Source organism: Amblyomma maculatum, unplaced genomic scaffold (genome assembly GCF_055883805.1).
Source record: "Amblyomma maculatum isolate TAMU_Amacu unplaced genomic scaffold, ASM5588380v1 scaffold_60, whole genome shotgun sequence".
Classification (NCBI taxonomy): domain Eukaryota; kingdom Metazoa; phylum Arthropoda; class Arachnida; order Ixodida; family Ixodidae; genus Amblyomma; species Amblyomma maculatum.
In genome coordinates this window covers 100,964-173,052 of record NW_028146785.1, presented here as the reverse complement: position 1 = coordinate 173,052, position 72,089 = coordinate 100,964, and the positions used below count along the sequence as shown (strand labels likewise).

Sequence of the window (72,089 nt, the reverse complement as noted above, 5' to 3'; positions counted from 1 at the left end):
CATTTTTAAAATTTATTATTTTCAGACCAAAATAGTCTATGCCGAGCCCCTTCAGCAACAAGCAGCCAAATAGAGCCCGTTATATGTGTGCATGTTACATACATACATACATACATACATACATACATACATACATACATACATACATACATACATACATACATACATACATACATACATACATACATACATACATACATACATACATACATACATACATACATACATACATACATACATACATACATACATACATACATACATACATACATACATACATACATACATACATACATACATACATACATACATACACGCGAGTGTTATTTCACCAGTTGCAGAAGCAAATTGGAAGATTTAATGAATGAAAATCATGGCGCAATGAAGTTTCTGCCGCACTGATGCAAAGTCGACAAGTTTGTAAGTAGCAGGACGTGTTCACAAATGGTGAAAACGCCAGTAAGACATGATCTGCACAGCATTGCCGAAAGCGACCAGCAGCTTTGGTTCGAGACTCTTGCAGAACACATTTTTAAGCTGTTTTAATTACTGCAAAAGCTAGCCAAACAAAATGCTGGAAAAGAAAATTTATTATCAAGCACTGGTCACATTCATCAAAGAATATGCAATCAGCTTTAAGCTTCAGTCACATGCGGCATCAGTGTGCTTCCCAGAGTCAAGCTTGAATTCATTCGCACTGCTAACGTACTTATCGTGCTGCGAAAAACAAGTGAAGTTACTATCATAGGAGCCGATGAAGGATATGTAATGTTAAGGAAGCTCAGCTTGCATTTTACACCATCAAAACCGTGATATCAATTTGTAAACAGCCATACCACCGAGATGCAATCGTCACCGTCGGCGCATAAATGGGAAAAGAACGCCTGCACTTGCAAAGTGCAGAATGATGTATTGTTCACCACTCATTTTGTGAATTCATAAAATATTTTCAAAACAAGTGGCAGAACAAAGCTTCAAGCACAGAATAAAATCATAGTGGGTGGTACAGTGCAAAGACACGAAGCACACAAGAAGAGAAGTCCAACAGACGCCACGCTGACTCGCAACTAACTTTTTATTAAAATATGTCGCATGATGTTACAAAGAATGGAACCCTTGACCAGGCAAATTCAAGAGATATCTTTTTCCTTCACCAGCAACGTGGAAAACCCTATCATGAAAAACCAAACATACAAGCCTCCCTTCCCCCCCTTATCCACACACACACACACACTCCCAATGGCCCGTCTCGCCAAGGATAAATTATCATCAAACATTATACAGAAAAGAAACCTCTTTATCGATAAGCACTAAGGAAGGCTGGCTGACACATTGCGACTGCTTCCTTTTTTTTGTTTTGAAGTAATGTTGCTTTTTCGGCGCCGCATAGGTTGGGCGGGCTCTGCTGCGCGATTAGGAACCGCCAGGAAAAGCTAAAGAACAGTAGCCTGTTTATATGCCAGGTTTCGCACAGGTCGAGATTGGTAGATTGTGCCTGCGCTGTTGTGTACGAAATTCCGCTGTCGTGCGGTAAGGTATACATAGGTCAGACGAGTCGGTGCATAAACATTCGTCTGCGTGAACACCTCAATTCGCTCTCGGACACACAATATGCTCACCTGAATGATCATTGAGTGCTTGTGGGAAAGAGGGAAAAAATAAAAACAAAAGTTCTGCCCCTTGGTTTCAAAAACAAAGATTTTGTTTCGCCTGAGGGACAAAACACTAGTGAAATAACTGAGGCCTATTACATCAGCGAGAAGCAGTCGCAGTGTATCAGCCAGCCTTCCTTAGTGCTTATCGATAAAGAGGTTTCTTTCCTGGATAATGTTTGGTGATAATTTATCCTTGGTGAAACGGGCCGTTGGGGGGGGGGCTTGTATGTTTCATCATCATCATCATCATCATCAGCCTGATTATACCCACTGCAGGGCGAAGGCCTCTCCCATATCTCTCCACTTAACCCGGTTCTGTGCTAGCTGCATCCACTTGACCCCTGCGAACTTCTTAATCTCATCCGCCCACCTAACTTTCTGCCGCCCCCTGCTACGCTTTCCTTCCCTTGGAATCCAGTTTGTTACCCTCAGCGACCATCGGTTATCCTCTCTTCGCACTACATGTCCTGCCCATGTCCATTTCTTCTTCTTAATTTCCACTAGAATGTCGTTAACTTGAGTTATTTCTCTGACCCAGTCTGCACGCTTTCTATCTCTTAATGTTACCCCTACCATTTTTCGTTCCATAGCCCTCTGGGTTGTCCTCAACTTAAGTAGAACTCTCTTGGTTAGCCTCCACGTTTCAGCCCCATAGGTGAGTACAGGCAAGATGCAACTGGTGTATACTTTCCTCTTGAGCGATACCGGTAAGCTGCTAGTCATAATCTGCGAGTGCTTGCCAAATGCGCTCCATCCCAATCTTATTCTTCTTGTTATTTCCTTTTCATGGTCCGGATCTGCGGTTACTACCTGTCCTAATAGATATATTCGCCTACTACTTCGAGTATTTCGCTACCTAATGTAAACTCCTGTTCCTTCCCGAGGCTGTTGAACATTACCTTAGTCTTCTGCATATTGATTTTCAAGCCTACCTTTCTACTTTTCCTGTCTAGGTCATCAATCATTATTTGCAGTTCATCTCCCGAGTTGCTTAGCAAGGCAATGTCATCAGCAAATCGCAGATTACTGAGGTATTCTCCATCTAGCCTTATCCCTAACTGCTCCCATTCCAAGTCTCTGAATACTTCCTATAAACAAGCTGTGAATAGTACTGGGGAGATTGTGTCTCCTTGCCTAACACCTTTCTTTATGGGAATTTTGTTACTTTCTTTATGCAGAACTATGGTTGCTGTGCAGCCACTATATATATCTTCCAGCACTTTCACGTACGGCTCGTCTAACCCCTGATTTCGCAATGCCTGCATCACCGCCGAGGTTTCAACTGAGTCAAATGCTTTTTCGTAATCAATGAATGCTATGTATAAGGGCTGGTTATATTCCGCTTGTATGTTTGGTTTTGCTTAATAGGGTTTTCCACGTGCCTGATGAAGGAAAAAGATCTCTTGAATTTGCCCGGTCAAAGGTTCCATTCTTTGTATCATGTAACATATTTTAATAAAAAGTTAGTCGCGAGCCAGCGCTCGTCTGTTGTGCTTCTCTTTTTGTGTGCTTGATGCCTTCATGCTGTACCATCCACTATGGAAATGTACTAGCTAGCCCAACTGTCCATCCTAGATCAAAATCAACATTGCTGGAGCAGTAGCAACTGCATGCTGCGACTGTCATAAGATCATCCTTGTACAATAAAAAATTGAACTTGCTTTCAACTGAGCATTTTATTCAGTTGATATTCACAGTATGATAAAGGTCTAACAAAAACGTTATCAAGCATTACAATTATTATAATTGATTTTAGAATCCCGATGACATTACGTACCTTCTTCAGCTGAATTGCTTTCACTTTGCAGTCGAGCTGAGCATTGCTGTTCACTGTCGATTGCTGGTACAAGGCAGATGGGCAGTGGAGGCTGCTCAATGACAGGCGTAGTTGGCCTTTGTGGTCTCTGCTGACCAGCATTCTCAATCACTGCCATATCACTGGCTTCTGTGGCTGTTGACAAAGTTTGCATTTTAAAATACTGTCGGCCAAATTCAATGCTTTTTCCTCTTTCATTGCATGTTCTAATCTCATCCTTTTACTTTCGGCCATTTAGACTAAGCAGCATTGTAAACGTGAGAAACATGAAGCCGAAATTTGAGTTTTGACTGCAATGTAGGCATTATGAGACAAAGTATAAAAGCTACAATCCTGGCCCATGAGCAGTGCAATGAATGTGAATTTTTTAACGCTTGTTTTCTCAAAAACGCATGTGCTTTTAATGTGCAATGACATTCTTTCACACACGGCAACTAACAAGCATAAAGCGGGGTAGTCCGTGGTACACTTGGACTGTCATTGCAGGATTGCATACTCAAAGCCATGTTTCTTAGGTCTTAGCAACACACCTTGTAGGCAAAATATTCAGAGGAGGGTACAATTGTCTGCCCATTGTGACCCTGACATAAATTGGGGCACTTGCGGTCAGCAAAAAAGTAGTGTAGGCAATAAGCATGTTTGAAAAGGGCATATCACAAGTGTGCAACCTGCTGAGCCGGTGCAGATCACACTCCAAGAAAGTGGCACATAATGTGCACAAGAGAAGAGTGCTGGCCGTGGAAGAGTGCCCTGAAGCAAGCGATGAACGGCAGTGAAAGATAAGAGAAAATTAACATTGGCACGTGCATACAAACGTTTAGCACTGCATGTAACCCTAGGAAGAACTGCCCCACAAGAAGGAAAAAAGGCTACAAACAAAGACAATGAGCTCAGATCTAACTTAGTAACTGCACCTTATGTGTCTCAGAATAAAATTACATTGCGAATAAACAACCAATTAGCCGGCAGCCTTATTTGAGCTACTGCTACAGTACCCCACATTACCAATGTGCACACTTATTGGCCCCAATGCGGCAGGCATGCACCCAGCTCACCCCCGCATGGTGCAATGAGGCGTGCTCATGGCACGTTCATTATATGGCGCTGCCGCCTATTGTTGCCTTCAGTGATGCCACACATAGCTGCCTTTGCAACACCATTCTTGTAGGTATAATTTAAAAACAAACGAAGCTAGCCAGCTGAAATTAACTGTATTACACACTAACATTTACAAGCAGGCAATAAAAATCTTTGAACCTCGTTGAGGAATGCCATGCACTTGTATCCAAGTCCTAGAAGATCAGCATGGAACCAACAAAATTCGGAGTGAAAATACAGTGATTAAATGCATATCACTGAAGGGTAGTGGCATGCAAAAAAAAATAAAAATATGCATGCTGTATTGCAAGGCTCAACCATACCTGAAAGATTTTTGAGTAGCTGCTCCTGCAGCTTCATGTTCAATTTCCGAAGCTTGGAATTTTCCTTGTTTAATTCTTCTATTTCCTCCTTCAGCTGCTGAATTTCCCCAGTTCTTCTAATATCCTCATTGGCAGTTTCCCTTGCTGCCATCCGTAGTTGCTTAGTGCTTGTTTTTGACTAAAAGGGAAGCACAGGTGTAACCAGTAAAAATCTAATAAATACACATCATGCACAATAACATCATTACACTTCGCTCCTGAAAAACGTGACTGCATTTGTTTGACCACTACCTGCCCAATTAGTGACTTTCTGCAAGTATTTTACATGTTTTTCATTCATAACTGCGTTGTCATGTCACGGGTTATGAATAGCAATTCCATGATGACTGCATGGGAGCTACTGCTCACTTATGTTTCGACAGAGTACCAGCAGCTGGCAGCAAACCCTTTAGAAGTCGCCTCGAAAAATTCCAGCAGTGCGTTTGTAACTATGAACGACAAGTTTTTCATGACTAAGCAAAAGTTTCTCACTAGGTGGCTTTTTACTGCATTGAACTTAACTGATCTGTCACCATAAACAGCTATATCACACAATACACTGCCACACATATTTGAAGCTAGGTTTAGGCCTCAGAGCCAAACAAATGGAAGCAAAATGGATCACTCATAAGCTTTTCAAGCAATCACAACATGGTCTATTTATTTTCCTTGCACTTACACATCCACATACATCATTTATATTAACAAAGCCTAAGTAGTGGCATTACAGAAAATTGCATATACATGGGTTGCCCTAATGCAGCGACTCTCAAGTTTGAAATCACACACAAGGCATGCCATGTCTCTGAAAAATGGCCAGGGTGCTGCAGCACTATGAGCATTTTTCTAAAGCTCTTTTTTTTATTACCAGCTTTGATGCACTGTGGAAGCTATGAATTGGGTTGCATTATGAAGACCATGACATCACTTGAAACTCGTGTATACATACTGCCAACACAATTCTTGAAAGGAACATGCAGCTCGGCTTCTAGCCAGGTTTTAAAATACACACATTTTCTGATTTTCCCTTGCGCTTAAGCTTCGATCTGTTTGCCTTGTCTTCCAAGAAGCGGTCGATTTCTTCTTTGGACTCTGAAATCAAATTGAAGGAACATTGTTGGTTCTGTGCTGGTGTACACTAGCACATTTTTCAGCTTTAGAGGCATCAAAGGAATGGCCAGCTCACATTTGAGGGACGGGAGAAAGAAATTGAAAGAAGAGAGGAAGAGGTGCCCAACTGAAGAGCTACAGAATAATTTTGACCACCTGGGAATCTTAAACATGCAGCAACATTGCAAAGCCCACAGTGCTTCTGTGTTTCACCTCCATCCAAACAGCTGCCGCTGCCGGAAAGAAAATCCACCCGGCAGAAGTAACATAAAATGGGTAGCCCACATGTAACTTTTCATCAACAAATCTGGACTACAGCTTGAGTTGCAGGAAACTACAAACTAAGACATACAGAGGCGAGCGTGCTTGTCTTAAGTGCTTGTTTGGCCCTCTGTGAAGCTGTGTTGTATTGCATTAGGTTTAATGGCGCACAAGCAACTGAGGCTATCATGCACCAACACAAGGTCAAGAGTGTTGCATTCATGGAATGTATTTTTCAAAACCTATATTTTGTTTAGAATATTTTCGTCTCTTAAGTACCTAAAAATAATGAACAAATCAATAACAGCATTTCACTTAAAATCAATGCTGGGTGGAAAGGAAAGTGTTCTTTGTAAAACAGTGCAAAATATTTTCTTCTTAGTGTTTCAAGTTTTCTGCATGACAGTAAAATGTGGATGACTTAGCTTGTGCACATGAATCCCACAAGGGCTTATCCTGCTTTGTTAAAATGAAGTGTGTTAAATGTATGTGTCCTATGGGAAGACAGCATAGAGCCACTCCAATTCATTGGAATGTTCGTGGTTGCTTTATGTGGTGTAGTTTGCTATTTTTTTAGTGTTCCAAGTGGACTGCCATTTTTTAATCAATTTACTATGTACCAATTTTATTCCATTTTTTCAGCAGAAAATGCTCTCCTATTAAAAAGATAACAATTTGGCCGTCTGCCCCCTATTACAACCTCACTTAGCCAGCAATGGATTTCAGCACGGGGAGCATCATGCATCATCAGAGGGAAAATGAAAAAAAAAATGTGAAAATGTTCCTATGTATAATGCACACAATGTATGGCTAGACTAGACTCTCTCTTGAAAGATGTGTCCCTCTTTCTCTGGGAAGGCAGCTGCGACCTGGCTGCATCAGGATTATGCCCACAATAGATAACTGCATTCCCACGCCCCTCTCTCCACACCTGCTATAATGCAGGGGGTTATATGAGGCCCACAAAATTCGATTGGGTTCCCTTTTAAAGGGAAAGGGCGAAAGCCCAGAGTATGTGTTTCTTCTCGCTTTCTCTGGAAGTTAACTCAGCTCTGTAGCCCTTCCCCAAAGAGGGGAGGGGGGATATAATAGATTATTGTGCCCGATTCTAGGAGGGAGCCGGCGTTTGGGTAAGCGAGTGGGGGGGGGGGGCGCGGGAATATTATATAATAGGTGATTGTGCTCCTATACTGCATGTGTTGTGGGATTCAGGGAGGAAGCGGGCGCACTACACTAGGTAATTGCGCTGCTATTGCCCCCCCCTCCCCTCCTATTCTGGGAGCAGGGGACTGGCGCACTGCAATAGGTAATTGCGCTGCTATTGCACCCCCCCCCTTTTTCGGTAGCAGGGTAGTGCGAGCCACGTAGGGGCACAATTATCTATTATATATAACTATAAATAGATAATTGTGGGCATACGTAGCACAATGGCACAAATCCAAGTCACCCATCCTTACAGTGCTACAAACTGTTACAGTGATGGGGTACAGTGGTATGGTCTCTGCTACATAAAGAAACAAATATAGTGCCCTAACGAGGGACGCTAGGGGTATTCTTTGTGTTGGTTATGTCCCGAGTGAACGCTAGTGGTATGGTGGGCAGGACAATGCTTTGCGGTTCAAGTTCATGTCAGAAAGGACAATTCTACTCACCTGCCATGTGGAACAGTTGAGCATCGTAATACCCTCCGCTTGTGTTTTGGTCACCCTCCCAAAAAACGCTGTACACTTCCGAGTGGTCACAGTCAAATACGTCGCTCGGGCGGAAGTTCTTTACATTCCGCGACGTTGTCACTTTCTTGATGTTGTCATCCAAGAACTTCACGTAAATGTCGTACATTTTGTTTTTTGTTTTTTTAGCGTGACACAACACAGGAGAAAAGAACTGCGGTGAGGCCAGATGCAAGCGAAGAAGCAATCTACAAAAGCTAAAGTCCTAGCTAGGGAAAAAGTATCCTATCGCAGTCCACGCCTGCTTCAATAGCTCGTACTTCAGCTTCCAGGAGTGGCGCTGCATGCTATTTATATATAACAACTAACTGCAACGCTAAGCTACCGTTAAGTTTTCGTTCAGCCGCAACAACAGCAACCGCTTGCTTATTACAGTGCCACATTTTTTTCCTCCATGCAGTGCCATCTGTTTGAAGTTCGGGTGGTGCAGTCTTTTTTTCGAAAAGTTTGCCACAAGGGATAAGTTGAGATAGGGGGAATGGGATGCAGGAGATAGAAAGTTAAAAGAAGGAGTGAAGTCCAGTTGCGCTTATGTATTCGCAGAGGTTGGCAGTGTAGCGATGGTCCATTGTCCACTTCTCATAATCACAATCGCGATTCCACCGCAGGCCCACCGGGTGGTGCAGTTGGGGGGTCATGTACTTGCTTTATTGGATCAGAATCAATTCCATATCTGCGTAGTCTGCAGCCCCGCGGCCACCCAAAAGAAACCGATGTAACAGCTATAGACTACGCGGATTTGGAATTATTTCTGACCGAATCGGGAAGTACATCACACAAACAAATATTTAACGCGATAAATTGTTGTTTGTGTGTTGCACGTGCGTGCGCCATATTTCAGCGCGAATAAGCGAGCAGCTCATTTGATGGCGCGCGCGTTTATAGTTGCAGCAGTTGTTGAAGTGCACTCCAGTCAAAATATTTTTAAACTGCTAATCGCGTCCAACTGTCGCCCACGAAACGGCAATTTATTCGGTCTCATTCTGCATGACAAGTTAAATATGTTAGCTAACGTGACGAAGGTGCATAAGACATATATATGCTGCAATATTAACATTTATCAGTTGATTGCTTGCATAATTCAGGCAAATAATAATGCTATAGATGGCACCACCTATATGAAAAATCTGTGCAGTGGACAAATCTACGTTAATTTGCAAGATAATTAAATTTAAAAATGATAAGGTTTTAACGTGGTTAAGCGACCGCGCGTGTATACTTGCTTCCCACCAGGAATTCCTGGGTTTGAATTCCCTTGCGCATCTGACGGTAACTTTTATGCTTTTATGCGAGTTCAGCATGCATATATATCGTTCAGACAACAAGGCATCGCCAAAAGGAGTATGTATACGCGTGATTCGTATAAACATTTCCGCGCACCTAGCTGTGCACAACTAGTGCTGAGGGCGTCATAGTTTGCAAGTCCCGGCACTCTGCTATATTCAAGCACGTTAGAGGATATATATGCGTTATCTAGTTCACTATAATTTGCGTACACCACACCCGAAACGACGATCGACATACTTGCCTCTAGCTATGTGGTAATAATGTTACTATAGGTTTGGCTTGGTTTATGGAGTTTATTGTGCGTCCCAAAGCGGTCGACTCAGGCTATGATCGAGAGACACGCCGTATGGAGGGCTCCAGAAATTTCGACCACATGGGGTTTTTTAACGTGCTCTGGCATCGCACAGCACACGTGGCGGGTTATGTGCAGGTGTTAAGCGAGAAGTGCGACATACGATGTTGCAACGTCAATGGGCTCTCCTATCAAGAGCTCGAAGTTCTGCTCAGGCCGAAGAGGTCACCAGGTCGCCTCGGACCTGAATTCTAGAGTAACCGTTACAGACTTATGACGACCCAGGTGTGAGCATTATTTGGCCGGCAATCTCACCGTTAGGCTACCACCTTATAAACTGCAGGCTCGGGAATCGGATACCCGTCTCCAACACGCATCGTTTGTACTCCAACCTACCACTGCAGGATCTGATGACGCATCTGTAGACAACCGAGCCTATAGGCAACCACCCGTACGGTTTCACGAAATTCTTACAGATTATTGCGAGCGTCAGCTTACTCAGCAAAGGGACTAGCTAGTAGGGCGGGCGACGAACTAACCCTAGCTGACGCGCCTACAGATTTCGACCTACACTTTGTTGTGTAGCAATAAGGCTTTTTGACACTCTGGGAAGACTTCCGATGTCTACCACATGTTGTGAGCATTTCAAATAAAACCTACCCTTTCCGCTACTCCTCCCCCTCCCGAGGTGGAGAGGCGGCCAAATTCATTTTCGAACGGGCTCAGATTAAACGGGTCAAGGCCTGGTGGCGGCTTTGTCTGGCAGGGTTCCGGACTAAGATACCACTCATGCAAATGCCCTTTTGGGCATGCATGCACTTTTTTGTTTTTTTTTATTGCGGTATCAATACGCTGTGCCAGGTTTCGAGCCGTCGCGTGGTCCCGGCGGAGGCCACGATTGACGTTGAACAGCCGAGGAGGAGGAGGAGCAGAAGCAGAAGACGAAGACTGGTAACTTATGCTCTCGCGTCATACTCTTAAAGGATGAGCTCAAATGTCCCCAATATTGTTGCACCTTACATTGATAGGGCGGGATAGGGGAATAATGCAGCAGACAAAAAAAAAAGCTCCCGCCGTTGCTATCGCAATTAAACTACGTTTGGTTTGGTTTGGTTTAGTTTTGGGTTTAACGTCCCAAAGCGACTCAGGCTATGAGAGACGCCGTAGTGGAGGATTCCGGAAATTTTGACCACCTGAGGTTCTTTAACATGCACTGACATCGCACAGCACACGGACGCCTAGCTTTTCGCTTCGCGTGCGTGCGTGCGATTTGGCATGCGCACGATGAATACTTCGCCATCTACTATATTCACAGCATTTACACGGGATTAAGCATTTGATTACTGTTTATGTCCAGCAGTAATTGCTTAGGTGGGTAGGCTGCGCAATATACCATTTTTGACAATCACTTTCCTTGCCACGTACCTTGCGACGTAGAACACTAAGGCATTGTTGCTTTTATTTTCAGAGTACCCAGAGTGATCATTTTCAAGATTGGCCTCAATGATGTCTTCAACATCATAGATTTTCCCTTTATCAAGATATCATATACAGCATCTGAAAGGTGCTGCTTCTACATGGACTCCGAAGTGTCAGCGGGGCTCAACAAAGCACTTACGACGTGTGGTGAACAGTTTCCTTCCTTCGGTTATTGTGTTAGATTATAGAATTACAAGTTACACTCACAAGGAACAGTGACACTGTGGAATGATCATCACTTCCTGAAGATTGCTGTATTATCCCAAACATATTTTCAAGTTTATCTTGGCTGAGACGTGATGTCATTAGATATTTGAACCCTCGCAGGTAGCACAAAGTTGGCTATGAAGGGTGGGCTCCGGTGGGTATGATGTAGGCAATGCAGGACAGCCCCGGTGGGCTCAATGTGGGTACAGCAAGAGGGGCCGACGTAGGCCTGTAGGTGGCTGTCAACAAGACCCTGATGGGCCCCACTAGCGACCTATGCAGGCAGCCCTTGCGGGGCAGCCCACATTTCTACGGCATTGCCAAAAGGGCACATCCCGCCAACTCCCCCGATGGTCCTACTTTGGACAGATTTGGGCAGCCGCTCTGGATGAACGTTTTTTTTTTATTTCTGTTAGCCCATCAAGTAATGACATAGGACCAACGCGGGTTCGATAGCGCAAGCCGCACTTGGGCTTGCCCACATTATTCTCATAGGGGTCCGACGCAGGAAATTGATGGAAAGCCCTAGTCCAGGTTTTCCCAACCAATATTTATGCACATAGTTATGTAATTATTTTATACATGTCCGCACTTTGTAAACAGCCACAATATTAAATTTTAAACTAGTTCATAGCGTTCATCTTTCCTAAAAGACTTCATGTACATCTTGTACCGGCTACGGAGATGTGTGTTCTGAACAGTAATATTGTGGACAGTTGCAGGCTGTCCCGGGGCAACAGTTAGCAATCAGTTTGTTTTAGTATGTTTAGCGCAATTTTCATGAGCGCGAGAACTAAAGCCATGTAAATTTCTAACCGACTAAACATGGTAACAACTGTTATACAAATCATCTATAACAGTAATTTAGTGCAACATCTAATACAAATAGAGGTTGAAAACAATGATTACGCAATTGCACGCACGACTTCTAGCCCCATTGCGACCTATGTGGGACCTACAGCGGTTTTGTGTGAGCAGCGCCAATTGGGCTGGGTGTTGGTTTTGAACCAAAAGCCAATTTGCTGTTGCACGTGCCTTCAAATTCTCCACAAGGAACCGATTTTGGTATCATGCGGGCCCTTCCGCCTTCCAGCCCCATTACGGCCCATGTGGGATATAAAGCAGTTTTACGTGGGCAGCCCCAATTGGGCTGGTAGTTGTTTTTGAAGGCCTAGAGCCCACCTGCTGTTGCACGTGCCTTCAAAGTCCCCACAAGGAACAGATTTTAGTACCATGCGGGCACGCCTGCCTTCCAGCCCCATTACCGCTTATGTGAGACCTAAAGCGGTTTAGCTAAGGCTGTCTCATTTGTGCTTCACGAGGGCAGGCCCAAATTGAGCTCTAATTCATATTTCACCTACCCTCAAGTAACCTACAAGGGGCCGATTGGGGCAGCATGTGGGTATGTCCGTTTTCTTGCCCCACTACGACCCATGTTGGTCCCACAAAGATTTATGGGGGCGGCCTCATTTCGGATCTATGAGGGCTTTTCCATAAAAAGCCCACATTTAGGTTGGATTGCCCTCAAATATTCGACAAGGGATCTTGTGGTCTGGATGCAGGAATGTGCTCTGCATTAGCCCGAGCAATGCCGCTATTAGACCCATGCAGGTGGAACAGGGGAAGGCCAAATGGGGCTTGCCCACTTTTGCCCCATCGGGGACAAATGCAGGTTTTATGATGGTTGACTCAGCCCCACTTGCCTACATCGGACCTACTGGGGCCCACATTCTGTACTATCTGGGCTAGAGTAGAACACAAGCATGAAAGCAAGTCAAGATTGCTCTTTACTGTAACCTCTGTAGAGGGCATCTGCTAAAGCAGATGTTTGCGGGTTTTGTGCGACACCACGGACACCGAGCACCCGCGCCTAGCCATGCGTGGCATCGCCGTGTCTGGGAAAAAGGGAATCCTGGTGGTTGAGCCAACGACGAGTCTTTGGACCTTTTATGCCCCTTGGCGGAGGCAACACACCACTTTGGCCATGCTTCCCATAGACGGCACCTCCTGCCTGACCCGACCGGGATAAATCGGCAGTCGCCTTTTCCTATCCTCCCCTCCATCTTTTGTTTTCTTGTCTTCTTTCTCACAACTGTCCTGTCTCCTCTTTTCTTGGATTTTTCTTTTTCCAGGCGGCAAGGGGTGACCTTGTTTGGCTAACCACCCTGTGTTATGCAATATTTGGTTATAGTCAGGGTGTAAGGCTGGCGTGGACTGGACTTTCTTGCAAGCTCCTGTCCCGTCCCCTTGTTGGGCTCGGTGGTGGGTGGCCGCTACCCTCGCCGAACAACAACACCATTTTTATCGCTTCTTTACTCTCACATGATCGAACCCGAAAATGGGTCGCACCGACAAAACTTCCAAATTCTTCCTGAAAAACACAAACAGGTCCCCACGATTTCATGTAGTGCACAGTGACAACGCTCAGAAAACGGCTAGACAAATCTCACCTTTAATACTGACCAAGACACTGATAGAAGTAATAGCTCCGGGTTACAACGTGAAGAAACTTCCGAACGGAGACCTTCTATTGGTAATCTTCTATAATCATCACCACGAAAAACTGTCCGCATTGAAGTCTTTTGGCGACATCCCAGTGACCATTATTCCATACCATGTCCGCGGAGTTATCTTTGACGACGACTTAAGATATTTGACTGAAGAGGAACTGCTTGAGGACCTCAAAGAACAAAGCGTAACAGATGTGTATAGGACAAAAATGAGGCATGATGACAAAGAGATTTCAACCAAGCACCTAGTCCTGACATTTGCACAAAGCATCCTCCCCAAATCAGTCAAAATAGGCTATGTGAAACTTCAACTCAGGAAATATATACCAAATCCTCGCCGCTGCTTCAAATGCGGCGTCACGGCGCTTAGACCTGCCGCAGCCAGCAGAGATGTGCAATATGTGCTTCCCGTGAACACAATTGCCAGAAATGTGAGCTTCAGCCACATTTGTGTGCCAACTGTGAGGGTAGTCATCCTGCCTATTCACGCACATGTCCAATGCGGAAACAAGAAAAGGAAATCATTGCCATCAAGGTCAAAGAGATCATAACTTTTTGGGACGCTCGAAATTGTGTTCTGTAAAACAAACTTGCCTATTCTGTTGTGGCGCAACAGGGCAATGAGCCACAACAGATCCTGGCACCTGCCCAGGCTTCACACAGTAAACCGGGAGCAGGGCCATCCATGCCCTTGGTGGCTGCGGCCAGCGCTGCGCCACCACCAGAAAAACAGGCTGCGCAGGTCCCCAGGTCACAAACTTCACACAAACTTACCTGTGCGGTCTGAACGGGCGTCCAGCAAGTCAGAAGACGCCATGAACACAAACCAAGGCAGTCCTGTGCCGTCGAAGTCGGACGGCCGGCGTAGCTCCTTGGACCGACAAAATAGAGATCAGACCCGAGTCAGAGGGCCCGAAAACAAAACTTAGCCTTCTCTATTCATTTAAGACAAAATGGCGTTTATACAATGGAACAGCAGAGGATTTTTAACTAATATGAATGACATAAAATACTTGTTGGCCACTCACTCACCACTAGCCTTGTGTTTGCAAGAACCAAATTTAGGTCCCAAACATAAGAACATACTCAAAAACTATACAGTCTTGCGTCGCGACCGAGAGGAGGCTCTCAGGCTCTCAAGTGGCATTGCCATCATAGTAAACAATGGAGTAGCAGTTAGAGAACGCAAACTTAAAACTAAGTTTGAAGCTTATGCGGTGACCTTACGGGCTTTTAAAACAATAACTGTGAGCTGCATAAACTTAGAGCCACACCTTAACTTTAGTATTCAAGAATTAGAAGATCTTTTAAAGCAGCTTCCATAGCCATTTTTAATAGTAGGAGATTTTATTCCACATTCCGTCCTTTGGGGCAGTAGAAAAACTGATACGAGAGGCGATGCCATAGAGGATATTATACTGTGCAATAATATGTGTCTCCTTAACACCGGGAAACCAACCTACTGTTCTCTAGTTCAGGGAGAAGGAGCTGTATTGATTTATCTCTCAGCTCACCCTCTATTTTACAGATCTTAAATGGGACGTTTTAGATATTCATACGGAAGTGATCACTTACCTGTACTAATCAGCTTAACATCTTCACCACAAATCATCCCATCCAAGCCGCGCCGCTGGAAGCTGCATTTAGCCGATTGGGCACTGTTCCGAGAGAAGGCCAGATGAGAAAAAAGTTACTTCAGATAAATATAATATAGACGAATTAAATGATGCTTACGCAAATTGCCTCCTTACTGCAGCACACAAACATTTCCGCAGTCCTCTGGAGTGGTGAAACAAAATCACAAAGTCTGGTATTTAAAAGAATGTAAACAAGCAAAAAAGGACCAAACCATGGCATGGGGAATTTTTCGCAGGTACCCAACACAGGGCAATTTCTTAAAGTTGTAAAAAGGAAGAGCCAAAGCCCGATACACCCGCCGCCGCGCCAAAAAAACCTCCTGGCAGACTTATGTAACATCAATAAACAGCTCAAGAACATCAAAACAAATGTGGGAACAGGTTCGAAAGCTAAATGGCAGCTACTCTCCATTCACCATTCCCCTTCTAACAGCTTCCGGAGTACAGACAACTATACAAGAAGAGGCCGACATTTTAGGTGAATATTTTTCTGCAGTTTCCAGTTCATCACACCACACTCAAATATTCCTAAAATACAAAAACGGCAGAGAAACAAAAACTCCCAACAACTGGTGGTACAAAAGAATCATATAATAGCTTAATTACACTACAAGAGATAAAAAATATCCTAGCGCCCGGTAAACACACTGCACCTGGTCCTGACCAATATCACTACGAAATGCTCGCCCAATTACCCGAACCTGCTATAGGGGCACTATTAAAATTTTTTAACAAAATCTGGGTCGTAGGAAAATTGCCAGAGGCGGGAAAAAAGCTGTTGTCATACCATTTTTGAAACCTGGAAAGGAGCCGACATCTCCTGGTAGTTATAAGCCCATTGTCTCAGCAAAATCATTTGAAAGTATTTTAAACATCAGACTGACTTTTGTTTTAGAATCTCACCAACTTTTAAATATTCCCCAGCGTGGTTTTAAAAAAGGATGTTCGGCAACTGACCATCTCATTCTTCTCGAAAACACTATCGGAGAGGCTTTTATGCACCGACAGCATTGTCTTGCCATTTTCTTTGACCTTGAGAAGGCATATGACACAACTTGGAGGTTTGGGATATTGCGCGACCTGGCAAAGTTAGACATACCTGGCAAAATGCTAAAGGTTTTAGGCGACTTTCTGTCACATCGTTCCAAGTACATCTTGGGACCACTTTGTCAACAACCTTTCTGTAGGAGAATGGCGTACATCAAGGGTGCATTTTAAGCACAACACTTTTCGTTGTAAAAATGAATACTATTAGCAAAATAATGCCAACTTCCATAATGTATTCACTCTATGTGGACGACCTGCAAATAGCCTACACATCGTACAACATGTCCACATGTGACAGACAAGTCGAAATAACAATAAATAAGCTAACGAAATGGCCAGTGATAATGCGTTGAAATTTTCTCCGCAGAAGAGAATGGCAGTTGTGTTCTCGCTCAAACAAGGCAATCCAGCCCACCCCTACCTTACACCTAAACGAAATCGAATTACCCATAAACAATAACCACAAATTCTTAGGGCATCACTTTTACCAAAACAAATCACTTTTCTCCACCCCATACAAGCACTAAAGTAGAAATCCCCCAAATTTCTAAACATCGCGAAGGCCCTTTCAAGTAAACATTGGGGATCTGAAAGGGTATGCCTTTTGCATATATATCGCTCTGTTGTGCGCTCCTGCTTGGGCTATGGAAGCATATTTTATGGATCAGCTAGGGAATCATATTTAAAGAAATTAGACCCAGTGCTTGACTCGGGCCTTCGCCTTGCTTGTGGTGCGTACAGAACGCCTCCTGTGGATAGCCTCTGCGTGGAAACTAACCAGCCTTCACTGAAAGATAGACGAGCTTTACTGACATGCGCATATGTCCTCAAAATAAAGTCACAAAAAACACACCTGTGCTATTCAATAGTCACAACTTTCCCCTACAGAGTCATTTTCACAAATAGACCTCCGTCAACGAGGCCATTGATAATGCGGTTCGAAGTGATAGGTTGCAAACTCATATTCTGGACACATTAACTGATATCGCTCAGAACAGCAGCCCTCTAACGCCATGGTACAATTTTCCCATAATATGTGACCTCACTCTCACACAGTTTCCAAGCACTAAAACCCCACAAGAGCATATTATTCAAGAATTCCTTAAACTTCAGGAAGAATACGGAAGCTTCCCAGAGTTGTATACCGATGGATCGAACACAGCTATGGACACGGGAAGTGCAGTTGTGCGAGGTGACTGCGAGTAAATAATAAGACTTCCACACTTTGCATCTATATTCACCGCCAAATCCCATGTCATATTGGTTGCCGTAGAGAAAAGAATAAAGAGAATGTTACAAACAGCAATATTTACACAAACTCCCTAGCCGTCCTCACAGCTCTAAATCCAAGAAATACAGCCGCTCCTTTACTCGGAGACATAATATACAGTATAACAACAGCTATTGCTCGAGGATATAACAAATTTCTGCTGGATCTCGAGCCACGTGGGCATTAGAGGCAACGAGAGAGCAGACACATGTGCTGCTAAAGCCCGTGACAAGCCAAGCCAATCAAGAGTATAAACATACCCTACAAAGACTGTATGAAACTTGTACATCGCTAACTAAAAGAAAAATGGCAGTCTTCTGGCAGAGTGGATAACAAACTACATTTAGTAAAGCCCATTTTGAAATAATGAATGTCGTGCCGGCATCAGGAACGTTTCATAGAAGTATGCTATGCCGCTTCCGCAATTGACACACACAGGACACATAATTTTCTTCTGACAAAAAATACAAACCACAATGCGAAAAATGTTGAAAACAACTATTAACCACGTATTATTCTCATGTGTAGGTCTCGAAACACTAAGAAAAAATATTTTACCGTATTTTACAAAAAACACATTCATGTAAACCCAAAACTGATTTTAGGCGAAGATGGACTTGTTGATTTGTCGTGTGTGTTCAGTTTTCTAAGGGAAGCAAATCTCTTACACAATCTGTAGAATAAATCAAGTGTGCATCAGTAAACAAATTAAAACCTCATATTTTCCACATCATTGCGCTAGCAGCTTAAACCCCATAAAAGCGAACAAAACCCGTTTCCTAAAAGAAGACTTTCTAAAAAACTGTAGTTTAAACACATCCAGTTTCCCAATTTTCACAAAATAAATTAACCTTGCTCTTGGCGCATGATAGCCTTAGTTGCTATGCGCCACAAAAACCCCACTCAACACAACACACAACTCTTTACTGTAAACCTTAATCCAGCAGCCGTGTTTTCAGCTAAGATACCCGCTCCCGTTGGTGCTGTATGTTCTTCTTATTCATTTAGAAATTCTAGGAACTGCTTCGAAAATTCTGCATTCGCATTACCAAGCTTTAGCCCTTGCTTAATTGTCCTAGAAGTCATTATGCGAATTAGTTTGTTGAATTTTCTAATGAAATTATGGGCTAAAAATTCTTGCATATAGCCACTTCTTGATCCCTGTAAAGAAACAGCCCTTTTACTACGTCATCACCAAAAATCTGAAACTTGAGGTCCACTCAATTGTTCGAAGGAAATTGGTTTCTTGTGTGCTCTCATAACTTTATGCATTGTTTAAGTGTGACATTCTCACAGTCGATATCCCAAGCAGCTTCGACAACGCCAGAATGTACATGCCCAGAGGGAGTTAGGAAACCTTATGAGATAAATCCGTTCCTCACATTTTCATCAAGTGGGGAAAATCAGACGCAAAAAACAGTTGCCTCCTGTTTCTTACTTTGCAGGAAGAACCCAACGAAAACAAAAAAGCATTGGAAGAATTAGATTCATATGTTTATTCAGAAATGATTACAAGTTCATGTTTGTTTCCTTCTCAGAAATACAATTCACTTAAAAAACAAAAAGTTTGCCGTGTATTTCAAAATGTCGCCCCATGCTCCGGTTCCAACTTCCATCAAAACAGTTATTATGTCCACAAATAAGCCGGCTTGTTCGGCAAGAACAACAGTCTCCACAACAATTTTGGGCAATAAGGTATCTCCCTTAACATAGCCTTATAAAGCAAATACTTCCATTTCCCAGAAAAAGGCAAGTATTGTGCGGCGAATATGTATAGTTTGAATATTAAACCAGCATATTGTCACATGGTCGAGACAAGGTCGATGGCAGAAATGAAGAGTCTTGGAGTGCAGGGAAGAAACTCTTTATCGGGCTGACTTGCGCCCGCAAAACAACTAAGCAACTCGACGGCGGCGATAGCAACAAACGTGCTCGTCGATCGTCAAAATAAGAATGCCCGTCGCACTCGTCAACGCTCAATATAAAGGCTGCTCAGAACAATCTAGATAAACTTGCAAGCTGCTACTAGCACAACCTGGAACAATGTAGAAACATATGCTAGTGATCAGAATCTTCGAGACAGATCTCGGCGCATCGTTCGCGACAAAGAAAATGATAACGAGTTGTATCGCAACAACGAGCATGAACAAACACGGAATACAAAATTGATAAGCACGCCAGAATCACAATAATAAGGCCGCATGCCAGCGGCTGCAGAACAAGAACAAATACATATTTAAACAGTTCACGGTAATATATTGGCAGAGAGCAGCATACCGGTGCATTGTTGAAAGAGAACAACCATTCCATAGTCTGCTGCACGCCTTTCTGCTCAACAGATGTGTGACTGCAGAGGTCGACAAAGACTTCAGTGCCTCTTGAAGGAAAAAACAATATGGCAGACACTTCAATCTTTACTAAAATTCTGACGCTAGTCGAGGACTAACAAGTCTATATGAGGAATTATTACCACAGAATTTTCTAGCTTATTACCTGGACGAATAATTTTAGCAGAAATATTTTTGGAATCTACGAGACAGTGCCGTATAACAAATCGTAATTTCCCAGATACAGTACTGCAACTCACCCGCTGATTTTTCATTAAGGTGTTACGCCAATTTGATCGCATCTAGAACTAGTCCTCCGTAGCAGCTGTATTTATCCATGGTTTTCGTCTTCTCTTGCAAAGCAGCGAATACCTTTAGATTCAGCCCAAACCTGCCTTTGAACATTTGCAGGCACCTCTACAAACAGATTCTTCCATGTAGAGCCATAATGTTTTGTCTCCTGAGAAACTGATTCAAATTCGGGCTTCGATTGCGCATCAGCAGCCATTCAGCAACGCATTCATCTTCATAAGTTATACCTTTCACTGAGTTTCTTCTGGCAGCAAGAAAACAGTTTCTTACTGTCAGTTGTTGTTTTTTGGAAAGTGGCTTAATCGTTTCGTCTAAGGCTGCTCAGTGAGAGGTTGATTAGCTCCTTTCATTTCAGTAACTTGCGCCTGTGTATTGGCAAGCTGTTTTCTTGTTCTTGCTAATGAACGGGAGATATTACGCTTTGGTTTCTTACTTGTTGTGGTCTTCTAGTCCCTAATTTGTTTGTTTTGTGGCAGCCTCCTTGGCAGATGCACTTAACGCAGGATTGCCTCTCTATCTGTAACCAAAGAACATTTTTCTACGAAAACATTTATCTGTAAGATCTGTAGTTCCTTGCAGAGGGCTACATCCCTACAAGTTCTCAGTTTCAACAATCAACAGCTCTGCCTCCCTTCAAATTTTAGGTACTCGTTTGTATCTCTGGTTTCCCTGTGCATATACGGTCGCTACGACGGAGCCCCGCTCAGGAATGGTTTTCCAAACCTTGCCATTTTTTCAACGAAAAGTTCGGCAAAGTTATTTGCTTCCACTTCATAGAAACCGAAGGTCAGATCATCAACTGATAACGCGGGCACTTTCATCCATATGTCGCCAGAATTATGATACCCTCAAATGGGTGCCAATATTCGCAGTTAGAAGCAGCAGCGTCTGGAGGCTTGAAAAATGATGTGTGCTGATCCTCCAGTCCAGAACATGCTCTATCTGCAGTATGAATAGGAAATTGGGTATCCACCTGGTTTTCACATCCGCCGTCATCGATCGCGCTCTCGATGCTCGCATACCAACTTTTTTCTCCTTTTCGTTGCTCTGGGAAGCACAAGGTTCTTAGAGAATCATCAAATATTTTAGGCACCGTGTCATGCTTCCGGCGAGTTCTCTCGCGGGGAATCTCGTTAAGGACGCCATTCATGGTTACATGGAATGTGCTCTCAATGCAGCTACTTTCGAAATCTTTTTCGTAGACTACCGCCTTCAATGACCGCTTTCTATCTGTTCTCTTGATGCTTGTGGAGGATTCGCCGGCGCCGAGAACAGAGACATGTTTTCGTTGCTAGAGCGATATCCACAGCCAGACATCGGCACAAAGCATGTTCGTTCTTTAGAAGGCCGCTCTACCGTGGAGATTCTTACTCTTGAACATTACCATGAAGAACGACCATTTCGATGCACGCATCAAAGAACACGCACCAAAAAGTTACTCGCACCCAATCAGACGGTAACGGCGGCTGCGCTTAGCGCGGTCATCTGCAAAGTCAAATCGTCTGCTAGCGTGTGCTGGATGATGATGATGTGTGTGCTTACGCACACCTACTTTGCGAGCGCCCCTAAGTGGCGACTGGCGGCAGACATTGCAAACGGCGCCATCCTTTCCTAGGAAAACGGCCGGTGCACGGTACACGTTCCACGCACTGTACCACTACCTCGATCAGCTTCAACACATTCCCGTTCTTGCACATTGCACATTGCAAGGCCCATTTAACGAAGTACGAATCTAATTTTCAACCTTGGGAACGAAATTTATCAACCATATATGTATTGAAAACATGAATCGTTCAGGAAATTCAAAAATAAACAAATACAGCTTCAATTCAACCACAAAATAAATATGGCCATCAGTTTTGTTTCGGTTTCGGTGAAAACCCTATGCGACAGATTGCTTCTCCCAGCTGATGCGCGGAATACTTGAAGCCCACATTCCGCACAGAATCGGTGTTTGGCCGGCAGTATTTTTAATACCAAATTTTTTTTAAGTACTTGCCTGAATCGATCTTAAGAAGATAGATGTTTCTATCGTATGCGGCAGACGTGGAAAGACAAAAAGGCTTGTGCCCGCTCGATGCACTGGTGGCGCCATCTTGTGCAGTTTGCAATGATCTTCCTCCAAAAAAAGTTCGCATATCTTCTCCTGTGAAAGAGTGGTTGCAAACAGGACAAGATGACGCCACCAGTGCCATTGTTGTGCAGCGGCTCGTCTTGCTTCCCTGCCGCCGCATACGATAGAAACCAAACTCCGACCTCTTCTGATCGAATCACGCAAATAATCCAAACAAGTTAAGTATTAAAAATACTGCCAACCAAATACGATTTCTGTCAGAAATTACTACACGCATGTAATTACACAACGTGGTGTATTTAAAACGTTTCTTCGCCGAGGTTCATGCGTGTACTGCATTTGAAGTTGTCATTGGCTCATGCGGATGAACAAAACGGTGAAGACAGCAAAACCCACCTTTTAAGACCACTTGGACTGTATTGTACCTTTGCAGTTCAGGGACTCTAATGCAATGCTCTAAATGAAAATGATCGGCTCTGAAGGTGAATCTGATTGCTATAATGTAAATGGAAGCCTCAGAAATTTGTAATTAATGCAAAATATCGGTGATTACTTTTTGACTGTGCCCTTAGTGAAATAAGCACCTCTTATGCCTGCAAAACGCTGTGTGCCATCTGATGCGTATTAGAACAGTACCAGATACTATGTCACTTTCTGTGCGTAAAATACTTGTCATTGCTTTAGTGTACAGCATAGTGCGCTGAGGCATTTCTGTTTAGAGAATTTGCCCGGTTCACTAGCAGGTGAGGATCAATGCCATTCCGCACTCATTTTAAAATGTAGATTATGATCTAAACCTAGGTTCCACTTCCGATATTTTCAAAGCACTTACATCACCAGATTTTGCTCAGCTTCTGAAGAAAACTGTCTTACTTAAACAATTTTGTAATTTTGGGAATAATAAATACCCTTTATCCGACACGGCTCATTGGACCTAAGCAACTGCATATCTAAACGGTCTGCAAGATATGGGTATCGTTCTATTTTTCTTTAACAAGTAAACACCTATAATTCTTCGGGCTAAAACAAAATACACACTGAAAAAGATGTTGAAATACGCGATTTTGTACAATTTATAAGTTTCCCACATGTTTTGGCGGCTCATGTGTTTTACAGCGATGCGAATGCGAGCAAATGCAATTAAAGCACAAGTTGACGTGTGATAAGTTAAAGAAGTTTTGATATGTTGGAAGATACGTTTTATGTTCCATTTATATGCACGTAATATGACTGCACATAAACTAAATAAGACTTGAGAGAGCATTGTTTGACAGGCTTTTGCTTGGCGGTTTAGCATAGAGAATGCAGCAAAGCGATGTCACCACACGTAAACGTCCGTATAGGTGGGGAAAATTACTATTCTATAGCCCTCTACTACAGTACCTCTTTCACTCCGACCTTTGCAGTAGAGTAAAACATTTATTTGAGGAAAATGATCTAAGGGCTAGGGGTGGGGTTGGTCAGGTCCTCAGCCTAGGATTCTATTGGCTAAAGCCACTGTTCAAGCTCTCACAACCAAGGTCCTTTGTGCCGTTAAGTCGTAAGTGGACAGGGCCACCTCCGATCTACCCACGTTTGGTTTCCTTGGCAAGCCCATTATATGAAACTTCTGCACTGCAAAATGTGCATTGAGCGTAGAAGGGATTCGGGCTAATAGCGTGCAGTCTACCTTCTTCCTTTCCCATATGGCGTGGCTAGCGAAATTGTGAAAGATACATTTATACAGGGTCTGCAAGGTGCCCACGAACTGGGCAGTTTGTGCACATTGAAGAACCCCAGGTAATTAAAATTTCCGCAACCCTCCATGAAAACAATGCTGCTATGCAACGAGGCTTGAAAAACGCATGCAGTATCACTGCCAAGTACTGCACACATCTTTGCTTATGAGTGGGATAGTACTATGCTGTGGCAGATGATGGCAAACTGTTTCGGCACTGCTTCCTTGCGCAGCTTGACGCAGCTGAAGCAGTGTGCGCTCGTGACGAACGTGCCGTTCTTGGGTGTGCTGATAACTTTCACAGACCACCTAAATTAGTGCGGGGCCGTATAGCTGGCTCAGAAACAGGACAAAACGTTTAATGCGCCCTCTGTGCATCTGACGACACTGCATGCGAGGAGCTTCTATTGGTATCATGCCACACTGCAAGAAAGGCCGCAGAGGCTCTTGCCATTCTGGAACACTCGTATGGAGATTCCCAACAGAAATATAAAATATTGCTAGCACACAGAGTTCAAGTAACAAGTATTAGACTATTTCTCTGTTTTTCTCTAAATAAATTGGTTTTGCAGTGTAGTTTAGGGGTTATTCAATAATTCGAACATTTTTCTGGCCCCTTGAATTCCGAATATTAGCGCAATTCAGCCCTACAACTAAAGAGGTTCCTACGGACAACTGAAAGCTCTAACTTGACCCATGGTGGTGACAGTTCTATAGGTGGAAAACAAGAACAGCATGGTACTGAAATGGATTCTTTATTGGACTGACTTGCACCCACAAATTGAACTCCGCAATAACCGCAACAAGCTCACATTGTGGTCACTAAACAAAATGGGCGTCATTCTTAGCTATGAGCAACTTAAAGCAAACAAACTTTTGAAATTGGTACTGCAATCATCCTACACACTCTCTAGCAAACGTTTTCACATACCCATAAATATTCCACATAAACTCATAGTATATCCCACTCAAAAATAAAGTAATACAAGCATGACGGTACTAATCAATGAATGAACTACACCTTTGCAACAATATCCTATTCCCACACAGGAACAGCCACTTTAAAATAATCAGACAGCGCAATGAAGTACCAAACATCTATTTCCTTGAAGTACATATAACGACAACATGCCGTAAATCATCCATGGCTTTCTTCCAATCAGTTGGCAGCTTGACATGCATGGTCACATATATATCACAGATTGCACCCTCCACAGAATGGGGGCTAAAACAGCACTTTGCTAAGCAGCCCACAACCTCCGATTGCGAGGGCACAGATTGTCTCATGACTCAGGCAGCCAAAAAACTGAAGTTTCTTTATAGATGTCTGGAATATTTGACCTTCGTGCTAGTGTTTGACTCATTTAAGAGTAAATTTCACTGTAAAATAATTGCGCACCACCACATCACCATAATGCATAAATGCAACAAAGTACTGCCTACACAAATCTTGCCTGTGAGGACAATCCAACATAACATAATATGAACTAGATCACTGTGCCAAAGCACACAAGTTAGTGACAATACTGCCGCAGATCAAACTTGTTCTTTAGAACCATAAAAAGCGGCACATACACTACGTACACCTCCGAGCTCATTCTGGAGGCGTAATATTCTTTATTAGCGACAAACTGCCATGTCAACAAATCATATAGGAGTGTACAATCGTACTTCTGGAATGCCCATGTATGTGTGGGCACTACGTCATGTTTCCAAATAAAAACTCGAAAACCTTCGAAAAGTCCTAAACCCTAGCTCTCACGACGAAGCGAGGCCAGTGAGTCGTGAACTTACACAGCTGTTGACATACATTTCACTTTACCGAAGAGCCTGCGCATTCCGTATGGTAAGGCCCTTGCCTTACTGTACGTTTTAAAGGGCCGCTGTCCAGGGTATGAGATTTTATGCAAAGGAGCCCAATGCTTCGATCAGGTACCGGAGATAGTCTGTGCAAAATTCTACGGCGACACGCGCAACGCAAAGCAGCAAAAATGCAAATTAAAGCTCTCTCAGCCTCCCCTTCAGGATACTAGCTTCCCCATCTCTATGCTGGCCCGCCGAGCCGCAAGGCTGATGTCAGAGTAGAGACGTTCATTGGTCCGTCTCGCTGACTGACGGGTGAAGGATGGGCGTGCACCAATAATTGTGTCCACAACTCGCTGCTGCACGCTTTTCCCTCGCCACGGCCGGACTGAACGCAATAAATGCAGTGGCGCGCACTCCCTCGCCCGTTTCGTTTTTGCACAAGCAGAGTGCTACGCCCTAACTCCCACCAAACACGGAGGTGGAATGGGATTTTGGCTTGCAGAGGCTAGATAACCGGGCAGGAGAGTGAAAAACCTTTGTGAAGGAACCGAAGGAGGGGAACACTACAGAATCGGGTGATTGCAGTGGCTGTAACGGCCTTATTAGTTACTCTTTCCAAAAACATTTTTTTTGGCATTGCGTTCTGGGTTCGAAGCCTCAAAGTCATGGGGAAGAAAATATTTTCGGCAAGAGGATGGACACAAGGGGGAGAAACCCACCCCTCCGGGCCGCGATATTGTGAAAACGAGCCGCCTTCGGGCGCCTGAACCGGTTTCCAGGGCGCCCCTCGGGGGTTAGGGTTTTTGTCGGTTGGCTTAAAACCACCCCTTGTAGGAGCAGTGTCCGCTGCCTTTTCTTCGCTCTCCTGGCAACTTCGTAGGTTGCACTCCGTGGGAATTGTGCGTTGTAGTAGCTGTTTGTTTTGCGGTGGGGTATTCCTTTGCTGTGACAGACCTTATTGTTACGTACCAAGAAACATTCTTTTCCGTTTTCACTGGCTGAGGAGTACACATTATGTCGATCGGTTCCAGCAGATGTCAGTTTTGGTTTCGCGACAGTTCGGTTTTGCAGTTGACAGAGTTATTAAGCAACTTTTGGAGCCGCCATGGCGCAGAAGTAGGCAGACACATCGAATTTGTAGCAGCATGTAGCAGGATTTGATCTGGCCCAATTTGGCGCAAATGGCGCAGCAGTTTCACCACTGCCTGTACAGCAAAAGCAGCTGCCCTTGTCCAACACTGTCAAGTTAAGACCGACGAAATTTTATGATGAAAAAATTTATGATGAAAAGAAAGAAAAAAAAACGGAAGCAAACGAGAAAATAAAAACACAATTAAGACTAGAACAGTATAAACACAATGGAAAAAATGTGGCATGGTTGCATGCAGCTCAGAGGCCCATGAAGGAGTAGCGGCACACAGAGGTGGTGGCTCTTCTGGGGCTGTAGTCTCCATTGCCGACGTCCTGCATTCAGCGCTTTTCTGTAGTTAAGGGGAGGAGGGAAGAGACCAAAAAGGTTATTTGAAAGTTCACTTCCCATCTCAGTTAAACGCATTTCGTCTGGGCACTTTCACATCTTGCATTACTAAACTGGATGATACCACGTGTGCGATATGTCTGTGCGCTACCTTTGTGTGGCAAATGACCAGTCGCCCCTGCCAATGCCCTATGCAACATTTGAAATGAACTGCAGTGGTCTGCAAGCATAAAAAGCATCAAAGTACTAGTAAGCAACTGTGCAGGCTTTCCGTGCAACGCCAGTATGTCTTTTTTTGGACTTCCCGATTTGGGGGGGTCGACTTACATTCGAGTCAACTTACAACCTTGTAAATCTGTAGATAGGTTTGAAATCAATTTTTAGAATTATTCTTTTAAACAGCATCCAGGTCTGTCAACCAATGGCCGCTGGCGTCACGACGAGATATCATCCCCATGTCGTCTGCTATTCACGGTGTCGGCTGCACTCTTGCATGCACGCGGTTCTTTTTTTCTTCAGCAAAAATATTTTATTCCATATTCTCTTTCTTTCTTGGAGAAGCCTTCACCATAATAAGTGACCTTAGTGATCTTCGGACTTGTTTTGGGCTTCGTCTAGAGATCGTCGAGGAGGCCGAAATTGATGCGCTCAGACTGTATTATTTGAGCATACAATCAGGAGTATATTTTTATGTTATGAGAGTTACCTAGTTTAGCAGCAATCGGCCCCGCTTATAAAAAGGTACATGTCCAAAGTATCCTTCCGCCTTCTGCGCAACGAAAGGGGGATGGGTTGGCATTGTGCTGCTGATTTCCGAGCTATTACCCGTCGATTTTGTTGTACAAAAACTAACAGGAAATCCTAAACAAGCATATATTTACGCGAGAGCACACCTTGCGACATCAGAGGAGCAGACAAAACTTTTGTATGAAGCGGTACCTCTGGACTTGCTATTATATGCGCGTGTCAGTCAAACTTAAATATTTTTAGCTGGTAAAGCATTGGTAAAGAATGCGCCGCTTTAGTCCCGTCATCGCAATACCCACCAGGATTTGAATGCGATTTACTGCCTGCACCGAAAAAGGGCCTCCCATCTGCCGTCGTCTCCATCTCGCCTGTCCCGCAGCCGCGCGCGACTGCGACAGACTTCCGAGCGTAACCTTGCGTTTTTCTGGTGCTTGTCCAGCACGTTACTTGTGACTGCTTCAACGTAAATATCCACCATTTGGCATTTAAAGTGGGAGCCCGAAACTCCCGCAGATATTTGCCGATTCGCGAATTACGTCTGCACCCACAGCGTGTTTGTTTACATAGCTTTTGTTATGACTGGATATATGCTGCTCATTTGCACGGCGTAAAATGTGGGCTGAGCTAGCACAACCAAACAAACCATTTCTTTTTGCACCGGTTGCACTCTTGTTTGATCACAAATTACAACTGCGCTGAAGGAAGCCTCATGGATGCTGCATACCCTACCTGCGCCGGGTACTCAAAGGTGGCGCCGACAGCTGCCGGCTTGCGCTTGTCAGACAGAGTCACATAAACTCTTCCTGCTTAATGTGCACGCGCTTTGTAATGTTAGCTGTCGCCAATTTGGGTTTGGTACTGCCAGACCTGCACTCGACGCCTACAACCGTTAAAGTTGTGAATGTGTGCTTCGTAATCGCCAAAAAACTAGACCCGAACCCCGCTACTCCCGGTATTCCTAGTCTCACACGCTGACAGTTCGGCGCCGACTCAAAAATCTGGCTAAGGTCGTGGCTGATAAACACTGTTAAGCTACAGACAAGCAAAGCTGTTCAGGCCGTTAACTAATCGGGTGAAGTTCTAACTCTGCCTCCGATTCAACCAAAACAGATCGGGCGACCATCCGCTGTTCAGTTCTATCGGCGTCGTGGGGCCAAAAACATCACACTATGGTGATAGGCGACCATTGGTTGTGCTGGTGTCGTCACAGGAGTAATGCATCAATAATGTAAAGAACATAACAACCTAACCATGCAGCCCACTGACTGTGACAGTGCCTTATGCTGAAGAAAATATTCCTTACTCCATATCGCCTTTGTGCGGTAACATCTCCATCAAGCACTTCTGCATGAGGGATGACCACTGTAATTGTCAAGAACAGAAAAAGAGCTATGTCCTTTGATATCGCAGCCTGAATTGCAGACAACGCTCCCCCGCGTATTTTCTTTCGACGCCACATGAGCATTTCAAAATGTCGGTCTCTCTTGGAGGGAGGAGTTTCCAGATTCCGATTTCTATCGCATTATTGTAATATGCGCCACATGCTAGGCACTAAATATTTGCGATTAGAATCACAGACCTGCATATACTTCACAGAAATATAAAACTGCAATACCTCGAACGACCCTGTCATCATCCTTTTAAGTCAATAAATATTAATGGACTCTAAAAGAAGGCAAATTGGAGCAGACAAGTCGGGTGGACAGATAAGAACAAATAAAGATAGATAGGAACAGATAAAGGCAGACAGACAGACAGACATTACTACTGTCTTCAACTACAGTCTGGTTCTGGGGTAAAATTAAGAGGTCGGTTTCAGCGGGACATTCGCATAATGAAATAGATAAGATGAATAAATAGAGAGCACATGTGGAAACCTGCCGTCTATGAACTGGACGGATGTTTACTGCGGAAGTGTAGTGGCGGTGGACTGTGGCCACTTACTGCGCGTGGTGGTGGACTTCATGTGGCTGAGCACCAGGGCCGCAATCTCGTTAAAAGTCAGTTGCGAGAACCCACCCCGTAGGCGGCGCACAACGTCCACATGCCTGCGGATCTCATGCCTGCACGCGCACAGAAACACAGCACTGGCATTGAGCAGCAGCTGGGAGCTGACAGTGCGCGCTACTTTACACTGCGGTAATTTCCATGCTTGAGAACATCACACAACACCAGTAAACACGACACCGAATATATGCAGTCTCTTGCCAAAATATAAAGTCTAAAAGTGTACTTGGACTTCCTCTACTGCTCCAAGCCTTTAGACAGAGGCAAACTAAAAACAAAACCACATAAGCATGCAAAGCCCACAGGCAAGTTCAAAACAAATGCCTACTTCACAAATTCGACTTGAAACCATAAGACACATCATCTGTTATCGACCGAATTCTCCCACGTGTGGAGACATTTTCGAGAACAGCTGTGGTGGCGATACCTGTATTTCAGTACTCTTTTTTACCTTGCAAAACCATTATCTTGTCTTAAAAGTGGTCTCAATGAAGGAGGTAATCTATTTACACAAGCCAACTTATTTTTTTTTCTGTGTTCACATAATAAAAACTTCAGAGATTGTTGAACAAGCACACAAGCCGATTTAGCCGCAGATGAATCGGTGAGCCGAACATTGATACTTTAGCACCTTGCAGGAACTATGGAGGCAAAAAACCTAAACACACCCCATAACTCAGTAACCATCTCTCTGCGCAATTTTCAATGCTTGTTCACATCTTCTGGATATATTTCTTAATCATGAATGCAGTGTGGCTACGGATATAATTGAGTGATTTCATGTGAATACCAGAGCCTTGGAGGAACATGAGGCCGTTCTGTCTTTCTGTGATCGAAGAGGCAGGAGATCAACAGATGAGAACTGAGCGAGACAGTCAAGAGGGCCAAAACACACGCCGCATCTCCACTTTTTGCCATTTCTGCCTCCTACTTCGCAATGCAAAGTGCTGAGGTTGTTTGTCCGTTTCTTCCCATGCATTCTTTTCACCGCAATTTTACTGTCGTTTACTTTCTCCACGAACCACGCAGCCTTCTTTCGACGTCCGTAGCCAGCTTTAGTTTTTTACCCTAAGCGACGCATGATTTTCATTACGTTGCTAAGGCATAGGTAACGTTGGCTCCTCCTCAGAGCTGGCGAACCTGGTGGTAAAGGTAAATAAAATACACGCAGTGCGATTGTTTTATTTAAAAAAATATGCCTCTAGATTCTAGGTAGCGGGCATGCGATGATGCCCTTTAGTAGGAAGTACATTACCGCGACCAGACACACTTTACTATAAAGGGGTGACAAACACACTGCCGTCTATGGAAGACGAATTGGGACTTCAGTTACACTTTCCTACTATATTTGAGATTTTACTATATCCGTGTTCACTGTAATGGGATTCTACTGTAATATGCTATGGCAATGACTAATCTGGCTTGATTCAAGTCATTTCAGCCGATAAACCACACCGCCAAGAAGAGCTACAGAACAGAAGAAACCAAAAAAAAACTCACACTGTATAGTTGGGCTGCTGTTCCTTCACCATGTGTACTATTTTCTCTATCTGCCTCTCCGACTGTAAAAAGAAATGAAACGTGGTAGAAATATTTCAATACAACACACAAGCTTGCTCAAAATGCACAAATGAATGCAATTAGCCCACGCTCGCTTTAACTACACCACCCCGAATGAAAATTTGGATCAACAGCTGTGTGTTTTGAGTGGTCATTTTGTTTGACCGAAAGCGCTACCGAAAGAGCAGAGCTGTTTAAGTGCAGAGTGGTGATTAAATGGCCTAATTTCTAGCCTACGCCTGGTCTACAGCCCACTAGCACGGCCGCTCAATGGAGGCGCACTTGGTGCGGGCCGTCGCGTCGCGCCTCAATGGCTGCGGAAGTGCGTATTGGGATAATTTGCAGTTTCCGCCGTCATTCTCCGTGAGGGCTCCACCAGTCATGACGAGGCTCCGCCGGCACGAACGAGCAGACGACGCGGAAGGAGCGCGCTGGATGTGTTGGCGCTTGTTTTCGTTTTGACTACTCAGCATAACCGCGTGGTTCTGATAGTTCTGCATGCGTGCCATCGGTGCCTGCGTCAACAGCGTCCTAAGCGCATGTAGCACCATGCCAGGCAACTGCTGTGTGCCGCTGTGCACCACGAATGCAAAAAAAGATCTGAAGATCGGTTACCATGAGTTCCCATGCGATTCACAACGTCGAGCAGCATGGCTGAAAAACATATCTCGGGGGGGCTAGGACGGAAAAGGGAGCCGTTGGGAGCCGGTGAAAAGTCACTGGTATACTCACTCTACTTCACAGATGAAGACTACAGGAACAACATAAAACTGAAGATCCCGCTTCCTTCAGCCGTCTCCTCCGTGTTCCCGAACTACCCACATTACAAGTTAAGTTACTCACGTGGGCTTATGTTGAGCCAAACACCCTTGAAAAAATGAAAGCGCGCAGGCCAATAGATATATTTTCGCCACTTGTTATAGCTACACTTCAATTCCTCCTGGACAACTCCCAGTGTCATCCTAAATCATGTGAGTTTCAAGATGGCTCCGCTACGATCACTTTTGTGACAGTGATATCAAAATGGTATGCCTTGCACAACATCACATCAGTGAAGCTGTGGAAACACCAAGAAGAGTTGCTTGATTTGTCAGATGACGAGCGACTCTCTTGGTTAGGGTTGGACTTTGCCATATCGAAGACATTCAGGTCCAAGGTGGCACGTCTATGCAAAGGCTAACCAAGCAAACGTACGAAGCAACAATCATGACAACCAGATCAACAGTGGCGCTAATTCAGTACCTTTTTGATCACATCAAGTATCTTACAACAATGTCTTCTGTGTGTAGTGCATTGCATTTAACCGAATCTTATTCTCAGTTTCCGATACGCCCTAAAGCATGCCCTCAACAGCGGGTTAGTAGTATCGCTTTTTAGCAGCCTAAGGCAATTGAATGGCGGGAACAACAGAGTTGACGCAAAGGCTACTGCTTTCACCTCTGAAAAAATACTGAAGGTACCACTAGCGAAAAAAGAATATCGACTGAGATTATACACCTTTTGCCATACTTGGGCAGGTTGGCATCTTGAAAGCATCAAAGTCTGCAGATGCACCTATCATCATTTAGGCAACTATAAAACTTGGCATTCGTGATTATAGAAGTCGTACCTTGCCCACTGCCATCACGTCTGCTGCGAGACAGTTTCCGAGTCAGCTTACATTCATTCATTCATGTGTGGTGGGAACCAGCAGCTCACATAGGGTTAGCACCGATTGCTTTCTTGGCTGGTTACCTTGCACGTCCATGTGAAGAGAAGGTATACATATTTTTACAGAATCTCATGAAACATTTTTATTTATTCTGTTTTCAGTGTCTGCCCTTGTCTTCATTATTTATATATTACCAAATTTTAAATATCTTCGAGTGCTTACTTTAGAGTCTCAATAATTTTATTTTAATAGTCCCCATCCGTTTATTAATTTTGTGCCTTGATTCCTGCAAACCCCTGGACTTATCAAAGTTCTTGATGATGGACGCCTAAGGTATCTGAAAATCACCATGCACCTTTGTTAGCAAGGTGATGAAGTGCCCGGAGGTCAGTAGAAGCAGCAAGCTGTGCAACATGTTGGTTTCAACCCTTCTTCCCTATTTCGTGCCATTTCCGGAGTTGATTTGCGAGAGAGAAGACCGCAGTCACACTAAGGACCTAACCAAACCAATGCGACCACTGCTCACCAACAGGACAGGCAACATAATTCTGACAGTGAAAACAATCACGCTTGCACATAAACTTTCGAAGAAAGTTCTTCGCTTGTCAAATAAGCCTGCGTGTCTTCTGTGCATCACGCGGCTTCATAATCAAACGAAAAAAAACTGCCTTAGCCTGCGGGCGTGTCGTTGTTTCTGTCTTTTGTTGTTTCTTTTGCAACAGTTTGTAACAGTTTGTGTTAGCTATCGTGTTTAGGTGGTGGTAGCCACTTGAATATTATTTCCAGTGAAAACGGAGGAACAGGCTTAACAATAATATTGAACGCTACATCCGGAATTGTAAGTTTCCAGAAAAGTGCACGCTGAATAAATGGCCCCAAACCTTGTCCCAATTACAAGATTGTAATATGTAATACGTTATTAGAGTGGCTGAAACGCAACTAAATGGGTGCCCACTCAGCGAAGCGCACGACTGCCTCGATTCTCGTTGTAAACGGAAGTCCACGAATGACTTGGAAAATCCCAGCGATGATGACATGCTGCTATCCCCCTTATAAATAGCAAACTTGCACGTAGCATCACATAATGTGTGAAACGCCGCTCATAAATCCTAATCTGAGCAAGCGCCGACCGCGCGGACGCTGAAACGAAAGTACAGCCACGGCCGCTCCGCGCCGCTCTCCGCCCGGACGACCCGGACTCGTCACGGAGCGGTAGCGCCGCCGCGGTGGCGATGAGAACTAGGCGCAATACGGTTCTTCCGGGCGACGCGACGGGCCGCACCAAAGTGCACCTCCATTGAGCGGCCGTGCCACTAGGGCTCGATTTTCGAAACATTACTAAAGCACTAGCTCTAGGATTCATCAGCGCTAAAAAGACTGACTGTATGACTGCCTCCCTGAAGTTGAAAGGAAATAATCATGGCTATAACAGATCTGATCACGCAGCAGCCCTAATAGACCGGTTTCACTGGCTCCTGCACACACCATAAGAGCACTATGCTACTGCTGCAAGTAATAAATCATAGCCTGGTCTTTATTTGCCACTCTAGCGTGCTGTGCGCTGGAGCCAATGGGCAGAGCGTATATTTTAGAGCGAGCTTACAGAACTTATTTCTAAAAACGTAACTGATGTATAGACAAAACAAGCTCTACCAAAAAAGACAGTTTATCCACACAAGCCAAACAAAACAGGCTAAATGCTCACCCTGCTCTTAGTCGGAGAGGATGGACAGCTGGAATACAAGGCTTCCTTCTCCAACATCCAGTTTAGGTCCCAGAAATCAGAAACCCGCCGCCCCTCTGTTGCAATACAAAGCACGCGTAACGGGCAGCTTAGGAGGCCCGAAGCATACATTCCAAACATGGCATCTGCAGCATTGTTACAGGTAATACCAGCCATAGAATCACACATGCGAGACCACACATGCAAGAGGTCTCCTCCTTAAACGCAAACCCTAAAACCTACAGCGAGAGAGACCCAAGAAACAAGTTTTTGTTTGTGGCACAAAGCATAAACAATTGGCATCTAGTACCGCGTGGGATAGCTTACTGTCTGCCTGCAGTACCTTGTGGTTGCTGAAGTTCTATGCGACGGCATGATATCAAGCAAGCTTATATCCCTGTCACAACTACTAAATTTAACGCCGCTCGAACTGAATGCACACTCTGATACCCCACATGCTACAGAAACAAGCATTGCAGAGCCATCAAAGTTGAAAAGTCCATTTAGTTTTGCTACAAAAACGAGAATTTTTGTGTGGGACTATTTGCAGTGCAAGCTGTCATGTAAAGCTATTACAGTGCAGTCCACGTTAACGATACAAGATATAACGATACATCGCTTATAATGAATAAATTCTCCGGATTTACCAGTTTTCTCATTGGCTTATTGTAAAGTGATCCAGATATAACGATTATCGCCGGTACATTGGATACAATAGCTTTATCGCCACCCGGTAGATGTTTATCACTAAAATTTCTCTATGTTTAATGAAAGATAAAATGCTAAGACGGCGATGTGAAAACTTGACATACGCAGCAAAAACAAACTGTCGTAGAGAAATCCGCGAGCGGCATTGCATGCCGTTAGGAAGTGAGTACTACCATCATCATTACTGAGTGCGCGGTAGAAGTAGGCGGTAGGATAGTTAGAGAGGATACCGGTAAGCTGTCTAAGGAGACGAAAGATTTGATTAAGAAACGCCAGAGTATGAAAGCGTCCAATCCAACAGACCAGATCGAATTGGCCGAGATATCAAAGCTAATCAATAAGCGCAAGGTGGCCGATATAAGGAAGTATAACATGGAGAAAATTGACCATGCTGTAAAGAACGGGGGAAGCCTTAAAACGGTAAAGAAGAAATTGGGCATAGGCAAAAACCAGATGTATGCGATAAGGGACAAGGCGGGCAACGTCATCACTAATATGGACAAGATAGTCAAAGTAGCCGAGGAGTTCTATACAGATCTCTACAGTAGCCAAAGCAATCAGGACCGTAATGAGATTGGCGGTAGGGAAAAACAGTCAGACGTTCCACCAGTGACGAAGGACAAGGTCAAGAAAGCACTAGAAACTATGAAAAGGGGGAAATCAGCTGGAGAGGATCAGATAACTACAGATTTGCTGAAGGACGGTGGGCATATCGTGCTAGAAAAACTGGCCACCCTGTATACGCAGTGCCTGGTGCAATCGGCGGTACCGGAACCATGGAAGAATGCAAACATTATCCTCATTCACAAGAAATGGACTCTAAGGACCTTTAAAATTACAGACCAATCAGCTTACTGTCTGTTACGTATGAGGTATTTACTAAGATAATTGCTAATAGAATCACGACAACATTAGACAGCAATCAAGCAAAGGATCAAGCAGGGTTTCGGAAACGGTACTCTACTATCGATCATATCCATATCATCAATCAGGCGATAGAAAAATGCTCGGAATATAACCAGCCCTTATACATAGCATTCATTGATTACGAAAACGCATTTGACTCAGTTGAAACCTCGGCGGTGATGCAGGCATTGCGAAATCAGGGGGTAGACGAGCCGAACATGAAAGTGCTGAAAGATATAGTGGCTGCACAGCAACCATAGTTCTGTATAAAGAAAGTAACAAAATTCCCATAAAGAAAGGTGTTAGGCAAGGAGACACAATCTCCCCAGTACTACTCATAGCTTGTTTAGAGGAAGTATTCAGAGACTTGGAATGGGAGCAGTTAGGGATAAGGGTAGATGGAGAATACCTCAGTAATCTGCGATATGCTGATGACATTGCCTTGCTAAGCAACTCGGGGGATGAACTGCAAATAATGATTGATGACCTAGACAGGAAAAGTAGAAAGGTAGGCCTGAAAGTCAATACGCAGAAGACTAAGTAATGTTCAACAGCCTCGGGAAGGAACAGCAGTTTACATTAGGTAGCGAAATACTGGAAGTAGTAGGCGAATATGTCTACTTAGGACAGGTAGTAACCGCTGATCCGGACCATGAAAAGGAATTAACAAGAAGAATAAGATTGGGGTGGAGTGCATTTGGCAAGCACTCGCAGATTATGACTAGCAGCTTACCGGTATCGCTCAAGAGGAAAGTATACAACAGTTGCATCTTACCGTACTCACCTATGGGGCTGAAACGTGGAGGCTAACCAAGAGAGTTCGACTTAAGTTGAGGACAACCCAGAGGGCTATGGAACGAAAAATGGTAGGGGTAACATTAAGAGATAGAAAGTGTGCAGAGTGGGTCAGAGAAATAACTCAAGTTACCGACCTTCTAGTAGAAATTAAGAAGAAATGGACATGGGCAGGACATGTAGTGCGGAGAGAGGATAACCGATGGTCGATGAGGGTAACAAACTGCATTCCAAGGGAAGGAAAGCGTAGCAGGGGGCGGCAGAAAGTTAGGTGGGCGGATGAGATTTAGAAGTTCGCAGGGGTCAAGTGGATGCAGCTAGCACAGAACCGGGTTAAGTGAAGAAAAATGGGAGAGGCCTTCGCCCTGCAGTGGGTATAATCAGGCTGATGATGATGGTGATGCCTCCGCTAGATGGCCCGCCCACCCGCTTACACGTAGGCTCCTCTATCTATAAAGAAGCCTTAGGTACTTATGGCTTGGGGCGCCACCTAGAAGCGGCAAATAAAAGCATCCACAATCGCGCTATTGCCTTCTCAAAATCACTTCTTTTCCTTTTTTTGTCTCCACTCTTAATATTTTCTACAGCTCTTCTAATAATTTTTGTAACTGCATCTATACCGACTTTATTTTGCAGGTGATTATGCGTTTACCAGCAATCTGAACGTTTGCAACTTAGACGCAGTTTAATGACCGTGCGTTTCGCTAGTATTCGTAAACACCCGAATTTTGAATAATCACAGCCGCTGTTTCTTTTTATACACGGCTCACGGAACGAAAGGGCGAACTGGCTCTCAAGAGGGCAAAAGAACCACTGTTGACGTTTATTAAACTACGACTCAATCGTTATTTGGTAAGAGCAATTGAAAAGACAGCCGAAGGCGAGGCTATAGTGTTGTAGCGAGAGAGTAGCTGCGACTCTTATGAGGAAGGGCGGAAAAGCAGTTGTTTTGTCGCACCACTAACACAGCCGCGGAAGATGCACCCAGCCACCCAGCTGCAATGGAACGGTTTGGGAGGCTGAGTGGACGCGGATCAATGAACGAGAAAGAGAGAGCCGGCTTTCTCCAATAGAACCACTGCTCTCTCCTTAGCGACCCAGATTTAAGTCAGACAGCGAGCCATTCAAATGAGGCGGGTAAATTCAGTGAGCTCAGCCGTACGCAGTTGCTCACTAAAGTGAGCCGCTTTGCCCATCTGTGTTTGCAAGCCTTCTTGTTGCTCACAATGCCCTTGAAGTGGTATAAGTTAAACGTAACATATATGTAATTAACTGTTTTGCCTTTTTTGATAACTAAATATCTGACTCACTTCAACATGACTTTTAGAGATTTGAGTCTGTGTCTGATGAGAAACTATGCGGATGAATCGTCGAGCGCAAGTGTTCCATCTAAATGACAATACTCTAGAGTCCGACCGGTCCGACTACTGGCGTACGAAGTGACTGGCATTGCGGAAGCTGGATCGAAAATCCAAGCAACCGTAAATTCAACTAAAACATCAGTGCAGGAGTGCGAATGACACTATAGAAGCAGAATGACGGAAATTTCGGAGCAGTGAGACAATAGTAGCAACCATGCGAGGTGCGACATCCTCCTGCCGAACAGCATGTAATGAAATCGAGCCATGGTTATGAGATGTGAAGAACATGCGAGTTAGTACGAAGTCGGCCACGTCGTGCGAGTGTGTCTGGGTTATGCGTTTTCTAAAGAGTTACGAATTTACTCTAGGTGCCCAGAATAGCTGTCTTTAGTAAGCCAAGTGTCTCTAGTAATCACGTCTCTTGTATGCGATGTTACCATGGCAAACATAAGAAAACCAACCAAAGCATTTTTAAGTATGTCTCATAACCGAGTGTCTCTTGTAATCATGTCTCTTGTAACAAGATTTTACTGTAGCAGGAAGAGAGCAAAATCCTGACGGTACAAATCCGGTAAATATGAGTTCATAAAATTTGCCAGCCGGCTGGCACTGTTTACAATCGCTTATATAAATCTGTGAGCTGCGACCGCAAACCTAAAGGTTTCTATATCACCAAGACATACGTACAGCTATTGTTTGATACACATGCAGATAATGTTGACATCAAGGCAACATGTTGCATACCATCACTCTGGGAGTCATTAAGCCTAGCCATTTCAATATAGAGTCATTCCATAACAACTGATCCAGACTGCACATTGTGGTCTTTTCTGTCACCATGACAAATGCTATCCCACGTTCTTTTAAAATGTTTTCCAAGCCGTGGTGGTTGCCATTTTAAGTTTACAAGCGGTAACAAAACATAGTTGCACAAAACAGTGTTAAAAATATTTTTTTAACCATAACTGTAAACTTCTTTTATTAAAAAAATTTCATCTTTATTTAGACAGAGTGTTTTCTTCCGGGTAGAAGAAACGTTTGCGACTTTTTCGCCCTGACCTCGTTCCTAAAAATTTTTTTCCTCCCAATTTCTGAAAATACTATGCCTACAGAACTATTATAAATTCAGAGACCAGTGTCATAGAGGACGTGTAAAAAGCATGCAGGGTATATCCAGATCCTCTGCCACGCTACCATTTTATATTTTGTATAAATAACCTTACCAAACTTCTTTGTTGCTGAAGCTGGCAGTGCCCAAACCTAGCGCACCAATTTATTTAATTAGAGGAGTGCTGGTTCTGCGCAAATTTGAAGCCGACAGCAAGTGTGCTGCAATGAAAAGCTAGCACGGAGCAACGCCATGGTTGACTGCAAGGACACAAGTTTCAAAATTATTTTCCTAAACAGAACTTTTCTGATTTAAACTTTCAGAAATAAACGTCCTCGAATTGTACTATGCAGACTTACCATCTCACATTTTTACTACAACACCCTCAACAACTTGACCAAATAACTGAAATTACTGCAAGAATATATAAAAGTTGAAACTGCATTCTTTTCTGCACCTTATAATGTATCAACAAAAATAAGAAAAACGTTCTATTCATTACACATGAAAGCACAATGTGCTCTACTTGAGAGGAAAATTATTCATCTCATAATTGTGCCTAATATGTAATTTTTACAAATTATGGTTGCATTCGGCTACTGCTTGCAAAGTTAACAGACGTAAAAATATTTTTTCGCCAAAAAGAAACTGGAATAATCGATCACAGTTACACAATAGGCCATGATTTTTAATGAAGAAATTGAAAATGGCAAAGCCCAAAGTGTGGATCAGCTAGCATGGAATGATCCTTAGTTGAACTGCATGCCACGTTCCTGGCAAGGAACTAGGTAACCGTAACACAAATGCCCCTAAAAGATGTGCAAAGATGTTAGGTACGTTCAAATATATGTTACTGTGCGCAAATATCTAAATTTCCAAACACAAATGAAATACGAATACGGAAGAAAACATTCAGTGAAAAATGAAAAAAAAAAGCGAATATTGTCCTTTTTTTTTTTAAATCGCTCATGTACACTTTACTAAATTATCCAGGAATAATTTTACACAGGATTTGGCATACCGGCTCATTTTACAACATGGACCTGCAGAAAAAGAGTGGAGCTGTCATATCTCTGCCATATACGTAAATCCTCGTTAATTCTTTCCTCAAGTTAGAAGGAAAAAAAACGTTGTTTACAGTAGGGAACTGCTCGCATCCCAGTATTTCCCCTCCAAGTGCTTCGCATTGTGCACACTGTCGGGAACACTCAGAGGCTTCCGCTACCCACATTGCAGTGCATCACAATAATAGTGGTCTCCTCTCCCCAAAAGGACCCGGTTATCTTATGGGGGTGCTTCCCCGAAAAAAAAATAAAAGAAGCAACTAACAAGAACCGTTTTTGCATTGCGGTAAATTACACCGTATTTACTCGCGTAGCGAGCGTCTTGCATAATGAACCCACCCCCACTTTAGCCACTGAGAACTTTAAAAAAAAGCAAGCGTTCGTTAGCGTGCCCGTTTTGTACTGTCACCGTCTCATTCCACCGCACATTACTTGGCAGTTCACTAAGATGCTGCACAGCGATAACATCATGGGGTGTTTATCTTTTCACACCAGCTCTATCGGGAAAGAGGAAGCGAAGGGGTGGGGGGAGGCAACTTGGCAGGGCAGAATGCCAGTGCTCGTCCGGTTGTACAGGCTTCGTTTTCACTTCATCGTGTGGCGTCTGAAGCTGGCAACCTCCACTGCCAAACAACCATTGGAATGCGTGACAGTGCAAACGACTTTTGAAGCGAACGGAGCCTAAAGCCAGGGTCATGAGTGTGACTGACCGCGTGCTTTTGTTAATGACTTATGGGTGGAAGAATGACTTACAAAAAAAAGAATGTTTTTCCTGCGTAGTGACTTGGTTTTTCATTTGAAATCCTGTGGCGCCCATCCGATGCCATAACCATTCATGGGCGTCCGGCTGGGACCGCACAAACAAATACTTATCCGTGCTTCTGAATTAACATGGGTCAAATTAACGAGTATTTAGTTGCAAGCTTCGGCACTTGCGCGGAAGAGCAGGCAGATGCAGCCGCTGACACCAACCCCTACACTCCGGCGCCGCCAGCTGGCGCACCAGTCATGGTGCTATTTCGAATTGAGCTTTCAATGTAGTTGTAATTATCAAATGTTTCACCCCTATGTCACTAAGAAACCGCAAAAGAAGCCGCCGCGTTTCTCCGCATAAACTCTTGTTTCCACGGGAACGGGTGCCTCATATGTTGGCTCGCTGAAGTTGCACCTAGGCACTGCAGGAAAGAAACTGGAAAGGGTGATCGCCGCTGACCAGTTTTGCAACGTTGTGAGCGCTCATTTGCATATGTCTGGTTGATCACAAAACTTATTGCCACGTGCCTAGCACTGCGTGGCTACCACGCTTAGGGATAAAAACAACGAAGCGGCTGTCGGCTCGAGAGGCGATATGGGTTGGACTGTGATATCAATGCTGGAAGCCGACCTGATTCTCGGGTTCTCGCCTATGTGTACTTTCACGGCTCCTTGGGCTTGAGTAATGACATATCATACATAACCACAGTTTGTCGAAATGTCGAACATAGCAACCAGGGAATCGTGTATTTTAATTGCTACATTCGTATTCGAAAATTTGGGCACCTGCAAAACCCTCAAATTTATACCCTGTGGGCAAGCCGATTTTCACAACCTTCCCAAGGCAGCTACGTTTATTCGAAGCTACTAGACTGAAGCCTGAATGCCACTTCACAACACTGTCACAATAGAGACTGGAGCCCACCTGGCCTCCCGACGTTGTTTTCCGAGCGGGGCTTCAAGTTGGGCCAGACGGACACAACTTCCTTCTTCAAATTTTCGGGTTCAGCACGAACTGGAGGAGATTTCCCACGCAGCAGCGGCGATGGGCCTGACGGTCGACCGGGTGGCAGCTGGCAATGGCCTTCCCCCCCATCTCCAGATTCTTCTGCTTCCTTAATACTTTGCTGTACGCGGGAAAAATGGTGGTTTTGGGGTGGTGTCATTAATATTTTTTCCTTAACAAAAATGCTAGGTACAGGAGCGTTTAGTATCAAATTGTAGAGGAGAAATTATTCTTTACAATGGGTTATTAGTGACAATCATTATACTTATTGAATAAGTGATTAAAAAAAACTATCCGCGAAAATCGTAGTAAAAGCAAACACACAAAACGATCAGTTTCTTGATACAAATAAAACGAAGATATATGTTTTTTTACAACAGGGACCAATGCAAAATTGCAGCAAATACTAGCTTTCTGTATACAGTATTTGCTGTGTTGGGAAAGAAAACAGTAGTGTCGATTTCAACCACTGGCTGTCCTCTAGCGGACAACACGACTCCCTGCGCTACTGGCTCCAAGTAATACAACTCAAAAGACGTCACTCTGCAGATAACAGTTCTGACCTTCAGAACATTGATCTCTTCTTATCAGTGCTCAACAAAAGCGGGCATTTTTGGGGAGCGAACTCAAAACTTGTCGAGGTCTGGCTGTCGATGTTCCGGGTAGTTCTGACGTAGTTTCACTGCCTGTCCTATAGTCTGAAAAGCTGAATTCATCTTCTGAGTCATCACTGCTGCTGTTAACGTTGTGCGCTCCTGCTGCGCGCAAACGGGCGTTTCCGCGAAAGGCGTCAACGTCGCGGAAACACCCGTTTCCATTCAGCAGGAGCGCACGACGTCGACGCCATGATGAAAACTAGGAGCGCCGATCACCCGACCCCGGAGATCATCTGAACGTGCGCGGCTCGATGGAAAAACTGAAAGAGTTCCTGTACTTCCTGTGCATTGTTGCGCTTACGTAGGAACTGGGACACAATCGGAGACGACACAGAACAGATGTGCGCAAACTATCAACTGCAGGTTTATTTCTGAGTGCATGTATGTATAGGCATTATCAAAACAAAAAACAAAATTAAAACAAAAAACAAAAATTCCGCGATCACATCGTCAAGGCAACATATCTTTTAACGTTCTGTCCAGCATTAAAGAACATGCCTTATCCTTCTGACTTGGCTGCTTGTTATTATATTTCCAAAAATTCTTTTTCTTGATTAGAAAGCTCGATAGAAGGTACGCTTACACATGGCCCTTCTTTTCCTTATTGTATGCAGTATGCTTCCCACAGTTCTCTGATTAGCTTCTCCCTTGAACTGAGCAGTATTGCTGTCTGCCGAAAGTTAGGTGTGCATTCTTTTTGGCATCTGGCGCAATGATCTGCCAGATTTCCCGGTGAGTTGACAAGACCGCAGTTGCGCCTATGTTCTCTGAGCCTCTCATTGACGCATCTACCGGTCTGGCCAACATACGTCCGCCCGCATGATAGCGGTATCTTATATACTACACCTTCGCGGCATTCCACGAACTTTGTCTCGTGTTTGACGCCACATGACTCCTCTTTCTCTGCACTGTATTCTTCATTTACTTTCGCGCACATAGCTTTCAATTTTTTGGGTGCGGAAAAAACGACTTTTACGTCGTGTCTTTGTGCAACCTTTTTCAGGTTGTGGGAAAGTGCATGGACGTATGGGATAACCACTGGCCTCTTCTTTTCTTTGACATTGTCTTGGTCCCTTATTCGTACTGGCCTTCTCATTATTTTTTCCGCCACTGAAACGAGCAATGGTGTCGGATAGCCTGCTTTTCTCAGCCGTGTTGCCTGCAAATGGAAGCTTTCTTGCATCTTGTGGCTACATGATTTCTTTATGGCCTGCTCTAAACATGACATGGCCATATTTCGTTTGATCCGCTTTGAATGGGCAGAGTCATACGGTAGTAGACCTTTCTCGTTGCGCGTTTTGTACTGCCAGCATAAATGTGGTTCAAGAGTGAGAGCTAGATCAAGGAACTGTAGGTTGTTGTTTGCAGGTACCTCAGGAGTAAATGTGAGCCCCTTGTGGGCTCTTTTGAACAGCTCTAAAATTTTTCCTAACAAGTTGGGCGTGGCTGAGGTTTTATCTGCACAAACCAAAAAGTCGTCCACATAACGGAAGCATTTAGTAACACCAAGCGGTACGAATGTTTTTTCCAGCTCTCTGTCCCCTCTGGCAAGGAAGATGTCAGAGAGTACGGGGGCAACAGCAGATCCTATGCAAATTCCGTCATTTTGAGAGAACAACAACCTACAGTTCCTTGATCTAGCTCTCACTCTTGAACCACATTTATGCTGGCAGTACAAAACGCGCAACGAGAAAGGTCTACTACCGTATGACTCTGCCCATTCAAAGCTGATCAAACGAAATATGGCCATGTCATGTTTAGAGCAGGCCATAAAGAAATCATGTAGCCACAAGATGCAAGAAAGCTTCCATTTGCAGGCAACACGGCTGAGAAAAGCAGGCTATCCGACACCATTGCTCGTTTCAGTGGCGGAAAAAATAATGAGAAGGCCAGTACGAATAAGGGACCAAGACAATGTCAAAGAAAAGAAGAGGCCAGTGGTTATCCCATACGTCCATGCACTTTCCCACAACCTGAAAAAGGTTGCACAAAGACACGACGTAAATGTCGTTTTTTCCGCACCCAAAAAATTGAAAGCTATGTGCGCGAAAGTAAATGAAGAATACAGTGCAGAGAAAGAGGAGTCATGTGGCGTCAAACACGAGACAAAGTTCGTGGAATGCCGCGAAGGTGTAGTATATAAGACACCGCTATCATGCGGGCGGACGTATGTTGGCCAGACCGGTAGGTGCGTCAATGAGAGGCTCAGAGAACATAGGCGCAACTGCGGTCTTGTCAACTCACCGGGAAATCTGGCAGATCATTGCGCCAGATGCTAAAAAGAATGCACACCTAACTTTCGGCAGACAGCAATACTGCTCAGTTCAAGGGAGAAGCTAATCAGAGAACTGTGGGAAGCATACTGCATACAATCAGGAAAAGAAGGGCCATGTGTAAGCGTACCTTCTATCGAGCTTTCTAATCAAGAAAAAGAATTTTTGGAAATATAATAACAAGCAGCCAAGTCAGAAGGATAAGGCATGTTCTTTAATGCTGGACAGAACGTTAAAAGATATGTTGCCTTGACGATGTGATCGCGGAATTTTTGTTTTTTGTTTTAATTTTGTTTTTTTGTTTTGATAATGCCTGTACATACATGCACTCAGAAATAAACCTGCAGTTGATAGTTTGCGCACATCTGTTCTGTGTCGTCTCCGATTGTGTCCCAGTTCCTACGTAAGCGCAACAATGCACAGGAATAACAACCACCAACTAGCCCAATTTGAAACTCTCCTGTACTTCCCATAGGAGGACGGTACTTGTCAAGGAGCGCTTCTAAAACGGGAAAATTCGAATCGTGAAACCATCGATAGCGGGATATTGATGGAAGTAGGCGCGGACAGGGACATTTTACTGATAGCGACAGCTCCCCTATGCATCTCGTCTTCATCCGCTCCTTCCTCTTCATCCATTAAGTGGTTATTCACCTTCTGGTCGGCCTGTGAAAAATGAACCAGCTCCTACGGCACGTAGCTCGGCACGAAGTTTTAACCTTCAGTCCTTTTGGTGTTTTGGATTTTATTTCCAGCTCGTCAAACGAGAACGGCAGTTCATTTTCGGTTCGCTTAAGACACGAGGTCACATAGACAACTGCAAGTGAGCATGTTAGTGTCCCCTACATGCTGGGTAATAAACAGCGGCAACATACGAACGCACACAAAAAGAGCACTGTTCTCAGTGCTTCTTGACAGAGTGGTAGGTAGAGCTTGAAAACAAAGGGGCCAGACACAAACTTTTGTCACTTTAAGCGGCCTATACTGTATTTAAACAATTGTAAGGCGACACTTTTTTAAAGTTCGTAAATTCGAAGCTGGGGAGTCGACTTACAATCGAAACCAAAGAGTGGCACAGTTAGCTAAAGCAAGTGCAAGATTCAGTTACTGTGCGTGCTTATCCGGTTGTCGGGAAGAATATTTCTTTAACTTTAATTACACAGCACAAACTGCAGCTGCGGGAGTGTCGATAGTTTACGGAAGAGCCACTGTTAGAATCGCGGCGAAGCTCCCTTTTTGCACGTCAGTCACGTCTGGTCACGTGACACGGCGGCACTTCCAGGGAGTGTTGATGGTTGATGGAGCAGCAGACATGGATCATTCGTTGAGTTCGCGGTCATTCCATGTTCACACGTTTGACTTTACGACTGGCTACATGCTTAGTCACGAGTTCTCCAGTCCAAAAAGCATTCGGCGCTTGTTCAGCACAGCGTTCAAGGAGGCAGCATATCATTTATGCAGAGGCAACAACTGCGCTGTGGGCCTCAAGTTCAAAGCTTCGAAACTGGTTATGTGGGAGTGACGGTGGTAGCGAGACAAAATTTTTATGTTATCTACAGACCAAGCTTGCCACGTATATCGCCGAAATACGCAATTTGAAGTGGAGACCAACTAGATTTTACGTAGCATCCATAGTGAGGAAATGATAAACCTAAGTTACAACTGATAACCAAACAACACTCGTAGATGCTTGGCCAAAAAATTACAACCACTTTCGAAAGCTGCACAAGTTCGAAGCTAGCGCAGAGAAATCTAGAACAATATGTTCACCGTGTTTTTTAATGCAGAGCGGAGAACAAAAAAGGGGGTGCCAATGACAAAGAAAGAGTTAAGGCGCATATAAAATCACTAAAAACTTCAAAAAATAAAATTTCAAGAAATAGATTTGAAATCTATCAGGAACTTCTCAATTGCATACCAAAAAATTATCCCCAACAACAGCCTCAAAAGTACCCTAAACAGTATTGGCGACCGCGAGTAGCAAACAACTGGCTTACATCTACACGAAAATTGTATCTACATTTTTGAACCACTTTCTCACACCTTCACTCTGTCACTAATTTGACTACAATTAAGACATTATGCAAGCATAAACACGACATCCTGCGGAGATAAAAAAATTAGGCTGAAGAAAATTTGTGCGGTAAGATCCAGAACCAGAATAAGTCAATATTTTCCACCTTGTCTCCCAATACTAGTGTCCTTTAAAATGATATTATGTTCATGATAATACCGTGATATTGCTACACCAATTTTAAAAGTTGCGGTGCAAGAGAAAAAGCATAGCTGTCTCAAAAAATAGAATTATTGCCAGCCTTTTGTTCACTGTCTCGGCACACGGTACAGTATAGCGGCAACTTACGCCTGCCTCAAGACGCACAAGCTTTTCGGCATTGACGTGTGAGTGTTCTCACGGGACTGGGGCTCTGACCACGTCGGCGATAGGGAAGAACGAAACACCTAGGCACAGCCAGTGGGCCAAGCTGTTTACTGGGAGTGCCCAATTTTTGTCCTCAGTCATAGCAGCATTCGTGCGCTCCGGCGTCGTCTCTCCGGATGCAGATGCCGTCTGCCGACATGGGAGGTAAGAGGGAACAAGGAGCCGTCTGATGCGCTACGCCAGTCCTCTCACTCCCCCCGTCTCCGCCACAGCTCCGGGGGAAGTAGGCCATCAGGGGAAACATGAGGCGTCCCCGTGAAAGAGAGATAGATAAGGTGGGGGATTGCCGCGTCATGCGGGCGAGGGAATGTTGAATTCTCGCACCATTCCTCTCTTAATTGTTATCTCCACCTGGGCGCTGTTTCTCCCCCTTTGAAGACGTACGGTAGTGGTCCTTCAACAGGTCCATCCCGCCGTACGGGAGTCGGCACTCGGGTTGGTAAGCTCTGTCTCTGGCGCCTCGTCCAAATCGAGGATGGCAGCCATCACATCGCCGCTGCTGTCACGGGGATGAAGAGGGGGCAAAGTCCACTGGCATATCATACTGTCACACGCCGCTGGTACGTCCGCAGTGCGCTGGTCTCCCCCTGCCGCGCCGACACCCCGCAGGTCGTAAATAAGGGCAGCACGCTTCCTCCCTCAATGCACCAGGCATCTTGAAAAGCTCCGTGTACAGGAACCCCGCCGGCTTCTTATCTACACGGGCCGCATTCTTCCGGGTTCTCCTCCAGCCAAGGTTGAACTGGCGTTCTGGAGTCCGGGTATTCGTTCGAGCTCGAATGCGAGCAGCTCCAAGAATCTTTGTATTCTGGCGCAGCCACGAGGCGCACTGTTTAAGCATCGCCTTTCCCGCTCTCGTCACCTGAACTCAAACGGCATGGCCTTTACCTGCGCCCGCAAAGCCTTTGGCGTAAATAAGGCCAATCGGCAGGCTCGGTCATTCTGGATGCGCTCGGAACAAGCTTCGCGTAAAGGAGCGTGCGCCGAAATCTGAATACAAAGCCGCTCTAGGCAGTGCGCTCAGATGGGTGCGACCGTTAGAGGTTGCTGAGATTGTTGCGTGGCTGCAAGCTGAAAATCCCAAGGTCAGGCGGAATCAGTGGACCCATGCCAACAGCATCTTACACTTAAAGTGACTGTTCAAGTGGAAACTGCACGCGCTGAATGGAGCGTCAGCTAGCAAACTCCAGAGAAGTCTCTACGGGCATCGCTGCAACTCCCGAAGCCAGCGCACTCGCTGCGACCGCCGGAAAATGGCGCACACGTGCAATCACGCAAACCGCGGCTCTGTAGCAGCCACAGCCAGCGAAATCACTGAAGGATTGTCAAATGCTGTGCATGTGAGACCCCGCGCACAGCTACTCTGTGGGCATGATTAAAACACCCTCCGTAAGCGCGATCGCTGAAAGAAAGCAGAATGCTTATAGCGTGAGATCACGCACAGAACAGCACCGGTGCCGTCAGCTGCTTGTGCAACTTGAGCTCGCGAAAGACAAGCGCCAGACCCTCGAGTTCGTGCGCTAGCGGATATAAGGAAAAACAGTCCTTTCCGCGAGGTTGCAGTGCTGAAGGTAGGCGGAGTAGCCGAATATCAACCGGAAGGGCACGGGAGGTCTTACTTAAAGTTACCCGGCAGGTTTCGATTTTCAAGCCGCCGACGTTCCTTCACGCGAAGCCTGTGCTGAGCATGTTCATACGAACCGTGCGCGCCCACTGGCCTTATTTATGACACCGGCACTCCGGGCGCACGTACGGGCCACACCGTTTGAGTTCGGACGGCGATGGCGATGTTTAGACGGCGCGCCCCGTGGCTGCGCAAGCGTACAAACGTTCTTGGAGCAGCTTGCATTCGAGCTCGAACAAATAATTCACGAACGGGAGGGCTGAGGAGATGCCAGTGCACAATGACCTCTCCCTCTGCCGTCTGGGATTTGGAGCATGCCCGTTAAACCCTGGCTGGAGAAGAACTCAACCCGTGTAGATACGCAGGCCGGCGTGATTCCTGTACACGGAGCTCTGCAAGGCGCCTGGTGGATGGAGGGAACGGAGCCTGCTGCCCTAATTTGGCGTGACCGTGTGCGACCAGCGCACTGTGGGCATACCGACGGCCCGACAGATGGTGGGTCAGGGTACTTTGCCCCTTGTCTCCCGCCGTAACTGCGGCGGCGGAGATTTCAGCAGAACTAGTCGAATGTGTGGTCTGCACGCAGAACCAGCCCAACGGGAGGGTGGTTGTCCTCGCTTTTGCCGCGGTGCCAGAGACAGAGCTTACCAACCCGAGTCCCAACTCCTGTCCTGCGACATGGATCTGCTGAGGGATCAGCCGTGCAGCTTCAAAGGGGAAAACAGCGCCCAGGTAGAGGTCACCATTAAGAGAGGAAGGGTGTGGGAATTCAACACTCCCCTCGCCTGCACCAGAGCGGGGAACACCCTCTCTCTATTTCCCAGGGACCCCTCATCTTTTCCCTTCCGGCCTCCTTCCCCCAGGGCTGTGGTGGAGAGGGCGGGAATGAGAGAACTGGCGTAGCGTGCCAGGCGGCCCCTTCTTCCCCTTCCCCTCGCATCTCGGCGGACAGCGTCTGCGCCAGAGACAACGCCGCATCGCCGGAGTGCACGGATGCTGCTGTGACCGACGATGGAAACTGGGCACTCCCAATAAATGGCTTGGCCGACTGGCTGTGCCTCGGCGTGCCGTTCTTCACGACAACGACTGCGGTCTGAGCTAGCGGCCTGGCTCTCGGCTCTGAGAGGAGTGTCCGAGCCAAGTCAGAACCCTCACACTCTATGACCTCAGATAGCAAGCACATTTTAAACGTAAGCACCACTGCCAGCAAATGACCTAGTTAAAGGACGCCTGGCAGAACAGATGACACACAGATTGCCTACTCCCAAGATGACAAAAAGATTAGAATGAAAGAGAGAAGGAACAAGACTGACCTCATTCTGTAGTGATGGTGACTGTGTTACTGGTGGCTTGTTTTTTAGCTCTTTAAGCTGGAGATGAAGCTTCTTCAACTCGCGGCTGCAAAGGAAAAAACAATATCCATCAATGACGACCTGGAAGCCAAGTCAAATTCCTTGCCGTGTCCCACCGGTGGTTAATGAGCATTTTCAAACAACCGGAAGCTGCTTATGTTGCCGCAGCGACAGATATCACTTTCATGCTAAATAAATACTGGTAAAGTACCAAACGAAACATTTTAGCATATGTTTACTAACTAAACTGTTCAGCACATATTTACATTTCTTTGGCAGTTCACTTTTCAAACCCACTTATGTACCCACTCCTCGACCCATCCTTCGATTAGTTATCCAGGCTATCAACATACTTGGCCAATATTTAATAATTTATGGCCAAATAAATGTATTCTAATGTTACTACTACTATTCCTACTACAGCTTGATGGTGCAGTTTGATTTATGGTGCTTAATGCCCCAAAGCCACTCAGGCTATGAGAGATGCCACAGTGCAGGCCTCCAGAAATTTCGACCATCCGGGGTTCCTAAACATGCACCCACATCGCACAGCAGTTGTCACGGTCGAGATTCGATACCGCATCCTTGGACACTGCAGTCCTTAACCACTGCGGCACCACGGCGGGTACTATAGCTGAAAGAATTTGTGGAAATTCGTACGAAGACCTCAGTGGCATCCGTTTAGGTGGCATTTCATACCACTTTCAATAGGTTATGAAAGCTGCTACACTATACTACTACAGGTATCGTACTGAAGGGTTTTGGTAGTGAAAACAACAACACCATACTATTCAAGCAGAGGTGAGAAAATTGCTCTGCAATGGAACTATTCAGCACGCTCAATGGACACTCACGCATGATCTTCCTGCAGAACCGCCAGCCTGTCTTGGAGCTCAGAGATTTCATCGTTTTGGACCTTCAGTATCAGCTCCAGCTGCACGAGAAGAAACGTTGGCAAAACATCCCAGTTAATGGCCAAAAATGTTATTTAGGATACCAGAGGAGGATTTTCCCCAATTGAACAGCTTTGGATCATGATATAGTACTAAAAGATATTTCACCGGGAGCTGCGCTATGCCACAGCCAGTGAAATGCATTCTGGTAATCGTGGCAATGTCGGCGCAGTGTAGAGTCCTGCATTGCCACGTGATGCTTCTTTCCACAAATGATGAATTTGTAGGACAAGTTGCGTCACGTGTTTCGACACTTGCATGTCAGGACCCTGAACATTTTGTTTTCGCACGAAAAACAGAGGCCCCCAAAAAAAGAACTTAGAAGCTGGTCCGGAAGGCTGATAAGAAAATTAACACATTTAGCTGTTTTGTCCCCAGAGAGTATGGTAAACCAGCAAGGTCTTAAGGCCCGACACATCCTTTCTGCACCATTATGCTTAGAGGGAAGTGCTTAAACCGCTACCAAAGAGGCAGTCGAACTCAACTTTGCGCCGCTTTTTTAGGCTGCATTTATGGTGATATCTGGTCGTGTAAAGTGTTGGGTAAATGCTGGCATATTTAAGAGCTCACATCGGTACGTGTGCTTGGCATACCTATTCGCTCCTCGTCCATCAATGCTGCCACAGTAGCATAGTAGGATCAGTAGCCGTAGTATTTAAGAGAGAAAATGTGGCTGTAAATAACCCTGAATATGTGCAAGCACAACTTCAATAATGAGAAGTTCTGAACAGTTCGAAGAACATCTGCAATCTCGTAGGTAAATTTGACCAAGTGTCCAGTGCGCTAGCCTGGACCAGCCTAGTTAATACGAGAATTTGGGGTGTAGGTAACAATGACCGATCTCCGTTCTGCCACAGACCAATGAAGATATGATCTATTGTAGACTCAAAAAGTTATGCTCATCCCCGGCTTGATATGCAGCAGCGCCCCAACCCCAAACTATCAGCACGAAGAGACTTGTGAACCGCCGAAGCGTGTCCCTGCAGAGAGCGGCTTCAGTGCAATGCAGCCACGGATGTCATTCTCTCGGCGCTTAGACAAGGCAGAGCCAGACCAGAGACACCAGTTCGCGCACTTTTCACACCTATCCAGCCCATCCATGGTCAAGAAGTATGTGGCGGAGGCACCAACATCGAAACGCCTCCAACCCAAAGCAGCGGCAGCGCTTGTCCTGCGGCACGACCATCCTTGGACGTACAAAAGCAATCGCACACCATCTCGCAAGCTATTGTGGGCTCATAAGGTAATCACATTTATCCCGCGAATTCTCTTAGCTTGCAAATGTAATTCTGGTCCTCCCGTTAGCATAGTACACTCAGCTGATCCGCCTTTTTAAGATTGAACTAACGTGACCACATGACCACCTTGAAATCCAAAAAGCACGGATCGATCTGTCCCCACCAAAATTAAACCAGTTTTAGTTAAAGGTTCATTACTTTGCGTTGGTTGCAAGTTTCATGTTTGAAGAAATTCAGCCACTGAAAATTAGCCTTAGGTAAAGATTTAACGCTTCTAAATGTCTGAAACATAAGCCAGGATACAAACCAATATACAAACCAAAACAAAACAAATTTTCCAAAAATGAACCAACTCGCCCAAAAAGAAGTGTTAATGGAATAAGCTAAAGCGCATCGCACTTGTCCGGAAGAAAGCTCGCCTAGTCTGCAGAAAAGCCTCGCTGTACAATATTAATATGAGCATACTTTTTCTTCGCTGATGTAGTTACCTGGGCAGGGTCCGCAATGTGGGTCTGGGTCGCGGCATCGCATGTCAGCTTCACAGCCTGCATGGCTCGCGACAGGCAGCGAGGTTGGTATGGCGTCTGGCTGCAGCTATCCTTGACACAGACTTCCTTTTCCTTGACGCCATCCTCCTCAGCAAACTCGTACGAGGTGCGGCTGCACGGACTGGCCCGCGCACCTTGATATCCGCCATCACCTGCCTCCACGGGCTGCTTCAGCTCCTGATCAATCTTTCCGGCACACCAGTGCACTACCGTCAGACTGCACCCGAACTACGAAGCCTCCAACCACTACCATAATGGTTTGGTTTGGTTTAGGGGTGTCAACATTCCAATATGACTCGAGTTATGAGAGACTCGACGTAGTGGAGGGCTCAAGAATTTTGACCATCTGGCGCTCTTTAACGTGCACTGACATCGCACAGAAACGGGCACCTCGCCTCCATCGAAAAGCGGCCACCATGGCCAGGATTCGATCCGGCATCCTAGGGCACAGCAGTTGAGCGCCCTAACCATTGCGGCGAGGTGGTGCATCACATTACGCAGCAGACATTATGCGCACATGCGCAGACATTATGCGAACAGCTTTTTTGTGTGAGTGTGTGTGTGTGTGACACCAATGGTTTCTAAATTTGGAAAGTGACCCTTACGTAAGGGCGACATTTGTTTTCCATGACATGTAACGTCTCATAACCAAGTGTACGTATCTGTCACAGTTGTTTCTGCGGATCAATTCCTCCCTGCCAAAACTAATCCAGTTTTCGTTACAGGTTCATTATTTTGCTTTGGTTACATGAACCTTCCCGATAAATTTAGTGTTAATCCAGTAAATGTGGCCTATTTATTGAATTTATGCGGCCAAGTTGACAGCAATTTCCCAGTGGTGTGGATGGAAGGATGGATAAAAGTTGAAAATACTGTTCTCAAGTGCATGTCATTCTGTTCAGGTACAAGATTACCGACAAGAAAATGACATCAAAATGACACCGCCAAAAGCTTAGCTCCACCCTAGCCACCACCTCGTAGTGATTAGTGTGTAGTCACTACTGAGTTGTCTGCGTCCATCCAATCACAGTGTGTCCCACACTGAACAGAAACTGAACATATTCTGGCATGCTAAGTCGGCTGCAGGTTCTGCCCAGATCTTTTTTGCAAAATTCGTTTCCATGTAGGCAGAAAGAATTTTCGAACCAAGGTCCTCATGTGCCTATCCCTTAGCACTAATTTATGACATTCCGACAACTCCATCACCCAGACCCAGCAAGAGCACATGCACCCATACCTTGCGCGCAGACAATTCCAGCTCGTTGTCGCCGCCCCCTGGAGCAACAGTGGGGATGGTGCAGTCATCGGTGTCGTCCTCATGATCTTGGTAGTAGAGGAAGGAGAGGGGTTCCTCGTGCACCTGTCGGAATCCCGGATATCGGTCCACAAAGTTGGCCAGCGTTCTGTACTCTGACAGCACCTGCCGCGCCTCTTGGGGGCTCAGGACCTTCAGCAAGTCATCCTCCTGGGACGGCCCGGTTTCCTGCAGGAAGTCCCGTAGCCGTCTGCAGCAGCAATATGAAGCCGCATACGGTCAGGCTGCATACTTGTAATGCGCTCGTGTACTACACAGCAAGCCCTTGCCAACTCGTATTTGAGTGACATAGCTGCCGTGTGCTCACACCTAAAGATTATAAAGTAGCGATCGGCAGTTTTCAATGTCCGTTGGTCAAAACAACATACAATGAGCAAATCTACATGAACACGCTGCAATACATCACCCCCGTTACAACTCCAATTCATGCAACTCTATATGCTACCACTGTCCAGTCACGAAACTTGCAAACTCCCCAGTAGAGACATGGCAGAGTTCATGCAGTTGCAGAAGGAACTTGTGAAACGCATGGTGGATGTCTTTAGCCAATGCACCCTCCATGCTCGTTTATTTATTTTGGTTGTTTCTTTGTTCCTTCCCAGAACGCATTAACAGGTAAAAAAGCATGGCCACGTTTTAAATTGCAGTCAAGAGAAGACACAGAACCTGATTAACCTCGCCAAGGTTCCGGCGATGAAAGGACAAGCCGATTGAGCGGAAGATCCTGTCTTACCTGACAATATCATCCACATCCGCATCGGTTAGAGCCTGCAACCCTGGCTCTTCATCTACTGCTGGTACATCTTCCACACTGCAAGAAATACCGTGCCTATTACACAACTCCAGGCACTTCAGCAACGGAACATCAAGAACAGAACTCGTTTTTATAACCTGCATTCTGGCCTGCATTGGAAAAACTATGCAAGACGCCCCACTGTGCTGTTTTACGACAATACGTGCGAGCTGTTCATGAATATTCCAGTACCATTCTGAAGAGCACAATTGTCAATGTTCGCAAGGCGCACACCGAGAACAAGCGACAACGTTCCCTCAACGTGTACAGATATTCCACCCTGTGCAATTTCACATCAATAATGAGCCACTGAATAAAAATCAGCCTATTCAATAAACAGCCACAACCAATTCTTGGAGCTTGAACTGTACTATTATTGGTGCGAATATTGAATATTTCAAATACCAATCAAATATGTTTGTTGTTCGATTCATACTTGCAGTCAAAAAACTGATACTCGTGATCTTCGAATTAAGACACTGTATCGCTCACAGTACGAGGCCTTACTGCAATACCTGACCGCGTTGACTGCTGCTAAGCATCCTCAACATGCGACAATGCAGTTTTGTGAAGAGGGACCTTACGAAGGCCTCCCAAAAAATGCATGCAAAACAAAGCCATCCATGACACCAAGAAAAAACATTGTTCTTACTGAAATTTCACCTCAAGCGCAAAACCTATTCATCACACAAAGTTACTGTTATGCACCTCAAGCTGTTCTTTTTTAGGCGCATTTGATAATTCGAATTTTCGGTTAATTAGGGCATTGTTTCTGGTCACGTGGTAGCAGTAATGAGAGTTCACTGCATCCAGCAGCAATATGAAAACTCGACCCGGCTTCATGCTGGTTCATACTATACTAAAAGAAACTGAATAAGAAATCCTCTAAAACTCGGATGCAAGATTTTTCAGTGCGCCATATGCTTCTGTAGGAATCTAGTTTAATTTTATTTTGGATACAAATGTCAACTATGATATAAAGAGGACTAGCAATGCTTGCTATTTTGATTTTTTTTTCATTCATCAGATATTCGATTCGATAATCGAGGGAATTTTTTCGCCCCATATCTGTACTCAATTCGTATCTGAGAATTTTAATATTCGCACGCCCCTACTCTCTGCCTACACCAAAACTTAGTAAATGTCCTGGTGTTCAGGACTACGAGCAACAGTAGAAAGCCTGAAATCAAGCATGTCATCCTTTTTTCATCAACACACTGCTCATACACTGTATTGAATTGCAGTTTGTCAAACACATGCCAACAAACCTGTACATGCCAACACAGTTCACCGAATCTAACCATATTTTCAAATAAGCTGGGAATAGAAAGCAGTAAAAATTGATAGAGTTTCATGGATTGAATATGAGAGGTGCCATTGTGGAGGGCTCGATATTGACCTATGTGATAATGCAGCACGACGGCTAAAACACTGCGTCACTGGGTCCGACTAATGTGACTTCACACATGAGTATATGGATGCCAGCACTGCATAAAGCAGCTCATTCACTGGCATGACTCGTTGTTGACGTTATAACAACTGGCGACGAGGATGGGACAAGCAGACGGCGGATGGAGCGAGCAAGCGAGTAACCGAGCGGTGCCTTCGTTCAGTGTTTCAGGAGGAGAGCATCGCCTTGGCTTTCGTTCTGCGTTACAGGAAAAAGGAACGAAGTAGTGGTGCTCTCGGGGTACGACTACCGCCTTGTGGAAAACCAGTTGTGTCCCTCTCCGCCGTGGCCAATCACCACCACCACAACGAGCGTCGTGGCAGCGCCGGCTGGAAGAGAAGGTAAATACCTCCCCTTGGGGGAGGAGACCATCGTTGGGTGCACCACCAAGAAGTGTACGCGAGAAGCCCACAGAGAGCTTCTGGATCTAGCCGGCAACGCGAGCAGTTGTCTCTCGCTTGGAGAGGATAGCGGGCACGGAGTATGCAGCACACACGCGATGACCCGTCGTGCACGACCGCCCGTCTTCTGGTTTCCAACCGCGAAGCGACGAGTAAATACCGCGCGCTCCTGCCGCCTCCCGCGGCAGACGCCGTAGTATGGCTTTGTCCGAAGAACACGGCGCGGATGGGAGATCCCGGCCGCCATATTTACGGCGCATGCAAATGTCCGCAGCCAAAGTCGCACCCCCATTCCCCAGCCGGTGAGTCAGAAGTCCTTGTTTCTTACGTAGCCTTGCCCTTCCAAGGAAATCCTTGTTGATGTATAGCTAGCCGTCATGCTCTGTATGTTTTTTATGTGCAATAAATGGGACTGGAGTTAACGCTGTGTCGTACCCTTCCTTGTCCTTTTGTTCCCTCCGCGGTTCGCTAGCGAGAACGCTGCTCCCGCGCAGTGGCGCCGGGGTGGAAGACCGTCTCCCTCATGTTACCCCGCAGCCTGCAGACGCTCACGGATGCAAGCATCGTCTTGACCTTCGTTCAGCGTTCAGAGGGCAGCATCGCCCATGGCATCCCAACGAACTTTGGGGCTTCTTTAAACATGCCGTCAGTGGGGAAGATGTCAGAATACGACCCCAACACGCAAAACTTCGAGTCGTACTTAAAGCGCTCAAAGCATTTTTTAACGGCAATTGAGATAACCAACGAAAAGTGTCTCCCCGTCTTCTTGACAGTAGTCGATCACTTAGCCAGGAAGTGCGACTACGGCGACTTCTTACAAGATGCCCTCCGAGACAGGCTGGTTGACGGCACACGGGATGAAGAGACTCGGCGTGCTCTGTACTCGGAGCGAAACATGGCATTTCAAAGCGCATGCCCAATCGCCCTTGACAGAGAACTAGCGGTGCGAGACAGTGGGCAAATGCGGTCAAGAGAACACGAGGCATTAGTGCTCGTAGTGAAAGTTCTACAGCATCCCTAGCCGAGGCAACCTAAGTCCAAGAGAAGGCGAGGCGGCAAGAGCGGGAGGTGTGATAGGTGCGGCAGGGCACAGTCATCGGACGTTTTCTGTTACAAAAACTCGGTTGTCATGAGTATTCAAAAGTAGGCCACTTGAAGAAAATGGTGCCGCATAGTTAGGGCAAAATTTAAAAGCACCCACTTGCCCAAATATTTCGACGAAGACTCTGAGCATGAACTGTATCATTTGGTTAACTCAACCCGATCATGTTATGAAGGGGGCATTAACATTGAGGGGCATGCCCGTAATATGCAGGTTGACACGGGATCAGCCATCACAATCGTTCCAGAGCTAGTGTACCAGTCCCACTTTTCGCGCGTAAGAGGCGAACCATGCAAAATGTCGCTTCGCACGTATACTAGGGAACAGATACAACTTAAAGGGCAGTGTGACGTAGCTGTTCAGTACAAGGATAATAGCATGGCGCTACCTGTCGTTGTTGTTCAGGGCAACAAAAAGAGGTTACCAGCACTACCTGGCCGAAATTGCCTGGAACATCTCAGACTTGACTGCCTGGAAATTGGACAGGTGGCACTTAAACAAAAGTACCCTTCGGTGTTCTCTGAGAAATTAGGAACAATATACAAGTTGCAACCAAAAATTGTTCTGAAACGTGGTACAGTTCCTGTATTTTGCCGCGCTAGACCTGTACCCTTTCCATTGCAGAAAAGGTTTAGAAAATTGTTGGAGCAAGTGGAAACAGGCATGATGCAGCCAGTAATGCGCCGCGGTTGGGCTACACCGTTAGTCATTCTTAAAAGAAGATAACAGTACCAGGTTATATGGAGACTATAAGATAACCTTAAACACTTCATTGAAAACAGATCGTTACCCACTACTCAGGCCCGAGGATATGTACACTGCTTTGAAAGGAGGAAAATTATTCTGTTTACTAGACATTTCTTTGGCGTACCAGCAATAGCCGCTTACTCCAGAGTCGAGATCATTTTTGATATAAACACTAGCCTGGGGTTGTTTGAATGTCAGCGCCTACCTTACAGTGTGGCTAGTGCCCTGGTAGTATTCCAGTCCATGATGGACAAAGTGCTTCACGGCATCCCGCATGTCAGATGTTACATCGATGACATGATCGTGACTGGGCAAGATATAGCAGGCTGCCAAATAACACTGGAGCGTGTCTAATACCCGTGTCACACGAGCAAGCGAAAACTCTTACCTAAGCGCACTTTTAGCGAGTTGAGACTTTTATTCAAAAGGAGTTGCATAGCAGACACACGGCGCTGGCAATCTCCTTTTAGAGTTTCCTTCGGAGGACGCTATGAAAAGCGCGGCGCTACATCTTGAAACAAAACCGGACAAAATAAAACCAATTAAACCGACGTAACGCTAAATATAAATCAAATACGCCTGTTATTATAAGCGGTTTATAGTAAATTTAGCTACAGTATGTTCACAAACGGTAAATTTAAAAAAAAATTGCGCATCCGCATCGGTGGTTAGCTTCATCACGTGATATCTTAAACTGCACACCAGAGTGCCGTACAAAAAGTGCATTTTGCCCCTTGTTAATCTACGAATCATAAATATATTTGTTGAACTGTGCAAACCGTGGCACAAAATTAAACCGCTGCTTTCTTTCATTACTAGATGATAATCGCTGGTGACCACTACGAAGTTCGTCCGTGTGCTGTGCGATGTCAGCGCACGTTAAAGATCCCCAGGTGGTCAAAATTACTCTGTAGCCCTCGACTACGGCTCCCCTTTCTTTCTTTCTACTTTCACTCCCGCTTTCCTCTTTTTCCATACGGCGCGGTTCAGGTGTCCACAGAGCAATTGTGACTGATACTGCGCCTTTCCCTTCCTGTGAACGAATTCAAATTTATTATTATTATTATTATTATTATTATTATTATTATTATTATTATTATTATTATTATTATTATTATTATTATTATTATTATTATTATTATTATTATTATTATTATTATTATTATTATTATTATTATACCAATCAAATATTGCCAAGCAGGATAAGGCGCATTCTTGCAATTTAAATCCTGTAAAGAACAATTCATGAAAATGAGTTACTCAGACCATTCATACAAGCAGAAGCAAGCATTCTGCACGAACGCTCCTCTTCCATATCTAATAATATCAGAGATCAGAAACAACCACTACATACAGCTAGACTATCTCTTTTACTCTGAAGCTTCGCGGGAACATCCGCCTTCTCGAAAGATCCAGCAGTTTTCACTGTTCTCAAAGGTGGAGAGACAGCAGTAACAGCATCGCTCTGTTCAAGTGACAGAATATGCAGCATTTAGATCAAATCTGTGAATGCCAATGCCAAATATTCGCTTTCTACTTATACAACCGTTATTCATGGTTTCTTTAGCTTTATTACGGAATTTTTGTTATGGTTGGCTCAGGCATCAATATGGCCCCTATAGTTTTAATGAACTAACTTCAGCAATATTGACACATGCCATTCAAAGACGACTGAGAATTGTACGGGCGATTGGGAAACGACGACAAAAAGAGACTGCTCAGTCCCGTGCTGACCTAACTGGTAGTCGGTGTTTCTGTTCCTCGGCGCCTTCTGTGTAAGGCTCTGTTACAAGTCAGGTGGAGGCTTTGCCGGCTATCGATCCAGTCCTGCGTAAACAACCTATCACTACGGAGCTTACACCGGTATATCACCGCATCGGCCGCCACCTAAGTGGAGAGCCCCCTGCATTCGGGACCTTTCCGGCCACTACCAGGACGACGCAGCCTCAGACGGCTGTACAACATGCTGCAATGACATCTGAGAGGAGGCTTCCCAAGCACATCCTATCAGCCGCGAACACCTCCGTCTTTTCATGGCGATGTGTTCGAGCACGCCGAGGACTGGCTTGAGACCTACGAGCCAGTCGCTCGTTACAACGGGTGGACCGATAAGCGTATGCTCCAGAACGTGTACTTCACTCTTTAAGCGTCTGCGCGGACAAGGTTTGAAAACCATGAGGCTTTATTTTCCATCTTGGGAAGCCTTCTGTCGTGACTTGAAGGCCACTTTTTCTAGTGCCGACCACCGGGAGCGAGCAGAAGATGCGCTACACTCCCGCAGTCAGCGCCAGAATGAGAGCGTGCGTATGTTCTTTGAGGACATGACACGCCTCTTCAAGCGCGCAGATCCGCAAATACCGGAAGAGAAGAAGCTGCGCCACCTGATACGGGACGTTAAGCAAGACCTTTTCGCGGGACCGGTGCGCAGCCCATCGCGCACTGTAGCGGAGTTTCTCAGCGAGGCTACCACCATGGAGACAACGCTGCCACACCGAGTCCGTCAATACCACCGCGACGTCAAAAGCATTGCATCCGACGCACTCCCTATGCATTTTGGCAGAGACATGGGCTCATTACGCAACCTCACCCGTTTTGTCGTGCGAGAGGAACTTGAAGCCTTCCGGATACCTGCCAACACATCTTTTCCTTCAGTGGCGGAAGTCGTCCGAGACGAGGTTCACATGGCAACTGAGCAAGTGCCTGACGTTCCCCATCAGTTAGACGTGAGACCTATATACGCGTCCGTCCTACATAAGTCTCCTCCCCCGCCGGACCATGGTGTCAATGCCGCAACTCCAGCAATAGAGCCGCAGGGTCCTCGCATGGGAGACCTTGCATGAAGCCGAATGGGGCCTCGCTATTCCCCTCTGCCATCCTACCAGCGACCACGTAAAAATCGAGCATAGCGGACCCGGAACCATCGGCCCCTCCGCTATCATTGTGATGAAGCAGGTCACCTCCACCGGACGTGCCCGTACCGCCTTGTCGACATGCGGGGTTTTGCACCGAACGATCCCTGCCCTCGGAATCACAAACGGCCTGCTGAGATCGCTAGCAAACTTACAGCGCCACAGTATCCCAGCACGTCCGGTTACCAAAAGCGTCGGTCTACGTCCCCGACAAGCTACCGATCACCAAGCCCCAACCATTCCAGACGTCGCTCTCCAAGCCCGCGCCGGGAAAACTAATACCAGCAGCCTTCGTAGGCAGGGTCGCTGATGTCGGGAAATGTGAAGATCCTCCGTCATCGTCAGACCGATCGGACGAGAGTTTTCTGTAGGCAGGTAGCGACAGCATCCGACGTGCTACCTTCGATCGGTACAACAACATTTCACTTGGGACATGTTGCGACAGCATCCGAGATACTACCTCCGATTTGTGCATAACAAAGGAGTTCATGCCACCGCGTTACTCGACACTGGTGCCAATTATTCAGTAATGAGTCATGGTCTCCCTCGACAATATGGTAAAGTTTTGACGCATTGGTCCGGCCCGAAAAATCACACAGCGGGAAGTCACTTGATTGCCCCTGCAGGCAAGTGCACAGCGCGGGTCAGCATCCGTGTTTTTTTTGTATGTCGAAGAATTCGTCGTACTTCCTGAGGGTTTGAAAGACTTGATTCTTGGCCTAGACTTTCTGCAGACCCACGGCACTGTCATTGACTTGAAAGAAGCGTGTGTGACATTTTCGACCAAATGGGCCGTGGCGCGGATTCAGCACGAGGATCCGGGACTGAACGCCTTGCTTTTAGTTGACGATGACGTGAGGGTATCGGCACCGTCTAGTGTCCTGGCTTTTATGAGGCATTACTCATTTCACGATTACGAGGGCATCGCGGATGGGCAACCTCCCGCTTCTACTCGAGAAGGAATTGGCCATTGCTCGAAGACTAGTGCAACTCCAGAGCGGTTCTGCTACTGTCCTCTTGACTAATTTTGGCTAAGGAGATGCGGCACCTCATCAAGGAGAGGGCCGTTCCCTTCCTTCATGACGTTACTGCCTTGCCTCATTTATGTACCACCGGGGCCAACCCTCAAGAAGAAGCCGCATCTTGTCAGGCTCTTCAAACCGTTAAAATTAGCCCGGACTTGACGCCTGATCAGAGGAATCTTTCCTCGGCTCTTCAGACCGATTTCGCAGACTGGTTAGCCACGGGCTCCAAGGTCGGCTGTACTCCTGTCGCCAAGCACCGCATCATCACCGATGAGTCCACGTTGCCGGTATGCCAGCGCCCGTACCGGGTAGGAACGTGAAGCCGATAAAAAGGCAAGTGGATGAAATGCTTGCGGATTTTGTGATCCAGCCTTCGACGAGCCCATGGGCGTCGCCAGTGGTCCTTGTCAAAAAGAAAGGTCGCATGTTGAGATTCTGCGCCGATTGCCGAAAGCTAAATATCGTGACCAAATAGGACGTCTATCCGCTCCCCAGGATCGATGAAGCCCTCGACCGACTACGCAACGCCAGGTACTTCTCCTCATTAGACCTCAAAAAAGTGGATACTGGCCGATCGAGGTGGATCACAAAGACAGAGAGAAGACTGCATTTGTGACGCCCGATGGTGTATACGAGTTTAAGGTGCTTCCGTTTGGTCTTTGCACTGCGCCGGCCACGTTCCAACGTGTGATGGACACGGTTTTGTCAGGAATGAAGTGGCAGTCGTGCTTGGTGTACTTAGGTGATGTTATTTTCTCGCCTACTTTCGAGCAACACCTGAACCGGTTGCGCATTGTGCTTCAAGCACTCAAAAGCGCCCAACTAACGATCAAGCCTGAGAAATGCCACTTCACTTTCAAGGAACTACGTTTTCTCGGCCATGTTGTTACTGCACAGAGCGTTCTCCCTGATCCGGACAAGACTACCACAGTGTCAAGTTTTCCACACCCCATCAACAAAAAGATACTTCAGCGATTTCTGGGTATTTGTTCTTACTACTGACGCTTCGTTCGCGATTTTTCCTTGATAGCTGAACCGCTGACAGCGCTAACCAGAGAAGACAAAACCTTTCTGTGGGGAGGCGATCAAGACCAAGCCTTCCAGGAGCTTCGAAGTCGTTTACACAGACCCCCAATACTGACCCATTTCAATGAAGATGCCGCAACCGATGTACATACTGATGCAAGCAACGTGGCCTCTGGGTGGTGCTCATCCAGTGGCAAGACGGAATAGAACAGGTTATCGAGTATGCGATCCGAACACTCTGACGATCGGAGGCGAAGTGTTCGACCACAGAAGTATTCGTCTTGCGGTAATCTGGTCCATCAGCAGGGTTTGCTCGTACAGCTTGAAGCAAAATTTAATGTAATTCTGCGATCGATACCCAACATCCAAACGTAATATCTTATTGTGCATCAACCCCAACAACCTTAATGCTGAGGAACCAACACTAAGCTGAAAGCCAGTGCATTATCTCTCTTTACCACTGCTTGCGCAGACATGCAGTTCCAAAGCAACATACCATGCAAGCCACTCAAACTTTTCAGCCTATCGATCAAACAGCTGTTCCCAATAAGTTATTCTGTGAGCCTTAGCATTTTTAATTGAATTAAAGTCTGTTTATATGTCACTCAAGGCCGGAATTGCAGTTCAAATAGTTCAGACCATCTGAGTCACGGTGCACAGTGGGCTTATGTTCCTGCACAGTCCACTATATATACAGCTCTCAACTCCTTTGGATGTTTTAGGCTCGTGTTATCGACAATCCTCAAGATACGAAGTCCATAAGTGCCGCGCTTAATCAAGCCAATGGCAGCGCTGTACAACCGTCATTAGGTGTGCGTTAGCTAGCAAATGACTCCTGTCGTTTACTGAAATTAAACGAACAATGCAGTCTGCAGTAAGGGTTTTTTCATGCAAAGGAAGTAACGACAGTTGTGGCGTAGTCGACGAACCTAGGGGCGGAATCTTGAAGACATAGCGCGAAAAAGTCGGGGACAACTAACACAGATGTAGACAGGACAGGCGCTAACTGACAACTTTTCGGAAGCTTGCGCATTTTTATCAAACAAGTTTACGACAGCGACAAGCTGCATGCTGAAATAGAGTCCAATTATAGACGGTATGCACGTGACGTCATCCGCCAGGGGCGCTAGCGGCCGGCGCAGCATTCGCCGTATGCGTGGTCGTGTGTGCGGAAGCCGCACCGATCCGCAGTATTCAACTCGTGATCCGTGGGGTAGACCTTTCGCGTCTAGACGGAATTTCTGCTTGCACCAGCGAAAACCACGTGAGAGAGTGGATACACCCGAGGACTTCGTGGAACAAGAAAAAAGACAGTCTCGACGAAATTTCTGACTTTTGAAAACAACGGCTCATACGACCGCGGTAACTTCGTCGAGGTGCGCCGCGTACTAGAAGACCACTTATTCGCGTTGCATTCTCCGACATCGGTGCCTGCCTTCTGAAATGCGGTCTTAAGCTCTGCGACAGGTGAAGAAATTAAAACAGACTAAGCCATGAAAGTTTTAATTTTTGGCAAGTGAGCGAGGCCAGGAGCCACACGTACATGAGGATGTCGATGCCTGGCGTGCTATTTTTAGAGGTGAGCAAATTGCGATGTGTCTGTTCGCTTAGCTAAAGCTGCCACCTCCTCTGACTTGACATGTTACAACTGTATCAAGCGTTGTCGCTGCACATAGCGTGGTTACAAACCTAGGTTTCGTGGGTTATGTGCATTTCAAGCATAGCAACGTTGCCGATACTGAATTTGTTGAACATGCTGTCTGGGTGTGCCGTTTCTGCTGCGAGCGCGTGAATAAATTTTTTTTGCTCTACCTTCTGTAATCTAAATTAAGCTATTGAATTGATTGGCTTCACTATTGGAACAATGGCTGTGCTAGCTTCCATCAGCAGTTTGCAAACCTCCGCCACTAGAAATGTGCGCTTCGCGGCAATGCGAGTTTTGGAATTGGGGCATTTAATGTGCTCGCTGTCTATTCAAGATTTGTTCTGCCTTAGTAACAGCTAACAACGGGTTTAATGAGCTGCAAGTCGATTTGCGTGCAATGGGTAGCCGGCCACTTTTGCTGTCAAGCTGTTGCACGGGTGAATGCCTAGTTGCAACACCGAAAATGTAGTGCTATGTCCCGGAGCAATAAAATACCTCAGCAGACTTCATCCGCATAAAGGGCTCCACAACGATAAGTGGATGTGGACGTATTTAACAGCTTGATAAAACTTTACGGACCACTTCAAATATATGCGGGGCACCTGACAGCGAACCTGATACTGCGCGAGACGATGCGTGTCGATGCCACCGATGACCTTCGACATGGAGGACGAGGCGGGACGAAGCTCACGCAATCAGGTAGTACGGCCTCGGTGAATATCTCCTATAAGCGGATTTGTCACCTCTTTCCCCAGCTTTTCAAACGACGGCAGCATGTCTTTTGGAGAACAGGGTGAACGAAAAATTGGCAAGCAGTATAAAATCCACACGCTATCTCGCATGCTCTCTGTAAACAAATGACAGCATGCGAAGTAACGGAATGTCCTAACTGGAGTGTAGTGACAAACGTAAGGGAAAACTGCCAGAACGCTCGGCCGGCCATACTCACGAGGGCAGGTTACTGGGGGCACCGCTGGATGAGCCGAACGACACTCTGGGCTTCATCTTCTTTCTTTTTCCCCGCTTCGCCGCAGCGGTAGACATGGCGTGCTGCATTCGCCACTGCAACGTCAGCTCACAGCAAATCGAAACAATGAGTTCAATACTTTTTCTGCGATTCTACGCGGCAGCAAGGACAGAAATAAGAGCTTGAGGCGCTCATGCATGGCTCTCGTCCAATGAAATATGTGTCAGACGACCAAAGCAGCCACGGCCGAGAACAGCAAGGAAGCAGGCCCCTGACTAAGCGCCAAAGCAGTGTTCTTTACTTTTCGATTGCGCCGCTCAGCGTGACCACGTTTCATAACATTCCGGAGGAGAAGCACAAGCGTGGGGGATGAATGGGAAATAACTCACCCGGTCCTAGCAGGGCTTCGACGGCAGAAATCGGGCTTTCTCGAGCTAGACGAACGCTGACTAGATTCTGAAAGCCTACGTGGAACAAGGTCTCGAGAGGCGCGGTCACGTGGTCAACAAAGCGGGTACTATCCGCATCGCACGCGCCTCATCAAGCGCCGCTAAGCAGCAGCCGACCAATCATATGACGCCGCGTTGAAGCGGAGAACGCTGTAGGCTCTTCTTCTTCTGCCTTGATATTTGGCACATACCCACAAGGTGGATTGGCCAGGGCTCAGTGTGGACTGCCAAATGTCCTACACAAATTGAATTAGTGTAATAAAGTAATTAACAACTAACCAAAAACATAAGATTTAAGATCACAAAAGTTATTGAAAGAAAAAATATGAAGCAAAAATTTGGAATTTTGTAAATTTGGAATATAATTAGCAAGGGAATCTGTCCGTACTGTGATGTAGTTATGTAAGTACTGACAAGTTTCAGGCAACGCCAATCCTTTCGCACTCGCACCGAAGGAGACTAGAAGCGGGACCGACAACCTAAATCCCAAGCGTGCTATTGGAGTTTCTAAATGCACCCTCCTCTGATGTGAAAACCTTCGGCAAGCGAGAGGGAAGTGACCAATGGTTTCAACCTCACCGTAAGCCTCACAAAGGTTTGTGGGGCTGATCCTGCATTTAATAAATAAAGATTTAGGCGAGGAAGGCTGCATCTCAGGAGAGTCATCGTTACCTCACACTGCCGTGATTTACATGCTCGAACTTTCCATGAGTATATGAGATGTTGGTAATCGGCTGTAGGTAGCAAAGGATCATTGCATGAAGTGGCTAGGTATTGATATCGCTGGAAACGGGACATTCCAAAAACGGTGATATTAGGGATGGTACATGAAACAGATGCATCAAGAGCTGATTTATCCAGGAAATCTGCCGCTTCGTTCTGGAAAATACCGCTGTGACCAAGGATCTAGATGAAGCGTATTTCTTTCACCCACCCCGGTATGAAATACTTTAGTGAGCGGCTCAACAGAGCATCCCGTGCTGGCTCCACTGACAACAAAACAGAAAGAGACTCTGATGGAAAAATTATTTTTGATTGACTGCAGGGAATTTTTAGTAGTGCTAGCCCAATTGCCATAAACTCTGCTAGAAACTTCGGTGTGTAATCCGGGACACACACCGAAAAACTCCAGGAAAGAGACTGAAAAAATTCTAATCGCTGCTTTGTGCGCAATCACAGACGCATTAGTGGATATTACAGTGTGATCAGGGAACTTTTCAAGGTGTTCACATAGGAGACTGGATATTAGAGTTGAGGGTAAGTGCTTCACATTAGATGTAAATATAGAACCATAATTTATAACCACAAAAGACCTTGAGCAACCAATAGGAGATATAGAAGCCAGGCCCATACCAATGTTTGCTAAAATGCTCTGCGTGAAAACAACCTGGGGCATGCAGACCCTTGGCCACTGGTGAGTGAGGCTCGCGTCGCGCCCTCCCTTACGCCTTTGTTTTCCTTTCTTCGCCGCCGTTTGCTATCCAACGTGGATGGTAGCATATCTTGAGCTCATTTAGAAGCTTATAAGCTTTTGCGCTTCCCTGCCTCGCAAAAATGCATTCACAAAGCCGCTCGACATATCATACCTCAATCCAGGCAGGAGCTTAACCTACCAGTCACTGCAAGTCTGGAAGGCCTAGCTTTTAGAAGCCGATCTTGACCCTTTTCTGAGCTTTTAATGTGGTTATCTTTTAACAACGAGAAACAGCTTGAAGAACCGTAAAGAAGTGATAAGCTACACTCCCACCCCTCCTAATTCCCAATTACCCAAACCGCGGCCGAGAGTCATCCCTTCAATCAAATAAAGGCTTTATTCATTCATTATCATTTATCTCTGTCATGTCAGCTGCCGCATCTCGCTGCACTTTCTACACCGCATGCTTATATTTATTTTGAAGATATTTTAATTTTTGTCATCATCTTACTCTTCGTATGTCTCTGCAGTTCTTATGTCTATTCTATTCGCATTAGCTCTGAGTTGAAAGCGTCGTGCGCAATGACATGCTTGGCCAAGTCGGCTAAGAATAGACACTGTTCAACACCAAGAGTTGCCTTAAATTGGCTGTCAAATTTTCTGCTAAACTAAATTTCCTTAACAGTTTCAGGGCCGATTTTTCTTTCGCCGACTTGGCCGAGTATCGTTCAGTCTTCGTCGTCTTGGACCTTGTCTTTCGTGTCTACGAGAAGAAAAGAAAATCGAAATACGCGCCAAGCATGCGTCAAAGTGACGTCATGCTTTTTGTTTGATTTTTTATAATATTTAGAACCATTCGCAGAGGGCGTGGCGGTGAAAAAAAAACTCATGTCTCCCTCAGTTTGTCCTCATGAGGTCTGCGGAAGTTTCGCAACCATGGGATCTACCTTGGTAAGAAAATGGTCAGCAGTAATACCAACTCTAGATATTTATCCTTAGATCTTGCTCTTTTTTTTCAGGGATTTGCATCTTTTTGTGAAACCCAGCAAATTTGAAATGCCGTGGAATCGCCAAGGCCCATCGCATGGTCGCGCAACTTGAACAAAACGGGGACAGAAACACATTGCCAGCGACATCAATCGCTTTGAAGGACTTCGAATGGGGTTGTAAAAATTTTAACTGCTGAGTAACAAACCAAATAACATTTTTACGTTCATATTTCAATAAACTTTAGCTGCTAGATATCTTTAAAAGGACGCGGCATTGTTATTGTGGACAAATTTTAGTGCATCACATTTTTTAGCGGCCTTTCTTGCTCTTGTAAACCCGGTGGAAATCTTACAGAACATGATGGGCTGGCGTAAGGGAAGATAGCGGTTCAACGGTGTCTTCATTGTATCGTCACACGGATGGAGGAAACGTATCGTCACGTCGTCTTCTTGCCATTTGGAAGCAGCACACAAAATGAACGTAATTTCTACTGTGTCAGACGTAGGCACGCGTCATTGTGTTGGCTGCGGTAAAGCTTATATCATGCAAAGCTTCTCGGACGGTCCATATGTATCAGCAGCGCAAACACAATCAGAGGAAAAGAAGAATAAGATAGGACAGCGCGCTGAACTTGCAACTTTATTAGAGGAAACTGAAACCCGCACATATGGATCGTTACCAACTAGCCCGACAGATCGTGTTATTCAAGTATGTTTCTCGGACGGTGTTGCGTGAGCGTTTTTCAGGAGAGACGTTCCGTCGCTGCAAGTGGCGGCATGCTCTGCTCGAATGGCCTGGCTTCGATGGGGGGGGGGGGGGGGGAGTGGAAGGAGGTGAAAGGGGCTGATACTGGCCCTGATGGGGCTGGGACAGGTAGGTCACCGCCTCTTGCGGCGGGGGCTAGCCTGCCTCCGAATTTGATCTCTTGTAGGCCGTCATTGCACTCGCCACTGCACGAATAGAACTTTAAATAAAGTGCATGAGTTCTAAGTGAATTGTCAACATCGAATAGTAATAGAAGTGTTCAATAGTGTTTTTTAATGTTCACTTTACTATTATTGCTCTTATTCATGAGCTTACAAGGTTGATTATTACCGGCTTGAAAAATGCGTACTATGCATGCGATATACGGGTAGCGGAGAGGTTCAGTGAATGTATTCATGTAAAACGAGCATGAAAGAACAAACACGGAGAAGAAAACAGTACAACGCAAATATTTGTGTTGGGCTGTCTTCTCTTTCGTGTTTATTCTTTCGCGCTCGTTCAGCATGAAAACCTACCATCTCGCCCAACTTCTCACGTTATCGGTCATTGTGTCTACTCGGTTTTCACCTCAGATGTTATGCAGTCTGGCACGTATTTCTTTCACTTGCTTCTAATGCATATTGCAGCTTCCTGTACTGGCCCCCGTTCTGCCACGAGGAACATCTCCAGCCTCGAAAGAAGTGCCAGCTGCTTCAAGAGCGCCTCCAGAAACTTCAGCATTGCGCACAACGTCGTCACCAGAGGACCTTGACCAAGATAGTAAATGATATAAGCACGTATATAACGTCATGTAGTTGCTGCATTGGTTGAAGCTCAGCTGCGTTAAACGCTGTGGTTGCGTTTGCAGCAGCTGCAACAAAGCACTTACCAGGGAACTTCACTATCATTCTAAAAGGGCAATAGATAATTTGATTTCATCAGAACATAAGTCAGGACATTGCAACTCTGGTTGAAGGTGTGTTCTCTTGAAAATAAGTTTTTCCTTAATTATTTGAACTAGTATAAGCAAAGAGCTGCGTTTTCGGCACCCAGGCGTGCATGCACTCTAATGTTTGACGAGATGTACACTCAGAAAAAGTCCTGAAACACACCTCTCGATACGTTTCAAGGCCTGGTGGAATACTGTACCATGCAAGGGTGGTAT

General features: G+C 45.5%; 1 protein-coding gene across 1 annotated transcript; it reads right to left on the bottom strand.

Moving 5' to 3' along the window:
- Positions 1-14,401: 14,401 nt before the first annotated feature.
- LOC146170731 (uncharacterized) lies at positions 14,402-60,031 on the bottom strand. The gene is made up of 14 exons (XM_084586808.1): positions 59,961-60,031; positions 55,996-56,073; positions 55,185-55,452; positions 53,888-54,133; positions 52,903-52,911; positions 52,063-52,142; positions 51,170-51,254; positions 46,374-46,458; positions 35,145-35,308; positions 31,729-31,790; positions 30,166-30,284; positions 28,951-29,024; positions 14,582-14,678; positions 14,402-14,406 (listed from the first exon to the last, which is right to left on the bottom strand). Exons 1-14 carry the CDS (start codon positions 60,029-60,031, stop codon positions 14,402-14,404), a joined length of 1,443 nt encoding a protein of 480 aa, XP_084442934.1.
- Positions 60,032-72,089: the final 12,058 nt, after the last annotated feature.

Excerpts from the sequence above, each read along its gene's own strand:
- LOC146170731 (XM_084586808.1), bottom strand. The coding sequence starts at position 60,031 with ATGCGGGATGCCGTGAAGCACTTTGTCCATCATGGACTGGAATACTAC. Across the intron at positions 31,791-35,144 it reads CCTCTCCGACTAAGAGCAGG|TCGGAGAGGCAGATAGAGAA; the intron begins GTGAGCATTTAG and ends TTCTTTTTACAG. Across the intron at positions 14,679-28,950 it reads CCTTTGAGTACCCGGCGCAG|GAGCTACGCCGGCCGTCCGA; the intron begins GTAGGGTATGCA and ends TGTCGGTCCAAG.